Source organism: Micromys minutus, assembly GCF_963924665.1.
Source record: "Micromys minutus genome assembly, chromosome: 9".
In the NCBI taxonomy this organism is placed as follows: domain Eukaryota; kingdom Metazoa; phylum Chordata; class Mammalia; order Rodentia; family Muridae; genus Micromys; species Micromys minutus.
The window spans coordinates 54,585,705-54,647,799 of record NC_137978.1 but is presented as its reverse complement, the minus strand read 5'-3'; the positions used below and the strand labels follow the sequence as shown (position 1 = coordinate 54,647,799).

At 52.9% G+C, this 62,095-nt stretch overlaps 3 protein-coding genes across 4 annotated transcripts; 2 read left to right on the top strand and 1 right to left on the bottom strand.

The window, feature by feature from the left end:
* Positions 1-2,003: 2,003 nt before the first annotated feature.
* Positions 2,004-12,783, top strand: LOC308424343 (chloride channel protein ClC-Kb; the record flags this gene model as incomplete). The annotated part of the gene is made up of 19 exons (XM_080921264.1): positions 2,004-2,103; positions 2,727-2,855; positions 3,278-3,406; positions 4,622-4,761; positions 5,109-5,186; positions 5,260-5,338; positions 5,420-5,545; positions 5,987-6,071; positions 6,148-6,249; positions 6,735-6,819; positions 7,086-7,259; positions 7,985-8,054; positions 8,228-8,338; positions 9,105-9,318; positions 9,891-10,024; positions 12,008-12,096; positions 12,241-12,324; positions 12,541-12,627; positions 12,736-12,783. The coding sequence occupies 19 exons, from the start codon at positions 2,004-2,006 to the stop codon at positions 12,781-12,783; spliced, it is 2,064 nt and encodes a 687-aa protein (XP_080777390.1).
* Positions 12,784-15,362: 2,579 nt separating this feature from the next.
* LOC308424033 (chloride channel protein ClC-Ka) lies at positions 15,363-27,686 on the top strand (the record flags this gene model as incomplete). The annotated part of the gene is made up of 19 exons (XM_080920884.1): positions 15,363-15,462; positions 15,889-16,017; positions 16,584-16,712; positions 17,432-17,571; positions 17,915-17,992; positions 18,074-18,152; positions 18,556-18,681; positions 19,981-20,065; positions 20,157-20,258; positions 20,987-21,071; positions 21,296-21,469; positions 22,085-22,154; positions 22,299-22,409; positions 22,658-22,871; positions 24,064-24,197; positions 24,958-25,046; positions 25,178-25,261; positions 27,225-27,311; positions 27,639-27,686. 19 exons carry the CDS (start codon positions 15,363-15,365, stop codon positions 27,684-27,686), a joined length of 2,064 nt encoding a protein of 687 aa, XP_080777010.1.
* Positions 27,687-28,430: 744 nt separating this feature from the next.
* Positions 28,431-42,954, bottom strand: FAM131C (family with sequence similarity 131 member C). Of its 2 annotated transcripts, XM_080922158.1 has the most exons (7): positions 42,812-42,954; positions 32,672-32,787; positions 32,157-32,192; positions 31,843-31,936; positions 29,868-30,050; positions 29,545-29,655; positions 28,431-29,179 (listed from the first exon to the last, which is right to left on the bottom strand). In XM_080922158.1, exons 1-7 carry the CDS (start codon positions 42,831-42,833, stop codon positions 28,923-28,925), a joined length of 819 nt encoding a protein of 272 aa, XP_080778284.1. In that variant the 5' UTR covers positions 42,834-42,954; the 3' UTR covers positions 28,431-28,922. The 2 variants fall into 2 exon arrangements, with proteins under 2 accessions (XP_080778284.1, XP_080778285.1); XM_080922159.1 differs by lacking the exon at positions 32,672-32,787 and having other exon boundaries at positions 42,812-42,945.
* Positions 42,955-62,095: the final 19,141 nt, after the last annotated feature.

Here is a 62,095-nt window from a genome sequence, read left to right as displayed (position 1 = left end):
GGGGAGGGTGGCCCTGGCTGTGAAGAACAACAGGCTCCCAACCCCTTCTACATCATGGAAAATATACCTGCCCCTATTTTGAAGTGATTAGAGTCTTGAATTTTAACCAGTCACTGGAGGACCATGTTGTTCAGAGTGGACTTTGACTGGGGCAGCAGGGGAGAGCAGAAATTACCCCTTCCCTAGATTTTCCTCCTCTTCCTCCTCCTCTTCTTCATCTCCTCTTGATGCAGGGTCTCATGTAGTCCAGGTTTCACTCCAATTTGCTCTGTTATGGAAGATGAGCATCAACTTCTAATCCCCCTGCCTCTGCCTCCCAAGAACTGGGGCTTCAGGCATGCACCACCACACTGAGCTTATGCAGTGCTACGAACCAAACCCGGGGCTTCACCCATGCTAGGGAGGTGCTCTGCTAGCCGAGCTGCGTCGCTAGCCACCAAACCTTCTAAAAGTGGCACTGGTCACATTCTCTCCTGTGGCCATGGCCCTGCTAAAGCCTTGGGAGCTTGGAGATTGGACAGAAGACAGACTGGGCAGGCTCAGCCTCTGCTGTGTATCGGTACGAGACGACTTTCCTCTGACCTTCTATCAAGCATCTGCAAAGTGGTGTCATTACTTCAACTTAAGCATATGGAGGCCATACTGGATGGCAGAACAATATACACAAATGCACACACACACACACACACACACACACAAATGTACACACACATACACAAATGCACACACACAAATGCACACACACACAATATAAGCATGCATACACACACACACATAGGCACATGCATATTTACACACACACTCATACACATGTACACACATATTTACACACACACACTTTTTTTTGTCTTCTCCCTATGACATTTCCTCACAGGGTTTAGCCAGAGCCACAGCTCCTAGGAAGTGGCATTGAGGGACAGTTTTCTGAGATTTAGAAACTAGATCATTTCCTTGCCAGGCTCTGGCTGCCTCCAGGCCTTCCAATTCACCACTCCTTCCTCTGAACAAGATGAGACTGTCAATTCGAGCTCAGAGAACAGTATACACACTCCAGTGTCTGGTAAACCAAGGTGGGAGTCCTGGCTCTGGCCTTCAGCATCTGGGGTCTGAGTGGTGGTACATTCCACCACTCCAACTGGCCTCTGTGGTCTTGGACAAGAAGCCTCCCCTTTCTGAGATTCTGTTCCTTTGAATAATGGGACATCTCCCCTTAGGGGCAGTTCTAAGCATTGTGGGTGATCCAGCCATGGTAACTCCATTACTCATACCCAGGTGCCTTCTGTTGAATCCCTCCCTCTCCCCCTCTCCTCTCCTACTTTGGAACTGCTTTCCATGTCGAGCAGAGGCTCAGGCACAGTTGAGGACTGTCACTATCCTGCATGTTCAGCAGCTCCTGGTCCCAGGACCAGACCCTAGCAGTCCCCAGGGCCCTGCAGCACTGAAGCATGCTCCGTTGTCTGCCTAGCTTTTTAGTGTGGGACAACCTCCCCCTCCTGAGTCCTCAGCAGCTTCCTGGTCAGTCAGTGAGTTCTGGCCAGTTTCTCAAGGACATTCTTAATGGCTTCCTTAACCCCAGGAGGGAGGGGAGGGTGTTGATTGGTAGAGGACACACCTGTCCAGGTGTACAGGGAGCTACAAACAAAGAAGCCGTGTTGGAGGAGGGCCTGTTGGGGCTTCGGCAGGGCACAGTGTGACAGGTGAGGAACAGGTGGGTGCTAAGGGGGGCATGGATTTTGGATAGTGTCTGACAGGACTAGGGCAGACATGGAGAGGAAGGGTGTGGGACCTTGAGGCATCTGGCCTCAAGGATCTTTAGGACTTGGGGTCTTCTGGCCTCCTGAGGAGCACAGAGTTCTGAAGGATGGTTATAGGGCCCATAGGGGCCCCACAGGGCCAAAGCTATCCCTGGACTCTGAGCAGTAGAAATGTCTGAGTGTCTCAAGATGTAGTAGTGGGAGTTAAAACAGGGCATGGTTCTGCTTAGGACTGTTGACAGAGAAACCATGGAAGAATTACTGGGGCTACGAGAGGGCTCCTCCAGGAAGCCAGTGCCTCTGCGAGAACTCTGGGGGCCGTGCCCACGCATCCGCAGAAACATCCAGAGTAAGAACCACTACCCCCTCCCCCCAACACAGAATCCCACGGAGCAACACTCCCCCCCTAGGCCCAAGATCAATTTCCCTGCTTTTGTTTGCAGAGTCTCTTGGGTGGCTTGGAAGAAGAGTCTCTGTGCTCATCGATTTAAATTTGTTTTGTAACCAGAGAGTTAAGGAAGCAGGGAACCCTAGAAAGAGACAGAATACAGGGCCAGGCACTGGGGGGGGGGACATAGCCAAAGAGGTCGAGCTTTGAGGTGGGGCTGGTGACTGGTGACCGGGGATGTAGTTGGGCATCCTTCCCCACCGGTGCTCTCTAGGATGCAGACCCTACCCAAATACAGACTAGAGATGCAATGTCTAGCTTTTCCATTAAGCCATCCATAAGTTCCTTGTATGGGAGGAGATGGGAAAGGACAAAGACCTTCTGCAGGGCCATAGGCATGATACCCACAGTGCCACCTCAAGGACCTGCTGCAAACCATGCTCGACCCTTATGTCCTTGAGGTAGAGTCCCTTCATCACTTTGTTCTCTGGCCCTGCAATCTCTACCCTGTCTGGCCTGGCCCTCCCTACCCAGAGCCTGAGAAGCCCCCAGGGAAGGAGCTGTGACCTCAGTGTCCTGACCAGGGGGCCTAGAATGGCTGAAAGAGCAGCTGTTCCGCGTGGGTGAGGACTGGTACTTCCTGGTGGCTCTCGGGGTGCTCATGGCTCTGATCAGCTATGGCATGAACCTCGCTATTGGGAGTGTGGTCGGAGGTAAGGCTTCCTCAGCATGCACATTGCTCTGGGTGAGTTATTCCTATACACACTGGGATGCCAGCTAGATTACTGGGGGAAGTGGGGAAGGGACAAAGTTGTGAGTGGCCAGGCCTGGAGTTGAACCTTACTTAGCTCTTGACTTGTGTCCTTAGGCAAGCTCTGTACCCTGCAAGTCCCCTGCCACCATATCCACACAGAGAGGGTGGAGCCTCTCTCTTCTAAGCTTGGCCACCCCATTCCTTCCCTTCCACCTTGTTCTCAGCTCGTTGGGACTACGCTTGATCCCAGGCATAGTTTTCTCCTCCACTATTACCTGGGTGGCCTTGGACTATAAGGCCTAGTCTATAAGTGGGCACCATAGTGTCTGCTCCAGGGCTGTAGAGGCTCTGGGTTGCTTCCTGACTGCTGGGCATCTCCAGCACACAAGTGGCTGTACAGGGAGATCGGAGATGGCCACCTGCTCCGGTACCTCTCCTGGACCGTGTACCCTGTGGCTCTTCTGTCCTTCTCCTCTGGCTTCTCACAGAGCATCACACCCTTCTCTGGAGGTGAGTCACGGCCACCTGGTCTCTGGCCAACCTGTCTTGTCCTGTAGTCCCTATGGGTCCAATCTTTTCACATCCTGTGGGGCTTGAGAAGGGGGAACACTAACCCCATGTTAGTGCTGGGGAAACAAGCTTGGAAGAGCCAAACTATTTACCCAAAGTCACACAGGGAGATGGGGAGAAAGGCATCAGATCATCACCGGCTCTGTATTACTTCCCTGGGCTCCTCTGGGCCAGGAAGGATTGGTTCCTATTCAGAACTGTAGCCAATGGCCAAATTTTCCTGGCTACATTAGTCAGGAGAATCTTGAAGGTGCAGCTGATCCCCAACTTCCTCTGGTGGCTGTTACGAATCCATACAGAGTACAGAGTAAAAGGCTGCCTTGTGACTTTTCCTGGGGTGACAGAAACGTGCTCATCCCACATAAAGCGCCAATATCAGACCAATCATTGCCTCCACCAAAGTCCAGGTTAATGAAGCCATGAGTTTATTGACTTTATTGGGCTTACTGAGCATGGGAGAGGGGGGAGTTACAGGAGGCCTCTGCATCACCAAAAAACCCACCCCAGCATGGCTGGCAACTGAAGAAGGGTGTGCTTCTACCAACTGTGGGAATGTTGCCTCTCCCTTGTTGCTGCTGATACAAATTTGGGAAGGAACCTTATAAATCCTGTATTTTCAGGAGTTTCCTGTGCCTTATGAGTTTATTTCTCGAAAGGAAAAAAAAATTGCGAGGGGTTGTGGGGGATTGGTGTTTTGAGACAGGGTTTTTCTGTGTAGCCCTGACTGTCCTGGAACTCGTTCTATAGATCAGGCTGCCCTTAAGTCCAGAGATCTACCTGCCTCTACTTCCCAAGTGCTAGGATTAAAGACATGTGCTCTCACTGTCTGGACATGAAAAAGTCTTTTTTAAAGTCAGGTTTTTAGGGATGGAGAGATGGCTCAGTGTTTAAGAGCACTGACTGCCTTTTCAGAGGTCCTGAGTTCAAATCCTAGAAACCACATGGTGGCTCACATCCATCTGTAATGGGATCTGATGCCCTCTTCTGGTGTGTCTGAAGGCAGTGTACTTACATATAATAAATAAATAAATAAATAAATAAATAAATAAATAAATAAATAAATAAATAAATAAATCTTTTCTTAAAAAAAAAAAAAAAAAAAGAATGAATGGACGCAGACTCTATCTCCCTCTGTCTTCTGCCCACCTGGACCAGGGTCTGGGATCCCTGAGGTGAAGACCATCTTGACGGGTGTGATCCTGGAGGACTATCTAGACATCAAGAACTTCGGGGCCAAGGTGGTGGGCCTCTCCTGCACCCTGGCAACAGGCAGTACCATCTTCCTGGGAAAACTGGTACAGACATGAAGGGCCCACCTCCCATCCTGCCTTCCCGCCCTAGGGGAACACATCTAGGTGTTCGAATGTGACAAAAAAAAAAAAAAAAAAAAAAAAAAAAAAAAAAAAAAAAAAAACTCAGGATGGTGGAGGGCTAGGCTAGGGTAAGGATTTGATGCTGGGCCATTCCGGGGCAGGGCTTGTGCTGTTCTTTCTTAAGACCCTAGGAAGGAAGAAGAAGGAGGAGGAGGTGGTAGAGGAAGAGAAGGAGGGGGAAGAGTAGAAAAAAGAAGAGATGAGAAAAATGAAGGATGGGGAGGTAGGGTCCAGTTTCCCCAAAAACATCTCACTGCCGCCCCCTGCAGGGCCCCTTTGTGCACCTGAGTGTGATGATCGCGGCTTACCTTGGCCGCATGCGCACCAAGACCCTCGGGGAGTCTGAGGTGAGGAGCGCAAACTTTGGTCTCCTTGGGGAACGGGTGTAAAGATCAAAGTCCAGGATGCTGTTCCTCCCAGAACAAGACCAAAGAAATGGAACTGTTGGTCGCAGGAGCAGCGGTGGGTGTGGCCACAGTCTTCGCAGCTCCTATCAGTGGTGAGAGCTCCCTTGCCCTCCTGCTCTTGGGGGTCCTGCAGCCAGAGGGATAGAGATCCTTCTGAGTCGTGTGTCCCCTAGGTGTGCTGTTTAGCATCGAGGTCATGTCCTCTCACTTCTCCGTCTGGGATTACTGGAGGGGCTTCTTCGCTGCCACCTGCGGGGCCTTCATGTTCCGGCTCCTGGCGGTCTTCAACAGTGAACAGGGTGAGCGCCATATTGGCACTTAGTCTCCACCCACTCTCTCCTGTGACTCCTCCCCATTTCTGCTTCCTTCTCCTTCCAGACTATCTTCTCTCTCTCTCCCCTGCTCTTCCACAGTGGTTCCCCACCTTCCCAATGCTGCGACCCTTTAATACAGCTCCTCATGTGGTGACCCTCACTGATAAAATCATTTGGTTACTCCTTGATAACTGTAACCTGGTTACTGTTATGAATTGAAATCCAAATATCTGATATGCAGTATATCTGATATGTGACCTCCGAAGGGGTCGAGATCCTCAGGTTGAGAGCCACTGCGGTGTCTAGAATTCCAGGGATATTTGGGAGCTAGGTCGGAAGCCACTTCTATCCTTGCCCGAATTATTCTGAGACTGGGTCAGGGATGAGGAAGGCTGGCACAGTATCTCTGCTTCCTTCCTTCCCCAGAGACCATCACCTCCATGTACAAGACCAGCTTTCCCGTGGACATACCCTTTGACGTACCAGAGATCTTCTTTTTTGTGGCTCTGGGGTGAGTGGGGCGTCAAGCCCCAAAAGCCATACCCAGGCTTCAGGGATGTTGGCCTCACCTCCCCCTCCGCTTCCAGGGCCATCTGTGGCATCCTGAGCGGCGGGTACAACTACTGTCAGCGGACTTTCTTATTTTTCCTCAAGGCCAATGGGTTCACCTCCAAACTGCTGGCTACCAGGTGGGCTGGGTCACCGTCAGGGAGCACCCCACTTTTGACCTTCCATAAAGTCCCACCCCTTTCACAGAACTCCTCTTTCCACTAAACCCTCTGAAGTGCTATCTCATATCACTCGAAGTCCCCTGTCAGGTCCAGTATAGCCACTGTCCCACGTTTGTGAAAACGAGCCCCCTTGCCTGTGTCCCTCTGATCCACATCACCTCCCTGAACCCCGTTTCCTCTCCATCTCCTGCATACTTGCTTTAAGTCCAAGGACAGCAAGGCCAATGCCCATCTAGGCTTGGCTAGTCCTTCCTCCCGGTTCCTTTCTGCCCCTCTCTTTACTCTAGTCCTTACCTCAGGTCCTGGTCTCACCTCATCTCTTTCTTGGGGGGGGGGTCGGGGTACCCGGTAGTTTCCCTGCTGTTATCCCCTCCTTCTTCAGTGTGAACCCCAAGGCTGTGCAGAAGGAGAGGAAGCAAACTACAACTCTCCTTCCCCCACAGCAAGCCCTTGTACTCAGCTCTGGCCGCTGTGGTCCTGGCTTCTGTCACCTATCCCCCTGGTCTGGGCCGCTTCCTGGCTTCCCGGGTAAGGGGCGCGGAGCTGGGCGGGAACAGTGGAGGACCCCCATTTATAGTCCCTGTTGTGTGTATTTTCTCCCAGTCCCCCCAAAACCCACTGAAGAAAATGCCTGTGGGCCATTTTGAGGGACACAAGGTTGTAGCTGTGCCGTGGTAGGGTCTGTAGGGCTCCTAGCCGGGAAGAGTAAGATGAGAGGAGGGAGCTGAAACTCTCAGATGGGCAGTGGGACAAAGGTGGGCATGCTGACCTACTTACCCCCGCCTCCGCCCCAGCTGTCCATGTCTGAGCACTTGGAGACGCTGTTTGACAACAACTCCTGGGCACTGATGACCCGGAACTCGTCCCCAGCCTGGCCAGAGGAGCCTGATCCCCAGAACCTGTGGTTGGAATGGTGTCATCCACAGTTCACTGTCTTTGGGACATTAGTCTTCTTCCTGGTCATGAAGGTGGGTCCCTTGTATGGGCAGAGCCATGGCAAGTCCTGTGTGAGATGACGCTCTTTCTGAATTAAAGCTTGGGGTGCCGCCTCCTATGTCCAGGTCCCTGATCTGGCCCTGACCCCACTGTGTCCCTCAGAAACCCTCCCAGCCTCAATTCCTCACAGCCCATGGTACCTGGTTCCCTCCTTCTTTACAAAAACCAGTGTGTGTGTGTGTGTGTGTGTGCGTGCAATGTGGAACTCAGAGGACAACTTGCAGGAACTACGCTCCTCCTTGTGGATTCCAGGGACCAGACTGAAGTGATCAGACTCAGTGCAAAAGCAGCTACCCTGCATTCTTAGAGCTGGAATAGTTTTTTTCTTCTTCTTCTTTCTTCTTCTTCTTCTTCTTCTTCTTCTTCTTCTTCTTCTTCTTCTTCTTCTTTTCTTCTTCTTCTTCTTCTTCTCCTCCTCCTCCTCCTCCTCCTCCTCCTCCTCCTCCTCCTCCTCCTCCTCCTCCTCTTCTTCTTCTTCTTCTTCTTCTTAAGGCTGAAAGGAGAGGAGCAAACCTGATGTGTGTTTGCATGCAGTGGGTGCTTTATTAAGACTTGGTTCTTTCCTCTCTAGAGCCAAATGCTGCCGTGGGCTCCAGCCTGGGCATCCTTTTCTTCTCTAGGAACCTCCCATCCCCCCCTGCCCATGTCCTTCTGTGTTGCTTCTTACTCTTGCCATGTGGGTACAACCTCCCTACAGTTCTGGATGCTGATTTTGGCGACCACCATCCCCATCCCCGCTGGATATTTCTTGCCCATCTTTATCTATGGTAAGACTGAATCCTGAATGTCTGAGAGGGCCTAGGGGCGTAGGGCCATGACTTCTCAGCACCGTCTCTCTCCCAAAGTATTACTGGGGACGGGGATGGGGGGTGGGCAGGACTTGAGGGCCTGAGGGGGTCAGGTCAGCATGGTTGTTTCCTTCACCCTGAATCTGTGGCAGGAGCTGTCATCGGGCGCCTCTTTGGAGAGGTTCTATGTGTTGCCTTCCCAGAGGGCATTGTGGCTGGAGGCAAGATCAATCCCATCATGCCTGGGGCCTATGCCCTGGCAGGTGAGTGGATCTGGGACCAGCAGGTGGGCATACCTCACTGGTTGACTGCAATAAAGAAGTTGGTGGAGTCGTCCATGAGCCGCCCAGTGGGCCCTGTTAGGGAAAGGATGGAGAGAGTGGGAGGCAAGGGAGATGCCTGTGGGGTCCATGTTGGGAATCCCTTCCACCTGAGGGACCAGCCACACAACAGTATAGTACAGAATAGAGTTTATTCAGGTCATGGGAGAGTTAAGAAGGTGGTAGAGGCAGAGAGAGAGAGAGATAGGAATAGACAAGTAGAGGCCAGCCGCCCATGAGCACGTGGAGGGAGGGGGGGGGAAGGGAAGGGAAGAGGAGGGGTAGGGGTGGGAGAGCAAGGCTGCAAGAGCACAAGAGCAAGAGAGAGAGGAGGGGTCAAGCAGCTCCTTTTATAGTGTCAGGTCACTGGGGCACGCGGAGCATACCTGGCCACTGCTGGGTAATTGAGGGGTGGGGTATACCTGGTTGTTGCTAGGTAACTGAGGGGTGGGGTTTACAGAATCCCAACAGGCCCCCTTTCCTCAGGAGGCCTGTCCACTCCCTGAGCCCTACCACCTCCCAAGCTTTCTGTTGTTTTTCTTTTCCCATCCCACGCCTGCTGTGCACCCCTTTCCTCTTGGCAGGACAGTTAGATTATGTCCTCTTTGTACACGGCTGAACCTAACCATGGTCACATTGTACCCACCTCGCCCTCTGGGTGAGCCTGGCCCCTGGCCTTGGACCCCCCATCTTGGCTGTGACCCTGTAGGTGCTGCTGCCTTTTCGGGGGCGGTGACCCACACCATCTCCACGGCGCTGCTGGCCTTTGAGATAACCGGCCAGATCGTTCATGCACTGCCTGTGCTGATGGCTGTGCTGGCGGCCAATGCCATCTCTCAAAACTGTCAGCCCTCTTTCTACGATGGCACCATCATTGTCAAGAAACTGCCGTACCTGCCGTGGATCCGTGGCCGTAAGATTGGGTGAGCCTCAGGCTGGCTAACGGGGTGATGATTTCCAGGGTGGTTGGGAGTAGAGGGATTCCTGGAAAACCCCAGCTCAGCTAACGTTGAACTGTAGGGTTGTAGGGGCTGATACACACCTGTCCTCTGGTCCCAAACATCCCCATGTGCTAGATGAAGAAGCTGGGTCTCCGTCAGGCAATGCTGACAGGAAATGAGCACCAGACAGGAAAGGCCCCCGTCTTCCTCTCCCCTGCTCTGATGGCCTTTCTGATGGTTGGCAAATAATGGGCTCTGAGATCCTACCTTGATCAGATTGTACCCTAGCATCTTTGTTCCCAAAGTGGTGCACCTCAAAGGCTCCAAGTATCACTGAATCTAAGGTCCAACTCCAAACAAGCCTCAGTTTCCCAGTCTTTAGGATAAATGTGGTTCTCATAGCTTCTCATTCTCGAACCTACGCGTTCCTCCAAACCCACCCTTGGGAATTATAGGTCTTCTCCCAGCAAGGATCCTTGGGATGACCCTGCGTGGTCCCAGAGGTCAGTGTCTTCCCATTCCTGGGCCTGACCGCTGCCTCCCTCTGCCCACAGCTCCTACCCTGTGACTGTGGATCACTTCATGAACTGTGCCCTCACCACGTTGGCCAAGGACATGACCCTGGAGGAGGTGGTCAAAGTTGTGATCTCCACAGATGTGACCCAGTACCCCCTGGTGGAGACTACAGGTATTTAACAGCCACTGAAGAGAAGGTGGCTGCCAGGGAGGAAAGCTTGGGCTCCCCCCCCACTTCCCTCTAAGACCCTGAGTGTCAGGGCAGCAAGGGTAAACATGGTGTCAGAACTGTTTCTTAATCTAGACTCTGCAGTTGGGTAGCTGCGTGACCTAGGGCAAGTCCGCTAATTTCTCTGAGCCCCAGTTTCTTCATGGAAAAAATGGACCAAATAGCCACTTCTCCTGGTCATGCGTGTTGTTCACAGCTTAAGTGGCCTGCCCAAGGGCAAACAGGCAGCAGGTCCCAACAGTGCCACATTGACCCAGTGTGCACCCTGCCTTGCTGGTACAGAGGGGACACATAGATGGAAAGTAGAGGTGATGTGCTTAATGGATAAGAGAAAGAGAGAGAGAGAGAGAGAGAGAGAGAGAGAGAGAGAGAGAGGGAGGGAGGGAGGGAGGGAGGGAGGGAGGGAGGGAGGGAGAGAGAGAGAGAAGTGCTTGTAAGACAGCCCGGGACTGGCTCTTGGGATTCTGGGATCCAAGCCTCATGGGCCAGCACTGATAACAGGGCTACTGCTAGAATCTTCTAGAAACCACCTCTCCACATTCCCGAGTGGTCCTCCCCCCCCCCTTCCAGTTGCCAAGATGAACTCATCCTTTTAAAGGCAGATGGATGGCGTTCAGTCTTAGGGAGGGACTAACTGCTTTCTCCAGTTCCCGGAGCATAGGGAGGAAGATAACCCAGGTAGGGGAGGAGCTACCTGAACCTCCCCGGGGCACCTATCCATCCATGTGTCCCCTCCGTGCCAACGAGGCACGGTGCACACTCGGTCAGTGTGGCACTGTTGGGACATGCTGCCCGTTTGCCCTTGGGCAGGCCACTCGAGCTGAGAGCAACATGCATGACCAAGGTCACCTTTCTACCCCACGGCAAGCAAAATAAAGTCACCTACATGGGAAAGAACCTTGTGGAGACACCTCTCGGCTCTATGACCAGCAGCGAGTATCCTTGTGTGGAAAATAGGAAGGGTCACCATAGATTCCCACCCACATGTCAGGAGCTTTGCTCTCGCCAGTGAGAGAGATCACAGCAAACACACATTTTCTACTTCTTTTGCATAGGGATGGCCCTTCCAAGTGTCACCTCCTAGAACCAAGAATGGCTTTGGGTCCCACAGGACTCCTAAAGAAACGGGCCCTGGCTAGGTCCCACAGCCCATCCTAGAAATCACAGGTTTATTAAAAAAAGGAGGGGTACTTCTATTGTATTATCTGGTTACCAAGCTTGTCTAGGGTGGTTAGGACTGAATTCAAGGCCAGCACAGGCTAAGCAAGCCCTGCACCACTGAGCTACAGCCCTGTCCCCACTCAGGGTTTTTCTTTATGGGAGAAAGAGAACATCACGCTGGGTCCTCGGTGGGGAATGCCTACCGACTGTCAAGATGCCTGGAAACTCCCTCCATGTATCCAGGCTGGTTCGGCTGGCTTAGCCCCAGCGCTCAGTAGGATCTCAGAATGGAGTGTACCCCTGGGTTCATTTTTTCAATGACCTGACTCAGATTTTAAGCCACTGGAGGGAAGACAGAGAAGAAGGAAAGCCCAGCTGTGACATCCAGATGCCAAGAAGCTGATGTCCACAGCTCCCAAATCTTAAAATGGGGTGGGGGTGGGGTGGGATGTGTCAGAATATCTGCTGGCCCCATGGCAACCTTGCTGCTGTCAGCTGCCGTGCCATTATGGAAGCTGAATGGTTTAGAGTAACATTTAACCCACCAGACTCCCAGTTTCCTCTTCTGTAAACCGGGTGATAAGAATTCTAACAGATCACACACACACACACACACACACACACACGCACACACACGCTTATGTAAATTTCCTCAGACACAAGAGCACCTAGCATGTTCTTGGCACATAGTAGGTACTCAGTGACTATGACTTCCATTTATAATGTTCTGTGCTCATTATGTGTCCCTCCCTCTGTACTTGTTAGAGTCTCAGACCCTGGTGGGCACTGTGAAAAGGACCCACTTGCTGCAAGCCCTCCAGACTGAACCAGCTTCCTGGGCTCCAGGCCAGCAGGTAGGTCCTTCTGCCAGATGAGGGGACTGGATGGAGTTGCTGAGCTGGGCTGTGAAGAGAGGGGACAGCTAACCTAGAGGAGTTCAGAAGGTCTAGAAGCTGGTGGCTGGCACAGGTCCTCATCATCCTTTCCCGTGTCCCCAGCCCCGTCTTCAGGATATCTTGGCTAATGGCTGCCCCACCCAACCAGTGACACTGCAGCTGTCCCCAGAGACCTCCCTGCATGAGGTAAAGAGAGAATCAGAGCTTGGGGGACGGAGGTGGAGGTCACTAGGGAGGCTGGATCATGGTCACCAGGTCCCTGCTAGCCGAGGCCTCAACCAGCTCCTCACGTGGACTCTGGCTCCACCTAATGGTCAGATTTCACATTGCAATATGCTCACCAGGCAAGGAGGCGGTTTGCAGGCACAAGTGTATTCCCGTTTCCTCTCAACCCCCCTGCAGACACACAACCTCTTTGAGCTGCTGAACCTTCAGTCGCTGTTCGTGACGTCACGAGGCAGAGCTGTGGGCTCTGTGTCCTGGGCGGAGGTACTGGGGTCTTGAGGGCTGGGCAAAGCTGAGGAGGTGGGGGGACAAATTCCTTCCAGCCTCAACTCTAATCTTCCCTCCTCTCTACCCCCTGTTTCTCTATCACAGCTGAAGAAAGCAATATCAACCCTGACCAATCCGCCCGCCCCCGAGTGAATCAGCCTGGGGGTCGGCAGCCTGGCACCCACTGGCTCAGCTGCTACGGATCTCGGATCTCACTCTTGGCACAGCAGGGCATCTCCACCCAGCAAAGGACAGGGTCCCACATTCACCTCTCCCCACCCTGAAGGAGCTGAGAGTCAATGAAGACATCAGTGTGTTCTGTCACATGGCGACCCTGGTGCCTTCTAGGGTTGTCTGCTGCTAACCAGGAGCTTCTGAGAAAAATAAAACTGGTTTCTGGAGCTACTGGTATTCCTTCCTCTCTCCTAAGGGTGTGTAGGGTGAAGGGGAAGCTTCCTCTCTGAGTGGCCTTCTACACACACCACGGTCATCAAGGAGCCCCCCTTTTCCCGATTGCTGCAGACAATGTATACAGGGTGATCCATGTCCCCTAAGAACCAAGCTTTTCATACTTGCAAAGTTGATCCGTCCTCTCCCTTCCCACCCTTCACTCAGGCCCAGCGAAGCCAACCTCCGACAGCCCACCCTCATCAGACAGCTCCAACCTGACCACTGGGCCCTCCAGCCCTCCCACTCAATGTGATGGGCCACTCAGCCATGGGCTTTGTAATTGGGTGTAGATAGCTATCAGGTGACAGTGTAAACGTAAGTCTAGGACACCCCAATACCTCAAACCACATCATGGTCTGTAGAGCAACCCAGATATCTATTCAAAACCCCTGAGTATTGAGTGCCCGGCATTCCAAGTGCCACCTTAATCCATAGGCCTTGTACCTGCCTGTGCCCTACCGATATAATCAATGGCTACCTTGCGTTACTGTACCTATGACCTGCCCTTTGCCCTCCCCAAGTTTTGTGGCCCCGCTTCACTTAGATTCCGTACCCACTGTTATGCCTCTGTCCATGTCCTATTCCCAGAGGACATTCCTGTCCTTGAGGATTTTGTCCTCAGAAACGCCACAACCTTCATTTCCTTTCTGGCCGGTTCCTCACTCTTACCCCCATCTATGAACCAGCGGTTCTGAAAGGAGGAGAAAGAAGAGAACAGGCACGAAGGAAGGAAGGAAGGAGGGAGGGAGAGAGGGAAGAAGGAAAAAATGGAGAAAAGGAGGAAAGGATGGAGGGATAGATGGATGGAATGAGGGAGGGAGGAAGGAAGGAAGAAAGGCAGACTGGCCAAGCAGTGGTGGCTCACACCTTTAACCCCAGCACTTAGGAAACAAAGGCGGGCCTGGTCTCCAAGTCCTTCTTGGCTTTTTTTTTTTTTTTTTTTTTTTTTTTTTGGAGATAGCCTCTTGCTATATTGTTCAAATTGATCTGCAGATTCTGGCTCCAAGAACTGCTACCACCTCAGCCTCTCAAGTAAGAGACCTTACAGGTGCATTTCAGTGTACCAGGTGGCTTCTGTGACCTTGGACAGGAAGCCCCACAGTTCTAAAATGTCATTTCTTTCCAACAGGGCATCTGACCATCTTTCTGGGTTTTGGAAGCTCTGAACTGTTTTGGGAAATGCCTAGCTCCTAGTAATAGGCATCTTGAAGACTCCCCTCCCCATGCCCCCACACCCTCACAGGCAGCTTCTTCTGCAGCCTGAGTCTATTTCCAATGCCCAGCTAAGAGACCAGGGCCCAAGGCTCAGTTACAGCAGAGGAGACCCCCCCCCCGCATGTTCATCAGCCCGTACTCTCAGACCTGGACCCCAGGGACACCCCCCACAAAGTCCTGCAACACAGATGGGCACCCCTCTGCCCAGTTCTCACATGCAAGACACCCCTGCACCCCTCCTCACCTCTCAGATGCTGCGTCCTTCGTGCTCTGTTGGCTGGGGTAGTTCTGGTTGGTTTGTCTGGAACATTCTTAGTGGTCACGGTAAACTCAAGCCTGGGAAGGGGAGGGGAGGGTGTTGATTGGTGGAATGCACACCTGTCCGGGTGTGCGGGCTCTGCCTCTGTGAACAAAGAGGCTGTGTTAGAGGAGTGCCAGCCGGGCAGGACCTCTGCAGGGTGGACCAAGGACAGGTAAGGAGCCCGGGCAAGGTGCTGACTTGAACTTAGGTGGGGCCTGCCAGGATCAGGACAGGCAGGAAGGATGCTGATGGGAGCAGTGACAACAGCTTGTCACCCCTCAGGGACCTCCATCTGGGTCTGGAGGCTTCCTGCTCTCTGTGGAGCTGAGCTGAGGAACACAGGGCACTGAAGGACAGGTATGGGGCATTAGAACTGTCCATGGGGACTGATGGGGTCATCCCTGAGCAAGACGAGTGATCCAAGCAGCCTAGAGTCCCAGGAGCGCGGCAGCAGGCAGCCCCAGCATGGAAGGACTTCTGAAAGGGGTTAGGAGCCTGCTTCTGGATATGGGTGGGATTTAGAAGTTCCACTCGCACATGCAGTGCCTGGGCACCTCTTAGGTCTCAGAACCTTTGTAGAGAGAGCACACAGAGACTGGGGAATCCTCTGGATAACACCCTACACACCAGCAACCCATGTGCGCCCATAGGAGCCCGAGGCACTGCTTTCAGTTCAGGAGGCAGGGGACTGGAAGACCCCAGAAGCAGGACATAGACACAGAAGAGGCTGTCACCAAGTTGTCGTCAGCCTGTTATTACGGGACGGATGGAAGAGCTCGTGGGGCTGCGTGAGGGCTCCCCTGGGAAGCCGGTGACTCTACAAGAGCTATGGGCTCCATGTCCCCGCTTCCGTCGAGGCATCAGAAGTGAGAGCTGTTCCCCCTTCCCCTCCCTCTCCTCTCCCCCTTACCCACAAAGTCCCCTTAGGACATGAGTGAACCTAGGCCCAAGTTTCAGCCAGTGGCCAAAGGGATAGCAAGGGGCCTGGTCTACAGCCCTGGGGATGATGGGGTCCTATGCTTCCCTTCATGGTTGCTAATAGTACCAGCCCCCTCATTCTCCTCTGCCACCGTGACGTGACCAACCTTCTGCAAGGTCCCAGTGTGACCTCAAGTGGACGGGTACCTGCCTGGGACCCACTTCACTTTCTACAAATCCCACTCAGCCACTTCCATGAGCCAGAACCCCTCCTCATCATCCCAAACTCTAGCTCTGGGCCCCTAGCTTACTGTAGCTACCCAGAGCCTGAGAAGCCCTCAGGGAAGGAGCTGTGACCCCAGTGTCCTGTCCAGGGGGTCTAGAGTGGCTGAAAGAACGGCTGTTCCGAGTGGGTGAGGACTGGTACTTCCTGGTGATTCTCGGGGTGCTCATGGCTCTGATCAGCTATGCCATGAACTTCGCTATTGGGCGTGTGGTCAGAGGTAAGGCTTCCCTGGCATGCACATCACTCAGGGTGATGGGATTCCTATACACGCTTGGGATGCCAGCTGGACGATGGGTAGTGAGGTATGCGGGAGGGGCTGTGGGGAGCCAGGCCTGGAGTTGGTGCTGGCTTCTGGGCTTCAGTCATGTTATCTACACAATGGGAGAGATCCCCAATGCCTCTCAGAAGGCTTTACGTATGGTTACTGCCACATCCCCATCTTTCTCTCTTCCTCCTTTCTCTTCCTTACTCATGCTCACTTCCTCTGGACACTTGGCTGCCTCACTAGGCCTCCTTTTGGTCATTCAGGGACCCAGGGTTAGGGAGTTTGGGGGAGGTACCATCACTGGATGCTGGACAGATGGGAAACTGAGGCTCAGTCAAGTCCATGAGCTGAAGTCCCACAAGCAGGAATCTGGGAAACAGATGTGGACCTGGGAACCTGGTCACCCTCCTCTCGGTGGGTGGCCTTGGGCCCTTTCCTAGTCTATAAGTGGGCACCATAGTGTCTGCTCCAGAGCTGTAGAGGCTCTGGGTTGCTTCCTGACTGCTGGGCATCTCCAGCACACAAGTGGCTGTACAGGGAGACCGGAGATGGCCACCTGCTCCGGTACCTCTCCTGGACCGTGTACCCTGTGGCTCTTCTGTCCTTCTCCTCTGGCTTCTCACAGAGCATCACACCCTTCTCTGGAGGTGAGTCATGGCCACCTGTCTTGTCCTGCAGTCCCCATGGGTCCAAATCTTTACCCATCCTGAGGGGCTTCTCAGGAAGGAGGTGGGGAAGAGTGACGGAAGGAAGCAGGCTCGGAAGAGACTAGTCATGTTCCCAAAGTCATACAGGGAGAGGGACAGCAGAAGACTTCCCGAGGCGCCTCTGGGATAGTAAAATAGATTGGTGGCTGCTCACCTGCAGAAGCACTTAATGTCAGGGCTAGGCTGAGGTAAGCATCTGATTCCCACGCCCAAGAGGAGCCGTTAGCCTCAGCCTAGGAAGATCTCCTAGGAGTCTCTGGTGATGACCTGATAATCCCTGGGTCCTCGCCCTGCTGCTGTCCCCTTCAAGGTCCCTCAGACCCTCAGTTCTCTCTCCTGACAGCTGAAGTCACGAAATCTTCCTCTCAGGGTGTGTGAGGTCCAGGGGTTGGGGCCAGAGAGCGCTGTGTGTTTAGTCTGTGCCAGGCATGGAGGTACTTGCTTAGAACAGCAGTATTTGGGAAGTCAGATAGATCACTGGCTGCCAATTCCAGGCTAGTCTGGGTCCACACAGTGAGACCTTGAGAGAGAGAGAGGCAGCCATACTTTGGAGATGTGCCCAACTTCCTCTAATCTTGCTAAGCAGGGTTGAGATTGGATGAGAAGCTGGGGGCAGTGGGGGGTGGGGGGATGTATACCCTGTCTTTCCCTTGCCACAGGGTCTGGACTTCCAGAGCTGAAGACCATGCTGTCTGGTGTGGTACTGGAGGACTACCTAGACATCAAGAACTTCGGGGCCAAGGTGGTGGGGCTCTCCTGCACCCTGGCAACGGGCAGTACCATCTTCCTGGGCAAAGTGGTATGAACAAGGCGTGCCCACTGGCCTTTCTCCCATTTCTCCATGCCCCTGGAAGAACAGCGAAGTCTCCTAGTGGGACAACAGGCATCTCAGGGTAACCCTGGGGTTTGGATGTAAATGAGGGCCAGGCTTGTGGTTGGCTCTTTACACTGGGCCTTATGAAGGAAGAAGAAAAGGAGGAAGAGGAGAAGGATGGGGGAGAGGAGAAAGAGGGAAGAAAGGCAGGAGGAAGAAGAGGAGGAAGAGAGGAGGAAGAGAGGAGGAGGAATAGGGGGTGGCTGGGGAAGGACTCATATTCCCCAGGGTATGGGCCCTTGGCCTGCATCCTGCCTGTTCCTGTCAGGGTCCCTTTGTGCACCTGAGTGTGATGATCTCTGCTTATCTGGGCCGCGTGCGCGCCAAGACCGTCGGGGAAACTGGGGTAAGGGGGACAAGTAAAAGCCCCTTTGAGACTAGAAGGGGGAGTGAGCTAGTTCTGAACCCAGGGTTCTGTTTTCCCCAGAGCAAGGCCAAGGAAATTGAAATGCTCTCGGCTGCAGCGGCGGTGGGTGTGGCCACAGTCTTCGCAGCCCCCTTCAGCGGTGAGAGCTCTGTCCTCTGGTAGCTGCCATGGTTCTATCCTCCGCAACTTGATGGGGGCGGGGTGGGGGTCCAGTTGGCTCCTGATCCCGGCAGGAGAACCTTCAATCCTTCCAAATGCACAGCCATCCCAGAATGGTTGGGGTGGGGTATCCGATCCCAGTAGACGTCTTTTGAACGGAGGTGGGTCTGAGCCTGGTTTCTTTGGCTGGAAACATGGAAATCCTTGTGGTTCTACCCCATAGGTGGGGATGGGGATCTGCTGACCTTGGCTTGAGTCAAGGACAGAGGCAATAGTTCCAGCTCTTCAGGCAGCAAGCTAGCTGCTGGTCAAGAAGAATGCGGCCCCTCCCCCACACCCTACAGCTGAGGGAAAGGGGTCCTCCTGAGTCGTGTGTCCCCTAGGTGTGCTGTTTAGCATCGAGGTCATGTCCTCTCACTTCTCCGTCTGGAATTACTGGAGGGGCTTCTTCGCTGCCACCTGCGGGGCCTTCATGTTCCGGCTCCTGGCGGTCTTCAACAGCGAACAGGGTGAGCGCCATATTGGTACTTAGTCTCCACCCACTCTCTCCTGTGACTCCTCCCCCATTGTCTCCTCCCTCCTTCCCCTCTTCTTTCCCCTCCTTCCCTCTTTTCATTCTCCTCCTCCACTTTGGTTTCTGGAGCATCTAGCCTTAAAGTCTAGCACGCTCTCTCTCTCTCCCCCTCCCTCCCTCCCTCTCTGTCTGTCTCTCTGTCTCTGTCTCTGTCTCTGTCTCTTTCTGTGTGTGTGTGTGTAGATGTGCATACTCAGATGTGTGTGAATCAGTTGGTTTATGGCTCTGGGTGACACTGGAGTGACATTCTCAGTCTGTCTGTACCTTGGTCACCACAGTGTGCCACAGCGTCATAGACAAGGTTAAACAAAATCCAAAAAACACTTGCATGCCGACAGTCCCGTTTCTGGGGTCAGAACTCCCAAGGTACCACATCGTCAAGCCTCACATGGAATTTTTTTTTATAGGAATCTTCATTACCATGACCCTCACCACATTTCCCCATTTTTGTGTCCATTCCTCATCGTGAGGGTCTGGGGGTGCTGTACGATGTCTGAACTAGTGTGTAGATTCCACCAAGATCAGCTAACACTGCAGGCTAGGAGAGGAACCACGGGCCACGTGCCTGTGAACAGAACACACGCACCAGGTTGGAAGACGCTGAAAATCTCTGGGTAGAAGGCTGTGTAGCAGGCTCGGATACCTCTAGGATCTTTACATGGTCTTTGAGAGGGACCCAGCAAGTGACCCCTTTGCCTTTGCTGTGGCTCCTCTCCTGTCCCCGAACAAACAGTTCCTCCTAAGCTCAGTGGATAAATCATGCTAGACTCTGCTTGGTTCTTGATGGACAAGTTGTTACCAGAGCAGCACACAGTTGTCCCTTCCCTGGGCCCCAACACTCACCCTCCTCAGGAGGAAATGATACAAAAGATACAGAAATGGAAAAACAAACTTACTTATATTTTGGTCAAAACCGGAAGGGGCCACAGTTCAGGGAGAAGCTGAGAGAGGACACATGCAGAGATAGAAAATCTGTCAGAGTTCCTGTGGTACCGAAGCTTCCTGTCGGACACTGGGTTTTCTTGGGGAAACATGGTCGCTAGCATCTCTCTCTTAAGCATCTAGGTAGACATCAGGGAGCTCCTGATGCTGGTGGCTGAATGGCAGGCCCGGGTTCAGAGCCAGAGTCATTTGATCTTAGGGCATTGTGCTATCACCCTTGAGTGGGTTGTCCTGGGAGATGCTTTGGGTGGGGAGGAGTGTGACCTCTGACCCCCACTCCCACCTCCTCCAGAGACCATCACTTCCATCTACAAAACCAGATTCCGCGTGGATGTGCCCTTTGACCTGCCTGAAATCTTCTTCTTTGTGGCCCTGGGGTAAGTGGGGTCTCAGCCCCTGACAGCCCAACGGGGATCCTCCAGGCAGGAACTGGGGCAGCTCCGGATTTACCCTCACCCACACCTCCAGGTTCATCTGCGGGGTCCTGAGCTGCGCTTACCTGTTCTGCCAGAGAACTTTTCTTCGCTTTATCAAGACCAATCGCTACACCTCCAAACTGTTGGCTACAAGGTGGGTGAAGACCGGCAGGGAGCATCCATTCCAACCTTTTGTCGAAAGCCCCACTCCCAAGCTAAGATCTTACCCACGGGTCCCATGGGTACCTTCTATGCCTCACTCACGGTATACATTTTCTCACTAATACCCGCTCCCGTCAAGTCCCACATCTCTTGGCCCACTTACTGGAAACCAGTCCCACCCTTGAACCCTTCCCATTGTCTCCTCTCCTCTCTGAGCCTCCTCTGCCCCGATCTTGGAGTTCCTCCCTCCTAATTTAGCAAGGCCAATTGCCACCCTGGCCTGGCAGGTCTGTTCTCACTGTCCCCCTCTGTCCCAAACGCTCACGCTCAGCCCTCCTCTTGCTCCTCCTGGGCTCCCCCACCTTTCTCTCTGGAGGGGGTCTGTCAGGTTTTCTTTTCTTCCTTTCCTTTTTTTAAAACTTATTTATTTCATGTACACTGTAGCTGTCTTCAGACACACCAGAAGAGGGCATCAGATCCCATTACAGATGGTTGTGAGCCACCATGTGGTTCCTGGGAATTGAACTCAGGACCTCTGGAAGAGCAGTCAGTGCTCTTAACCACTGAGCCACCTCTCCAGCCCTTGCCTTGTCCTCCATAGGTCTTTTCTCGTTGTGATCCCTGGGGTTGTGGGCTTGCCTTTGCTAGAGAGCCAACATCTCTCCCTACCTTGTTGGGGAAGGAGGTGGAGCTGATAAGAGATCCTCCTTTCTCTCACAGCAAGCCATCCTACGCTGCTCTGGTTGCACTGGTCCTGGCCTCGGTCACCTATCCACCTGGTGTGGGCCGTTTCATGGCTTCCCGGGTAAGGGGCTCCGAGCTTCTGGAATGGGTGATAAACCCCACTTACTGCCTCCTCTGTGTAGGTCGAGTTTCGTTCACTACCCCGAATGAGAACTCCAGGGGAGATCCCTAGGGGTCGTTTTATTTTCAGGGTCCTCAGCTGGGAAGAGGTAGAATAGTTGAGGCTCAGGAGGGTGATGGACAGCTGGGGACCTGCTGACTGACCGCCACCTCCATCCACCACAGCTCTCCATGGCAGAGCATTTGCACTCTCTGTTTGACAACAACTCCTGGGCACTGATGACCCGGAACTCGTCCCCACCCTGGCCTGCTGAGCCGGACCCCCAGAACCTGTGGTTTGAGTGGTACCACCCACAGTTCACCATCTTCGGAACGCTGGCCTTTTTCCTGGTCATGAAGGTGTGTCTCTTCTGTATGCGGATCTGGGGGTAGGATAGGGCTGCCTCCATGGACGGACAGACAGACACTGGAACACTGTCCGCTTCCAACCTGAGCTTAGCCCACCATGCTCCTAGAGAAGTCACATTTAATTCTCCAGCCTCGGATTCCTTTTGCTTTTTAACTCAGTTTCTTCATCTTTACAATGAAGTAGCTCAGCATCCTTAAAGAGGTGGGCATGGTAGCATGCTTGGAAAAACAAAACAACAACAACAAAACCCAGAACCCCAGCACTGGAGAGGTGGGGTCAGGAGGTTCCCTTAGGACTCACTGATCTGTCTGTCTATGCACTTGTAAAAATGAAGCAATGAGGTAGTTACTCTTTCTACCCAAAGAGCTACAGGCAAGAAAACGAATGACCTAACCTGTGTCCAGCACACAGTAGGCACTTCAATAGGGTTGCCTTACTTCCCCTGTGTGATGTCATCTGTAAGCCCAGAGCATGCTGCAGACCCAGCGCGGGCATCCTCTTCTCAGAGGAACTCCCATTTCCATCCCATCCCCCATCCTTGCTCACTTCTGCCTCTGTTGTCCATAACCTCTGCCCTCCGGTCCCCTCTCCCACTCCCAACACAGTTCTGGATGCTGATTCTGGCCACCACGATCCCCATGCCTGCTGGGTACTTCATGCCCATTTTCATCATTGGTGAGTCTGGATCCCAGGAAGTTCAGGGGCGCGAGCATAACCCCTGATTCCCACATACCACCTGTCTCTCAGAATGAGGCAGGGTTGAAGGGTCTTGGGGGTCAGGTCTGCCTGACGGCCCCTTCACTCTGAGTCCTACGGTAGGAGCTGCCATTGGGCGCCTCTTGGGAGAGGCCCTGTCTGTCGCCTTCCCAGAGGGCATTGTGTCTGGTGGAGAGGTCAACCCCATCATGCCTGGGGGCTATGCTCTGGCAGGTGAGTGAACCCAAGCCCTTCAGGAGGGAAGACCCCCCACCCGAGGGCTAGAATATGCTAAAGGGACTGGTGACACAGTGTATTGTACAGTGTGCCTGCCTCCCAGCTCCTAAAAGCCCCTTTAGTAGTTTCTAGTATGTGCCCTCCGGACATTTCCGACTCTAGTCACAGTCATGCTATACCCACCCTGCCCTGTGGGTGAACCTTGCCCCTGGCCGAAGTCACCGGCTGTGGTTCTGACCCTGCAGGTGCTGCTGCCTTCTCGGGGGCGGTGACCCACACCATCTCCACGGCGCTGCTGGCCTTTGAGCTGACCGGCCAGATCGTTCATGTACTGCCTGTGCTGATGGCTGTGCTGGCGGCCAATGCCATCTCTCAAAACTGTCAGCCCTCTTTTTACGATGGCACCATCATGGCCAAGAAACTGCCGTACCTGCCGTGGATCCGTGGCCGGCAGATTGGGTGAGCCTGTAATTGTCATCAGCCCATTATCTAGCCCTCCATCTCCCCAGAACCTCAAGGGCTAGGAGGGAGCTTGGACAAGTCTTACTTCAGTCACACTGTGGGTGAGCATCAGCTAGGAGAGGTCTCTCTTTCCTCCCTCTCTTGCTCTGCTGGCTCAGCTAGGTGATCAGGAGCTGGGATGGAGATGGGTCACAGGTCCTTTTGCAACCAGAAGGCACCCAGCAGTTTCTGTTCCCCAAGCAGCCGTGAAGGCACCCAGCAGTTTCTGTTCCCCAAGCAGCCATGAAACTCAGCAAAGTCATGCAAGCAGCCGTCCTGCTCCAAACCTGTGACCTCGCTGTCATACGGGAGTGACTTTTCTCATGCTCTCAAACCTTCTGTGAAATTCTCTCAGGCATGAGAAAAAAAACAAAACTGAAAATAAAAAATTTTTTGGGGGGGGCGCAGAATTCTGTGAGGCGATCCAGCCCCCACTGAAACTGGCGTTGGAGGGCTGGGGACACAGAGTATGACCGTTAGTGAATCTGTCTCTGTGTTCCCTCCCATTGCAGAGTCCTAAGCGTCACTCAGTCTTTCAATCTTTTTGGTCTTGCACCCAGAAACCAAAAAAAGATGTGTTACTTTTCTCCTTGGTACAATAAAACACCCAACAAAAGCAACCTGAGGAAGGTTGGGTTTATTCTGGCTCACAGTCTGAGAGCACACAGTCCCTTGTGGCAGGGGAAGGCATGGCAGCAGCGGGCACATTGCATCCACCAAGCAGAGGGACACATAAATGCTGTTCACCTCACAGTCGCTGTCTTCAGACACACCAGAAGAGGGCATCAGATCCCATCACAGATGGTTGTGAGCCACCATGTGGTTGCTGGGATTTGAACTCAGGACCTCTGGAAGAGCAGTCGGTGCTCTTAACCACTGAGCCACCTCTCCAGCCCCCTTGCTTTTTCTTTAGTATTAAGTTCAGGACAATGGCTCATGGGATAGCACTGCCCACACTTAGGGACAACTGACGGAGCCTAGAAACTGTTTTTCTGAGGTCTCATTCTATGTCTTCTTAAGTTGAAGGTCAATATTAAGCTAACGGCTCTCACACGTGGGCACTTACCCAGCAAGGTTCCCTGTCTTGTCCTGGGGGATAGCACCCCCTCCCCCACTTCAGGACCTGCTATATGCCTTGCTCTGCCCACAGCTCCTACCCTGTAACTGTGGAACACTTCATGAACTGTAACCTCACCACGTTGGCCAAAGACATGCCCCTGGAGGAGGTGGTCAAAGTTGTGACATCCACAGATGTGTCTCAATATCCCTTGGTGGAGACCAGAGGTATTGGGCTGGGGTAGGAATAGGGGTGCTTCATGGGAGGCTGGACGGGGATCCCCTCCGAGTGTCAGGGCAGCAAGAACGGGCAGGATGTTGGATATGCCTCTGAATCCAGGCTCTGCTGTGTGACTTGGGGCAAGACCCTTAGCTTCTCTGTGCTTTGGTGTATTTGTGGATGGAATGGACATATTAGTCATGCTAACGTGCTGGTGTTTAGAGATGGGAAGGCACTGAGACGCAGCCTGGGAGTAGCTCTTGGGAGCCTAGGTCAAGGATGATACTATCTATTATCCACAGCTGCCAAGTAGCCATGTCTAAAACTGAGTTTCAGTAGGCAGGAGTTAGCCACTGTGCCTCTCAGCCTGTGTTTCCTCATCTGAAAACTGGGTGAGAGGTGTCCTGGGAGCCTGAAAATCCTGTAAATTTCTTCAGACGCTTACGAACACCTGCATGAGGCTGGAGAGAGAGAGCCCCTATTGTAGCTTTTTTTTTTTAAGGACCTGGCCTTAGTTCCCAGCACTCTCAGCAGCTTACAACCATCCTCAGCTCTAGCTCTGGGGACTCTGGCACCTTCTCTGGCCTCTGTGGGCATGGCACATAATATGTGTAATGCACCTATGCAGGCAAAGCCTCTACACACATAAAATAAAAATAATAATCAAATCCTTAAAAAGAAGCACCCAGCATGTTCGTGGCACGTAGTAGGTGCTCAGATAATTTGACTTCGATTTGTGTAACAAGTCCCTTCCTCTGCGCTTCCTAGAGTCTCAGACCCTGGTGGGCACTGTGGAAAGAACCCACTTGGTGCAAGCCCTCCAGACCCAGCCAGCTTCCTGGGCTCCAGGCCAAGAGGTGGGCACCCCTGCTAGGTGTGGGGACCGAAGCGGGTGTGAGCAGGGCTCTAAAGGGAGAGAGGAGTTCAGGGGTCAAGAGCCTGGGAGCTGCAGGCTGACTCAGGCCCCACTGTCTTTCTCCAATCCCAGCGGTTTCTACAGGACATCTTGGCTGGTGGCTGCCCCACACAGCCAGTGACCCTGCAGCTGTCCCCAGAGACCTCCCTGTATCAGGTAAGGGAGGACATGGGTAGAGAGGGAGGACCTGATGGGGGGGACATAGGCTCCATATCCTCCCTCTGTAAAATGTAAAATATATACACACATGCACACACATACACACACACAACACATATACACACATGCTCACAACACATATACACACATACCACACACACATACACACAACACACACACACAACACATATACACACATGCTCACAACACATATACACATACCACACACATATACACACAACACATACACACAACACATATATACACATATACACACAACACATACACACACACATAACACATATATACACATACACACACAACACATATACACACATGCTCACAACACATATACACACATACCACACACACATACACACAACACACAACACATATACACACATGCTCACAACACATATACACACATGCTCACAACACATATACACACATACCACACACACATACACACAACACACACACACACATAACACATATATACACATACACACACAACACATATACACACATGCTCACAACACATATACACACATACCACACACACATACACACAACACACACACACAACACATATACACACATACCACACACACATACACACAACACACACACACACACATAACACATATATACACATACACACACAACACATATACACACATGCTCACAACACATATACACACATACCACACACACATACACACAACACACACACACAACACATATACACACATACCACACACATATACACACAACACATACACACACACATAACACATATATACACATACACACACAACACATATACACACATGCTCACAACACATATACACACATACACACACACCACATATGCATACAGACAACACACACATGCACACGCATACACACATATACACACATACAACACACATATATACAGACAACACATACACACACAACACACACATACACATATACACACAGATCACACACAACACATATATACATACAACACACATACACACATGAACACACATACACATACCACATATACATACAGACAACACACACATAGCACACACACACCACATATACACACATATAACACACGCAAACACACACATACAACACACACACATACACTCATCTGCATTCGTGCCCAGCAGCCCCAGCCTGGGTCACTGCCAGGGTTCCTGAGCAGAGGAGATAGAGACCTGAGAGAGCTTGGGAAACACGCGCTTTAGGGTAGAAACACGAGCTTGTTAGATGCATCCCACGGAGCTGGAGAGATGCCTCAGCTTGAGGACCACTGGCTGTTCTTCCAGAGTGTCGGGGTTCAATTCCCGACAAGCACAGGGCAGCCCCAGTCCTAGAGGATTCAGCACCCTCTTCTGGCCGCTAGAGGCACTGCATGCATGCCAAAACACCCATGCACATAAAAAAAAAAAAAAAAAAGAAATTCTAGGCATGGTGGCAAACACCTTTAATCCCGACACGTGGGAGGCAGAGGCAGGAAAATTTGTATGAGTTTGAGCCAGCCTGGTCTACATAGTCCCAGGACAGCAAGAGCTGTAGAGAGAGACCGCGTCTAAAAACCTAAACAAAAACTTTTAAAGGTTTTCAGCATCACACAGGGACCCCAATTTGAGGCTCTTCCGCCGCCCTCCTGTGAGAAAGCTGCTAAATTACCTAGCCTCTCAGAGGACGCACTTGGGGTGGAGGTGGGGGTGACAAACGCAGCCTAGGAACCTGGCTATGGCCTGATGCCCTTGAGGCCGGGTAACCTGGACCAAAGGATTCCTTCTGCCTGAGGCCTTGCTTATGTGGAGTCTGGCTCCCCCTAGTGGTCACACCAGACACTGACGACTGGACTCGACTCTTCCACTCACCTGGCAAGAGAAGGGTGTGTGGGCAGAGGGATGTTCTCTGACTCCAGCATTTCCTGTCAATCCCTCTGCAGGCACACAGCCTCTTTGAGCTGCTGACCCTTCAGTCGCTGTTCGTGACGTCACGGGGCAAAGCTGTGGGCTCTGTGTCCTGGGCAGAGGTACTGGGGTCTTGAGGGTAGACAGAGCAGGCGGTGGGGAGGGGGAAGGAGGGTGAAGGGTGGGCGGGGGCGCCAGCATTCCCCTTTCAAAGCTACACAGAACTCTGGTGTACCCCATTCCATGGTATAAAGTGGCCACTGAGCCTGGGACATCAGTTACCAGCCTGCCACCTTCTGGGTTCAGCGTCCCTTGTCTACGCCACGAGATAGGCGCCAGCAGTAAATCTCCATCATTATGAGGGTGCTCTCGACAGAGGCCAGAGCTGTCTCCATTCCCACCCCCACTCCCACTCCTCCTCTCCCTCGATCCTTTTTTCTCCCTTGTAGCTGAAGAAAGCCATTTCCACCTTGATCAATCCACCAGCCCCCAAGTGAGCCAGTGCGGGGTCGGAAGAGGAACCCAGCTGAGGGCTGCTGAGGCTGCGCAGAGCAGAGCCCCGCCCCTCTTCCCTCCCTAGCCCCACCCCTCCAGCCCAGCTCAGCTCCTCTGCACCAGGGAGCTCTGCCCAGATGAACCGGGCTCCGTATTTATCACAGCCCACCCTGAGAGGACAACATCTCTCTGGTCTAGAAGGGACAGATCTCACCCTCGTGCATGTAGCTTCTGGGATTATCTATCCACAACCAGTAGCTCCTGGAAAATAAAAATAAAGCTGACTCCCAGAACCCATTTTCTCCCTCAAGAGTTTGCATTTGGTCCCTTGGGTTCTAGTGTTGGCCTAGGTTAAGCTCTTGGGGCATCTGGTGCTCACAAGAGCATCACGGGCTGGGTCTGGGGCCCCTCAGCTTCCACACCTTATCGGGGAGACGGAAGGGTGAGAGAGTCCCCACCAGGTTTTCTGATGCTTGGCCTCACTTATCAGAGGACCTTGTATGTGTGTGGGCCTGCCATCCAGACTCAGTCTCCCTGACTGTGGTCCAGCTGGTAAAGCAGGGTCCCTGGGTGGGGCTCTTTGCAACATCAAGATACACAGCGCCTCCTCCACTGAGGCCTCTCCCCTGTTTGTGTGTTGGAGGTCAGAGCCTTCCCTAATCCCTCGGAGCTCAGCAACACGCCTTCCCCAGGAAGACCAGGTCAAGTTCATCCAAGATGAACACACTACTTTAATGTCACCAGAGAACCCTGTCGGAGAGGGAGAGGGTGTGAGAGAAAAGACGCGGGTCCTTTTGGCTGGGGACATGGGACGGTCACAGAGGAACCAGGTTAGAGAGGAAGGACAGGCAGTCCAGAGACTGAAGAGAGTCCAGGAGAAATGGCCCCACCTTCCTTCCACAAGGCAGATGCCCAGACTGAATGGGGGGGTGGGGAGGCTGAGCCCAGGTCGAGACTGGCTCCCCAGAACCCCTCCAAACGAGCCTCTTAATCTTTCCACGGTGTCCTCCTGGGGGCCCGACTGTCAGCTCTCCTGGGTCTGGTTGCCTTGGTGTCTGCCTAGAGTCCCGAAGCAGGCTGTGGGCAGGTCCTTGGAGGCACTGAGCGGTCCCCAGGAGTAATAGCCAGCACCCCGTCGCACTCCACCCGGTGTACTGAGGAGTCCAGAGGATGCCCCGTGGTACACTGGTACAGCTGGGCTCCCAGCAGGGTGTGAAAAATGAACTGGTCAGCTCGCCTCAGTTGTAGAACACTTCGTCTTCCTCTTCTGAAAGAGAACCACTGTCCACAGACCGCAGCGAACCGCGCATGCGGGCCCCGCCCTCAGGCCCCTGGGCCCCGGGCAGCCGCTGCCGGTGCTGTTGGGTGGGGCTAGGGGGCTCCTCTGGTGAGGGCCAGCCATCATCCAGGGTGAGGCCAGGGGAGCAGGCTAGGAGACTGTCGTCCTGTGAAGGGCCACTCAGGAGGCTGTCCTGAAGGTAGATGCTCTCGAGGTCTAGAACACCAAAAGGGAGTACAGGGGACGAGATGGAATTCGGCGTCCTGTGAACTACCTCCCTAGGTGCGGGAGGCCAGGCCAGGGTGAGAAGGCCCTGTTAAGTCACTGTTAAGCTATCGGGACCCAGGTTTGGGAAAGCAGTACCCACAATCCACCAGGGGTCAGCTGAAACTGCACCCCACCCAGTCTCTCCTTTCTGATCAGGGCAGCCCCTGGGAATGTGTAAGCCGGAAGTGCTAGCCCCGGGTTCCTGGGGAAGAATGTAAGCCGCCTTGGGGGTCGGGGGAGGGAACTCCGCTGAGAGTTTTTGGTGTTGCCCTGAGGGCTGCCCCACCCACCCTGCCTTGATGTCCCCGTTGTACCTTGGAGCTGGAAGGCACCCTGGGTACTGTCCTCGGGCTGCAGTTCTTCGTCCTCCAGAGAGGACCAGGCACTCAGAGTGGCCTCCGTGATGGCAAACTGCTCGGCGACACCTGGAAGGTGGGGGAGGGGGGACAGCAAGATTAGACTCAGTGAGCACAGGGGTGGGAAGGAGGCGCTCTATGCCTATATGGACCTCTCTGAGCTGTCTCTCTGTGCCCTGGTGATAGAGGTGCCCCGCCCGCCACCGGTACTTTTACTGTGCTCAGACCCACCTTCAGGCCGCAGAGCCAGCCTGTGGCCTCTCACCGCGTCCCCCACTCACCTGCAGCAAAGCGAGCCTCACGCAGCTCATCCGGGAGGCAGCAGTAATGATCATCCTCTGTGGGGGACTGTTCCCAGCCCGAATGCTGGGCGCTCCAGCCTTTCCACTCGATGAGGTGGGCCACTCGGCCACGGGCCATGGCCGTGGGCTTTGTGATGTGGTCTTTGATGCTCTGCACCACCCCTGCGAAGCCACAAATAGCCATCGGGTGACCGTCCCAACACAAGCCCCAGCTCACGACGCCCAAGTACTTACAGGCCATCCTGTAACCATGACCAGTTACTCGCACTACCCACATCCTGCCCTGTGCCCACCTCGGCCCGATGGCCCCTCATTCTCTACATGCCCCGCCCATTTGCATGCCCCGCCCATTTGCATGCCCCGCCCATTTGTATGCCCCCTCACTCCTGACGTCTTATTGAACCTGCATCAAGTCCTCAACCCACTCCTTTCCCCGACTGGCCATGGAACCCAGCACCTTCCATTCATGATTAGCGGTGCTGGGGGAGCGGAGCTGCCTTGTGCTGCCAGATCTGTGAATTGAGATTCTGGTGAGTGGAGGAGCATCAGGGAGTACTGCCTGGAGGAGGTGGCCTGGAATTGGGCTCTCCAATGGCCTATTGGGATGGGACAGATGGTGGCCAGGTTGGCAACTGTTTCATAGATTAGGTGACATTGAAGATACAGAAGTGCTGCCTCGGCACCATAAAGCCAAGGATGAAACACAGAGGTAACACGAGGCTGGGAGCCTCTCAGCGGCCAGAGCGGGAATAGAGGGCCAAGGTGAAGACCTGGCACTATCTCTACAGCAATGGAGAGCCATGGGCATGGCACAGCCAGGCACCAACCAGGGAAGAGGTGGGTCGGATGGGTCACTTGTATCCCAAAGACTGAAGTTCAAGGGTGGAGACGGGGCAATCAGGGACTGTAGGGACCCGGCAAGAGGTAGGGCCGGGGGAGCTCACTGACAGGAGGGCGACAGAGACAAGGAAGCAGCGACAACAGCTCAGCATCTTCACTAACTGAGGTAGGGAACAGAACTGGGCATTCCCCAGAGTCCCTGAAGCCAGGCAGGCAAAGGGCCCAGGGGAACCCGAGTTCCAAGGTCAGAAATGAGGGACCAGGAATATGAGGAAGAAGGGGAGACCTGCTCCCCCAAGTGGAGTGCAGTGGGAGAGGAGGTGTTTCTCAGGGCAGGAGTGTGGGGAGGAGGGAGCTGCAGAGACAGCAATGAAGGGAGGCAGCCAGGCCCTCAAGGAACATGGAAGGATCTGGGGTGGGGGAAACGGGCAGTGTGGGGCACAGCGGTGAAGAGAAGGGACTAACGGGCCAAGCAGCCTGGTGGGTGGCGCAGAGGGTTGCCTGGAGCCTAGGTGTACAGCGGCTCACACGCCCCCCTTTCCACCTCGGGTTTGCTGCTCCTGGCTTCCGGCACATCATCCCCAGAGAGTTACCACAGCTTTGGGGGACAGCCTCATGCCCTCAAGGTGACACAGTCTTCATGGGCAACCGAGGACTGGACAGGGAGCAAAATCAAGGCCACACACTTGGTTTTAAGTGCCATGAAGTCTTCGGGCTGCCATGGGGCAGAGCTTCCAGTGGGCAGGGGCAGAGAGAGTCCCACTGAGCAAAATCCTCAGCTTCCTTCACTCCCCAGAGACCCGCCCAAGAGCAGTCCCCTGGGGGAGCACAGTCCCCACCTCAGGTTCTGCTTCTAGGGAACAAAACCCAGGGTGACGTGGGAGAGCACGCGTTCAGACACCCAGAGCCTGCGTCCTCCCCTCTGAGCCATCTCGGGGGGGGGGGGGGGCTGAAAACTCAGCAATTCAACTCCGGAGAGAAGGAACCCAGCTTGAAGTCTGGCAATTTTGAAAACTGTTAAACCTGGCCTGCCTCTGTCCCTTTGCGATCTGTTGGCACATCGGTGGAAGAGTGTACAATCTCTAAGGGCCCGAAGCGGGCTATCCTGACCTACCCACAAGGGATGAAGTAGCCAGGGCAGCCACACTGTAGTTGCTGGGGCAGGCTCTAGAATCAGATGTGTAGCCGTTGGTGGTCTGGAAGCACCTCTGTAGAGAAAGGAAAAGGGGGTAGGTAGGAAGGTAGGACAGACACCTCACTCCCCCCTCAGACCATGATTATGATCAGAAAATGGCCAGGGATCAGACACAGAAAGCTCGGGAGATCCTATCTATTCCCACAAGATTCCCTTCCCTGGGCTGGCAGGACTGTGGGTCTGGGCTGGGCACAGCAGAGGAAGGGAAGGTGATGTCAGCTGGGCACACTGACCTGCCAAGGATCCCAACAGAAATCCATTTGCTTGTCCTGAAGCAAGAGGAGAAAGGGGATCAGTCAGGGCGGGGTGGGGGTGGGGCGGTGCGCACATGGCTATGTCCTGAAGTCCTTGTGGTGCTCCGATATAGTCACCTTACAGGACCCCTTGCTATACCAGGACCTCTCTCTACACCTTCCTGATCTACATGGAAGCGAACTTATACTCTTGAGAGGTTCTCAACAGGTGCTAAGTTATTCTAGGTTGGTAGCAGAACCTACGTTCGGCAAGGGAAGACCTTTGGGGTGGGGTTGTGTTTTCTAAATAAGTCTGGCCCAGTCAGTCCCTGATGCCCAGTCCAATGCAGAGCCTTATCCAGATAAACACCAAGCCTCTGGTGCCCCTACTGCCCAGGGAGAAGCTGGGATTGGCAAGAAATAAAGGAACTGAGAACGGTTTCTGCTTGCTTCAGGGAAATAAAAGAGCAACTGGGGTCAGGGCAGGCAGGAGGAGAGTGACAATGGCCAGTTACCTTGCCAGCTACATGGTCAGGAGCAACAGCGGGTGGGTGGCTGGAGGGCAGGTCCCGACTCAGGAGTTCTGTGCCTTGGGGCCTGGGGCAGTTTTTGTGGGCACTTGTGAACAGATCTGAAAATAGTGGTGACAAGAGAAATTTAGAAAAACCCCAGGTCAAGTGATGTGGAAGGAAAGGAAATAAGGGGTTTTTGAGCAGGGGGCTCTCAGCTTTGTGAAGGAAGGGATAAGCTAATCAGTAAAGGATACAGAATGAAAAACAACACAACAGTGGTATTATAAACAAGCACGGGCACACTTGTGCCGGCTATGCAGACAAAGCAGGAGAAACATTGAATCCCAGGAGTTGGACCAGCCTCAGCTACAAAGAATCCTATTAATTGCCGCTTGGTTTTCTCTTGTTTTGGTTTTGGTTTTTTTGTTTTGGGGGTTTTTGTTGTTGTTGTTGTTTGGTTATTTGTTTTGTTTTGTTTTGTTTTGTTTTGAGACAGGCTTTCTCTGTGTAGCCCTGGCTGTCCTGGAACTCACTCTGTAGACCAGGCTGGCCTCAGACTCAAACATTTAACTGCTTCTGCCTTGGTAGTGCTGAGATGAAAGGTACCTGCCATGGCCACCTGGCTGAAATTGTATACTCTGTAAAAAGGAAGGAAGAGGCTGGTGTTGGAGATGTAACTCAGGGGTAGAGTATGTGCCTAACATGTATAACAGCATCCCCCACACACGTCTGTGATTCCAGAACTCCAAGGTAAAGTCAGGCAGATCAGAAGTTCAAGGTCATCCATGGATATGCAGCAAGTTTGAGGCTAGCCTGAGCTACAAGAGACTTCATCTCTGAATACATTAAATAAATACATTAAATAAATAAACGCAAGGCTTCTGATTCCTTCTCCACTTCTGCCTCCATCTTGGGACAGAGATTTTTCTATGTAGCCCAGGCTATCTTTGAGCTTCTTGGCTCAACCTGCTAGGCAACTGGAACTATAGGTCTGTGCCAATGGCCCCCATCCCATTGTAATTTTTTTTTTTTTTACTTTATATTTTTGAGACAGGATCTTACCATGTAGCTCTAACCTGCCCAGAACTTTCTATGTAGACCAGCCATCCTTGAACTCACAGAGATCCTCCTGCCTCTGTCCCTCAAGTGCTACAGTTAAGGGTGTGTGATGCCACACCAGTGTAAACTCTCTTCTTTAAAAATGCTGTCCAGCAGTGGTGGTGCACGCCATTGATCCCAGCATGAAGAAGGCAGAGGCAGGTGGATCTCTGTGTGTTTGAGCCCAGCCTGGTGAGTCCGAGGATCTGGAGAGATGGCTCGGCAGTTCAGAGCACTTCCAGAGGACCTGGGTTCAGTTCCCTGCACCCACAATGCAGTTCACTGCTGTCTGTGACACCATTTCTTGAGGCTCCAATGTCCTTCTCTGGTGTCTGGGTTTCCAGGCACAGTGCGCAGACATCACACAGGCAAAACACACTATCATCGTACAAGAAGATTTTTTGTTTGTCTTGGCTCTTTTTCTTTTTGTTTCTCAAGGCAGGGTTTCTCTGTGTAGCTCTGGCTGTCCTGGAACTCGCTCTGTAGACCAAGCTGGTCTTGAGCTCAGAGATCTACGTGTCTCTGCCTCCTGGGTGCTGGGAAGAAAGGCGTGTGCACCGGCCCAGCTAATGTTCTTTACTCTTTTGTAATAACTGAGATTAGTATACAAACACATTCTATATTTTCTTTTTACTTTGAGACAGTGTTTCCATGTTTGTGTGTGTGTGTGTGAGAGAGAGAATGTGCACTAGGCTAGAGGACACTTGAGTGTCGTTCTTCAGGTGCTGTCTACTATGTGCACATATATGTATATGTGCATGTATATGTATATGTGTTTATATGTATATATATATGTGTGTGTGTGTGTGTGTGTGTGTGTGTGTGTGTGTGCATGTTGTCTCAGTGCTGGCACCACAAGTGCCCTGGCCTCCTAACAAGGGTTTGGAGGATGGAATGCAGGGAAATTGCAGGGATGTCCCCAGCCCCCACGTGGTCTATTTTATTGGTCACAGCAGCCCCAGCACCTGCCACAGGGCCCAGCACACAGCAGGCTCTCATTAGGGGCTTCTCAAAGGAAGGAAGCAGGGGGGTTCAGCCATCAGTGGCAGCAAGCCAGCTTTAGTCAGAACTCCAGACGATCCTAAACAGCTGGGCTCTGTCTCCAGCCACGCCCCCAGCCACACCTCCAGCCACAGACAGGTCAGGGAAGAAAGGGGTCCCAACAGAGGGAAGGCCCCAGAGCTAACACCTCAGGAGCATCCGGCCTCGCTGCAGGGAGGAAGGTGAGAGTAGGCCTGCGGTCAAGGTGAGAGTTTTCAGCCAAATTACATTCTGAAAGAGCCCAGAGGATCTGGGACCTGCCCAAGGCTAGGATGCAGAGCCAAGGCCGGGAGGCTGGAGCCAGGCTGTCTGGAACACTGTAGGAGATGGCAAGGTCTTGGCCAGTGTCCTCTCCTGCCCCAAAGTGACCCAGACAGACATAAGGAGGGCAGGGCAGAGAGGACCACATGGGTTCTGAGAGTGAGGGCTGAGCCACGTGCTAATGCTCGGCAGTGCTGCGTGCCAGTCCTGGCTGTGTGACCCCGAGTTATCGACGCTCTTCTCTGGGCTCCAGCACCTCCCATGTCTACAAAGGAAGGACTCCATGATGGGGCTGGGGGGCCCCCCTCCCCCGTTCTTCAGAAGTCATGTAAGCTATTCTAATGGGTTGTTTCTCATTTACTTGCTGCCCATTTAATTATTTGTTTGTTTGTTTGAATGACCTCTATCTGGAAATCACAACCGGAGCCTTTTACGCACGTGGTGGGCAAGCGCTCTGTCTCTGAACTACATCCTCAGCCTGCTTTTCACCAGGTCTGTTTAGACAATAAAAATGAATTGGGAAAAAAAAAATGGAAATTTTCTGAGCCAGAGGCAGCCTGAGACTCAGCCTCGTGTCATGAAGCGTCTGTGTGTCTCGTGCACACAGGCGTGTACCCGTGTGTGTGTGTGTGTGTGTGTGTGTGTGTGTGTGTGTTCCCCCAGGTGAGAATTTGCTAGCTGTGCACACTGGGTCAAGATTAAAAATATATATTTGTTCCCACAGGTCTGTCTTAGTTATTTTTCCGTTGTGCTAAAGAGACCATGACTAAGGTAACTTATAGAAGAAACAGTTATTGGGGGTTATGTTTTCAGAGGGGAAGTCCACAATCATCATGGAGGGGAACATGGCAGCAGGCAGGCAGGTCTGGTACACAGCCTGATGCACAAGCAGAAAGCAAAAGGAGAGCTAACTGGAAATGACATGGGCTTTTGAAAATTCCAACCCCATCTCCAGTGACGCACTTCCTCCAGCAAGGCCACACCCCCAATCCTTCCTAAACAGTTCCACTAGAGACCAAACATCCAAATACCTGAGCCTATGGGGGCCATACCTAATACCTTAAGGTATAAAGTAACAGTAGAAAAGCTGCTCAGCCAGAAAGAATGTGCCTGCTGCTGACCTGGGTCCCATCCCTGGGGGCCATAATGTGACAGGAGAGAACTGACTCCCAAAAGTTGGTCTATGAACATCACACATATGTCATATGAACACACCCACACACAAGCACATAATAAAAAAGTACGTGTAAAAAAAAGAGAAAAAAAAGTCCGGGGCTGGAAAGACAGCTCAGTAGTTAGAGCACTGGCTACTCTCCCAGGACCTGGATTCAATTTTCAGCACCCACACGGCAGCTCACAACTGTCTGAGATTCCAATCCCAAGGTTGTTAATGGCCTTCTCTGGCCTCCCTGCATACTAGAAACACACATGGTACAGACAGACATCCAAGCAAAACACATATAAAGTAATGTTTTTCAAAATCATTAAAATGTTTTCGTCTGGAGAGATGGCTCAGTGGTTAAGAGCACCGACTGCTCTTCTAGAGGTCCTGAGTTCAAATCCCTGCAACCATATGGTGGCTCACAACCATCTGTAATGGGATCGACACCCTCTTCTGGTGTGTCTAAAGATAGCTACAGTGCACTTATATAAAATATAATAAAGAAATATTCTTTTTTTTTTTTTAAATTTGAAAGCTGTGACTAGGCATGGTGGTTTATACTTGTGATCCCAATGCTGGAGACTGAGGCAGGAGGGGTGAGGACTTGGAAGCCGGTCCAAGAGTACATGGTGTGTTCCAGGTCAACCTGAATGACACAGCCGCACACACACACACACACACACACACACACAAACATACACACAGATGCACAGACACACCACATACTACATGCCACAGAGACACACATACACACCATATACCACAAAGACAAACACATGCACACCACAACATACACACAGACATACCACATACCACAAAGACAGATAGACAGACAGACACACACGCACACACACACAAACATACACACAGATGCACAGACACACCACATACTACATGCCACAGAGACACACATACACACCATATACCACAAAGACAAACACATGCACACCACAACATACACACAGACATACCACATACCACAAAGACAGATAGACAGACAGACACACACGCGCACACACACACACACACACACACACCACCACCACCACCACCATCACCACCACCACCACACAAAAGGTTCTAGAATTCTGCTTGTTGTGCAAAGCCTTAGTGTGTCTAGCTGCAGGGGTGTGCTGGGTACTTGGACAGATGTCGGGGTGCTTCTAGGTTCCCTGAAGCTGTGAGCATTTCAGCTACAGAGCGTGAGGTGAATGGACGGGTGAGAAGGAGCCAGCACAGCAGGTGACACCAGAGGTTGGTTGGGGATCTGGTGGGCTCAAGGCCTCCTGGCTTCAGCCCCTCCCCTGCCTGCCTGACCTCCATCCCATCTGGGAATCTGGGAGCCCTAACAAAGTCTCCCTCTGCCCCTGAAGACTTTAGCCACATGATGTCATGGGCTGGTTGCCATAGAGACGTCAGGTAATGAAGCAGCCTAGGGTGAAATCACAGGCTGCTCTTAGCCCTGCTGAGACCTGGCCTTGGTGACTGGAAAAACACATTGTCACATAGGGTGGGGCTGGGGGACAGCCCAGGGAATCTCTAATGCCTGCTATATTGAAAGCTTTCCCCAAGGGAGTTTTGTGGTGACATTCTTCTTTTATACCTACTCCTTTGACCTCAGGGAGGCCCTGTCTTGAACCTGCTCTCTCCCCCACCTCTTACAGGAGTGACTGCCCTCCGGTTGCCATGGCAACCTGAAGACCATTTTGATCCTTCCAGGACAAGGGTGTCACCCAGAGGTCCCCTCCGTCCTTCTGCTTATCAAGAATGCTTCCCAATCAGACGGTCAGTTTAACCATCTAGACAGTTCTCCATAACATCTAACCTGGGCTCTTCACGCTGTGGCGCTTCCCTCCCGACTTGACCTTATTCTTTCTGCTCGGCTCCTGGCTGACTCTGAGGCAGTGCCCCTCAGCTCCCTCTCACTTGCTTCATAGCTGTCCAGAGCTCAGACAGCTATTCACTGGGGCTCTGTGAACCAGGCCGTTAGTCAGCATGCTTGCCACCTGCACCCAGAGTGTGTCTCAGGAGCAAGAGAATTAGCCTGCGGCCACTTGGGAGACGGTGGTGCAGATGGAGTGAAGAGGGTTCTTTCCCCGCAGCACACAGGAGTTGAAAAACTAGAGGACAGCAAACTGGGTCCAAAGCCCGGGGTGCTGCCTCCCCAAAATGGCCCCCGCCACCTGTGGCAAAAGGACACACCAGGTTGTCCCTCCAGCTGCGACATGTGAGCTGCCCCTGTCTCTGGAGAGGAGCAGCCTTGGCCTCAGTCCTCTGGACTGGGTCACATCTTCACGTGTGCCTCGCTTTCCATCCCTGTGTGCTGAGGGCGAAAGAGACCAACATGGCGGTGGCCAGGGCTCCCTCAGAGGGACAACCCTGTCTCTGTCCCTCAGTTTGTCTTTCTGGACAGTGGGGTTCCTGAGTCTTGTTCCTGGACTGGAGTTGGCCTTGGGAACCCTCTGGTCACTACAGACAGAGACCAGAGGTGTGAGTCATTGGCCTGGTGAGTCCCTGCCAGGAGAGCAGGCCCTAGAAGTTGGCAGAGGACCATTCTCCAGTGTCCTTCCCAACCACCTTGGGCCATGCTGGTCATGTAATGGTCTAGTTGGCTGAGCTCAGAGGTGCCCCAGGAAGGAATTCCTTTCTATCCCTAACCAAGGACTTCCACTTACCCCAGCTCCTTCCAGACCCATCTCCCCTCCTGGGGCCCAGTCCACTCCAGTCGCGCCATCTCTAGGCTACCTGCCAGGGTGGCCTAAGCCAACTAGGTGACTCTCTCGAGGGAGAAGCCTGGCCTGCGAGGACCTACTGCCTGTTTATTAAGCATCTGCTCTGGGTTAGTCACCAAGTTGATTCCTCACCTGTGGTTTCGCTTTGAATCCTGCAAAGTAGGTAGCAGCATACCCACTTGACAGATGGGAAAATGAAGTCTGGACTTATCCAAGGCACTGGGTAGTAAATGACATGGTCAGAGCCCAGATTCTGGGGGCGGTATGAAAGTCCAACCACCGAATAGTGCTGATCTCCAGAAAGGGACCTCTAGTCATTTTTTCCCATGGTGTGTATGTGTGTATGTGTGTGTGTGTGTGTGTGTGTGTGTGTGTGTGTGTGTGTATGTGTGTATGTGTATGTGTGTACACACCTGTCCCACTAGACTTCTTTAAACCTAAAACTGTCCCTCCCTGCAGAATGAACTCTTAGAGGGCAAGTCCCATCTACTCTTTCCTAAGTCTCCCACAGAGACTCCCACTGCCCAGTAGAAGCTCTGGCAGGCCGTCAGGACACACCAGATCTTTGACTCTTCAGAAGAAAGTCACACCGGTGGCCAGTGTCTGCTCTCCTAACAACCAGTGCATTGGACACTAGAGACCTCACCCCCACCCCAGGATAGGTCCCTAAGAGAGGGCTGTGGTGGAAGAGGGTCGACAGAGAAGCTGTAGAACCAGGAGGCAGAGGTGGGCACAGAGGGACCCAGAGACAGAGGGGTAGATACTGGCTTTCTATCTGCTCCGCGCAGCCAGGAGCTAACAGCGCCAGCAAACCTAGCCAGACATGAGGTCTTTGAGTGATCCCAGAAGTCTGTTGCTCTCTGAACCCACTTCGCTTTCAGATTCAAGGAGGACCAACTGGGTCAGGAGAGCAAAGGCTAGCTCAGCCTGGCTCAGGATAAGCATCCAAAGAATGGTACCTTAAAAAGAGATGAACCAGAGGCCCTGGGTGTGTCTCAGTTGACAGAGTGCTTGCCTAACATGCATGAAGCCCTAGGTTCAGTCCCTTCGCACCACATACTTGAGGCATGGTGGTACTCGCCTGTAATACTAGCACCTGGAAAACGGAGGCAAAGGGGTCAGAAGTTCAAGGTCATCCTCAGTGATAGAGCAAGTTCAAGGCTAGCCTGGGCTCCTGGAGACCCTATTTAAACAAGCGGAAAAAAATAGGGAAGACATGGTTGCCCAAACATAAAATTCTAGCATTTGGGAGACAGAAGCAGGAGGATGACCTTGAGTTCAGTGCCAGCCAGGCATTACCCTGACTCAAAAATAATAAAGTTAAAACTTAAAAAAAAAAAGAAAAAAGAACTAGATAAGGAATACAGGCTAGCTCCTAGATGCAGTGTGTGTGGTCAGTATAGTAACCCACTGTCTTCAGCACAAATGCTTGGCACCCACTGCTTCCTCGGAGGCAGGAGGGGTCTCCTTTTCTACCAAGAAGGCCTGGAGTCTGAGGGAAGGCTGATACCCCAGAGAAGGTGCTATTGAGCATTGACAGCGGCGGCCAGTATTGGGTGTTTTCCCACTGAGACCCTCCCCCACCCAATGCTAACACTCCGTTCCCATCCCCCATCAACGCTATGACTACATACTGGGGAACACGGAGCAGAGAGTGGGGACCCTTGATCGCCTAGCCCTGCAGCAGAGGCTAACAGTTGGGATCTCTCAGGTACGGCCTGGACCTGGAGTAGGGGGACCGGGTAGACTGAGCTGGGTGCAGGCTCTCGGCTCCATCAGTGCAAAGTTCACGATCCTTGACCACTACTTCAGGCTCTGAGCATGGCCCATGAAAACCTTTGGCAGGTAGGGGACTGTGGTCAACAACAGGTACAGGCTCGGAGAACTGAGAACTGAGGGTCCCAGGGTCACCTCAGGGTCACCTAAGCTCCACAAGGCCAAGGGCTGGCTGTCTGGTGCTGAGGCTGAGGCCTAGGCGTGGAGAACTCAGACCTGGGTCTTTACTGTTTCCCAGTGAGCCACAATACTGTCCAAAAGGACAGATGAGCAGGTGACCACTGTCCAGTGGGTCATCAGCTGGGTCTCTAGAAGAACGGTTGCCCTCCATCCACATACCCCAAGATCTCTCACTTCTAAGTTGCTGGGGTGCACGTTGAGACAATCAGACTCTGTCCTCTCAGGACAGAGGGAAGGTTAGACAAAACGGCCTGATCTAGGGGTGTCCCTCTGGAAGCCCAGGGTGCAGGAGAAGAATGGAGGCTGTCTCAGTCAGTGCGGCCTTGGCAGGCATCCCTGCTGTCTAGCCTCTGGTGCTCACAGGTCAGTGCACTCGGGCACGCGTTGGCCAAGGGATGGAGAAGGCATCTGGTCACTAAGGAAACGTCCAGATACCTCACACCCGCAACTGCCTCCATGGGAAACTACCCATGAGTCTTTGGGGTTTATGGGGACAGCTGGAACTCTGAGAGTGGCCAGATGCTATGCTGGGTTCCTCGGGTCTCACCAGACCAGCTGCTGTACGGGATTGTCCTATCTGCTTGACACCCACGAGGTGCCACGTCACCACCAATCAGCTTGAACCAACTTCACACAGCCTGGCCCTGCTCCTCTCCTCTCCTCCCATGATCCTCCTGCACTGACACTTTCCAGGGCCCAACTGAGTCACTTCCCTGAATACCTGCCACCCTGTTGGAACTGGAGAACAGAAACCCCTCAGAGTCCAGAGAATGGAAGAGGGTCGCTTTTCAACATCCCCCAGACCAAGGTCCCCACGGGATCTGCCCAGCCCACTCTAGGGCCACTTTCCCCTTCCCTGCCTGGGTAAATTAGTGACCAGTCCAACACTTTCTTCCAAGACCTTGGGGCTGGGGTGGGTAGACTTGACCTCTGGACACTCCCACTCCCAGCCCCGCCCCCTGCTCCCACAGTGGGTAAGAGTCCCAAGTGGGACAACGGCCCAACCTCTTTTGGGGGTTTGTTTTGTTTTGACACATGCTTTCATGTAGCCCAGGTTGGCCTTGAATTCTCTATGCTGTAGTTGCTGGTCTTGAACTCTTGATCTGCCTTCTGAGTGCTGGGATTACAGGCATGTCCCCACACCTCCCAACCTCTCCTAAAATATTATTCCAAAGACGACGAATATGCCTCCCCCCAGCACCTATAAAAATCCTATCTATGGCCCTCCATCTACAGAGAGTGGTCTCCCTAAACCCCACAGATGAGAGATAGTCTCTCCAGTTCCCTAGAATCACCTTGGAATAACCAAGGTGCCAGGTGAGAGACAAAGGCTCAGGGGTTACTGGGAACATTATCTGTCCTCTGTCCTCTCCTGTCCCCTGAGCACGGGTGGGGGTGGGGATAAAGTTAGGGGTGAGGGTGGGGAAGAGGGAGCCTAGATAACCTGTCCATCCCTACTGACCCCTTTCTACCAGGGGGATCTGGGGCTAAAGACACAGGCACCCCAGGCGGGAAGGGACCCTGGGCTAGAATGGCCGCATCTTGAGGGTCTGTCTTCCTGGAGCTCAGCAGCCCAAACGAGGACCAGAAAGAACCGGAAGCCTCCCTCCCCTTTTAGGCACACCGCAGGAGGCGTGTAGCTGCGGAGAAGAAAGCATGGCACCGGGACCTTGCTTCATGCCACCTGCCGGGTACCGCGTGGGGCTTGGGGTGTGGAGACCTCCGCCAGCTCTGCGCGCTGCTCGCCCTCCTCCCGAGCTCTGTTCCCGTGGGGTACCGTGTCCTCTGGGGCGCGGCTGGTCCGTGAAGGGCGGACACCCACCCTGGCTTCTTCCCCGAGCCAAGAGCTGGTGCTCCCGCCCCTCGCCGCGTCCCGGGCTGCCCTGTCCTCACCTCGCGACACGCAGGATCCCATCACGGGGTGGCGGGGCCGAGCCACTGCGCCTGGGGTGCGGTGGGCGGCCGCGGGCTCATGTCTCCGCGAGCCGGGGCTGCGCGGCTTGGCCTCCGCTTGCTCCTGTGTCGTCGTCCCCGCCGCCGCGTCCGGATCGCCTCGCGCCGCGCCCGCAGCTGCCAAGGCCAGGCGACACCGCGGCGGGCGGGGACCCGGGGAGCGCGGAGGGGGCGGGGCTGGGGTGCGCCCCGCCCCCTCCATGCAAGTGCACCTGTTGTCGCTTACCAAAGTACCTGCAAACCAAAGTAACGCGGACTCGGCCCTGTAAGGAAGACTTCTAGCTTCAGATCTGAGTAGCGCCTGCTTTTTGGAGCTCAAGGTCAGGGGGAGAGGGCTAGGAAGCGGGAATTCTGCAAGGATGGGCCTCATCCCATTGTGCACAATGAGGAAGACCTAGATTTATTTTATTTGTGTGTGTGTGTGTGTGTGTGTGTGTGTGTGTTCCTCTTTTCACACACATGCACAGTGTGCATTCACACACACTCATTCAGGATCCTGGAGAGAGTGGCCAGATGCTCCGTGGCAAAGTTTGCCAGGCCGGAAGCACCCTGTGTCTGAGGTAAATGTCACCTCACTCCACCCTTGGACATTCCTGTTCCCAGACAGAGTCACTGGGTCTGTTTACCAGACTTGTATCACTAGAGACAGTCCTGGGAAATGAATATGGCTTAGAGCAAGGATCTGCAGACCCTGTGCAGATCCGAAGCCGAGCTTGGTGGGGCTGCCCAGGGCTGGGGAGTTGAGCTATTGAGTAAAGTCAGAGTAGAGATGGCTCTATGCCATCCGTGGGGTTGTGAGACTTGGGTGTGAATGGAGACTGGGCTCATGTGGACAGTGTTACTTAAGCACACAATTGAATCTGAAAGGGACACATGTGGACACCACTGCTCCCTACACAGCACAGGACAGCAGCAAACACCAGACAGTCGGTATCGCAAGCGATCCTGAGACGGGTGACTTACAGTGCCCAGGAGCAGGGGTGATGTCACTTCTATAATGCCAGCACTTTGGGAGGTAGAATCAGAAGTTCAAGGTCACCCTTGATTACCTAAATGAGTTCAAGGTCAGCCTGGGCTACCTGGGACCCTGCCTCAAAAAAGAAAAGGGAGAAGAAAATAAAGTATTTGTAAGGTTGGGCCTGGATTATGAGGAAATGCTGTACTGTTCTAACAAAGGACTAAAACCCCTGGTGGCCGATCCCTCAAAGACCCCAAGGGTTGGCTGTTTTGACATCAGCAACGCAAATGATTACAGCCCCCTACATTCACAGAGGGAACAGAAGACCAGCAGTTGTGTGTGAGCACCGAATACACACACGTGTGAACCACCCTTGAATGTCCTTTTGCCAGTGTTCTGTCCCGGCTGCTCAGGGCCCGGGTACTCCGCTCTCCAAGCCTGGCATCGCTGAGGTGGCTGTGACGGGACACCCCGGTGGCTCACTTGGTGTCAAGGGTGCTCCCGCCCCTGTGTGGAGAAGGAACGACAGATCCGCGTATGGCCAAGCTCTGGTCCTGTCCCATGCATGCGACCTGGTACGGAGCAGGCAGATGTGTCTAAGTGGATGTGGCTTGGAGGCAGAGCTCTGACTCACCATGACGTAAGAGCAGGAGCTGGTCATAGGTGCTGATGTTTCTGCTGGCAGCCTAACATCCTAGGGGTCGGGGTGGGCGTGAAGGAAGAGGAGCCGTGAGGAGAGGAGAGACAGGGCAGTTCCCAGGGTGGGGGGGGGCTGCATTGGGGAAAGGTGGACGGGATGAACAGAAGTGTCATCTGTGCTCCCAATCTGTCCAACTCAGGGACACGTGTGTGTGTGTGTGTGTGTGCAGTTGCTCTGCCTACCCCATGCTTAGCTTCCTGCTGATTCAGTCTTGTCACTGTACAGCGACAATACCATCTTGAGACCAGGCCATACTGGGGGATGGCAGGCGGTTCTTCCTTATGCGTCCACATTACATTCACCTTCCCAGTCCTTGGAATTCTGCTGAAGTACACAATGTCCAGACAGGTCCGAGATGTGTGGCTGCCCTCCCCAGGATGGTCTGTCCTTTCCCAGTTCACCCCCCACAGCCCATCTGTCCCCTGACCTTCCCCTGACCGCCTCGGGTGCCCTCCTGACACGCCTACTCGTGGGAGAGGTGGGAAGAAACCTGGGAGGGCCATGTCAGGAGGCACCCGTCATCCCTCATGTTCTGAGGACTCAGACAGAGCCCCCTCCCAAGGCTGTCCACCAATGGGCAGACACCTGCAGACCTGAGAGCCCGCCATGCTGTGGGTATCGAGGCATGGAGAGGAGACACTGCGGGGCCGGGTGGGAGGAAGGTTAATCTGCAGGAGTCAGTCCAGCGGTGAATCAGACCTGTGCCTGCCTGGTCGTCCCAGGGTCAGTGGGGACACAGTAGAAAGAGCCATGCATGAGCAGAGCTTAGGGTCAGAATGGGGAATGCTGCCTCCACAGTCAATAAAGCTTGGGAGATGACAGTTCCTACCAAGGGCCAAGGGGACATGGGGACCCCAAAGCCAGACATTGAAGGTTGGGTAGAGTGCTGGCAGCTAGAACTAGTGGATGGCGCTCTCTGTACACAGAGGTTTGAAAACAGGGATGCACTCGGGGGCACTCTGGGCATGTGACATCCAGGGAGCAGGAGGAGAGGGTGAGGCTGTACCCCGCGCCCTCACCACCGGACATTGTAGAGGATTCTCTACTGAGTATGACGGCCGCTATCTTCCCCGGTTTGTATGTGCCTGCTTGCAAGAGCCCATTGGGCTGCTGACCCCTGATACTCTCTCAGAGAAGAGGATGGGAGGGAAGACCATGGAACCCTTGCCTGGGATTCCAGGTGCTTCCCCCAGGTCTCTGATTGTAACTCTGCCCTCAGGAGCGGCTACAATTTATACACTAAGGAAAGTCAATTGAAGGCAATTCATCCATATGGCTTTGTGGAAGCCATCATCCATGCTGGGCCAAGTAGCTGCTGCATGCTTTGGGGACCTCCCAGGGTCTCCTGCAAGTAACTGCTCACCCACACTCTGTAAGTGAGCTCAATACATTCTCTGGCTCCCCGGCGTGAACTGTGATGGAGTCACACTTGAGTTTGTCATGAGACCTGGCGAGGAGTCTCTCCAAGAGAGGCAAAACCTGATAGCAGAGGGAGCGGGTGCTCAGTTAACGGGTGCTCACTGTCCCAGGTCTCAGGTCTAGAAGATGGACTGAGGCAGAGATACTGTCAGCCTGCCTTCACCAGCGGGTACTTGCTGAGCCCTGATGTGTCAGGCAAGGGCTGCATACTGTAGAGGCTCCACCCGGCACACCAGAGCCTGCCCTGTCAACGGAGGGACTCAATGCCAGTGTCTCCAGCAGTGACCAGGGTCACTTGGAACCACAGTCCTGGCAGCGTAAGGCAGGTAGAGCCCTTGAAGAAGTAAAAAGGACCTGGCCTAGTCTGAGGCTTGGGAGACATACCCTGGGAGTAATAAGGATGGAGCCAGATGCTCAAGAGGATGTGAGACTTAGAAGTGGGGGATAGGGAAGGGGAGGGGAAGAGGGGGAGGGGGGGAGGGAAGAAAGGAGGAGAGGGGGAGAGGAGAGGGGGAGAGGAGAGGGAGAGGGGAGGGGGAGGGAGAGAGAAGAAAGGAAGAGATGGGGAGGGGGAAGGGGGAGGGGAGGAAGGGAGGAGAGGAAGAGAGAAGAAAGGGAGAGGAAAGAGGAAGAAAGAGAGAGAGGGAGAGAGGGGGAGGGGAGAGGAGAGAGAGAGGGAGTGAGGGGGAGGGGGAGAGAGGGAGAGAGGGAGAGGAGTCTGTCAGTGGTCTGGGGTGGGAGGAGGGACGACCCAGGAGACTGAAGAGAAGGCAAAACTCTTGGGTAGGTTTCAGCAATCAAAGCTTGAAGCCTTTCTAGAAAAATCTAGAAATAAGGCAACGGTCCGACCTTGAAATGTGTCCATTCTCACCTGGGTGGGGACTTCCAACCGGCCGACTGGACTCGTGGGTCAGAAGTCTCCCTGACCCCCAGACAACAGGTGAACTAGGGCGGGGGGGGGGGGCAAGCACACTCTCAGTCTGATGAGGAAGACAGAGACCTGAGGGAGCACAGTTTGATCAAGGCAGTGACAGCCGCTGTTCGTGCTGGGCCCTGGGATGCCAGCGAGAGACCTTTATGGAGTAAAGAGTACTGTGAGGTGAAGTTCACTTCTCAAACTCTGGTTCTGAAGATCTGTCTGCAGGCAGAGGAGCCCCTGCTAGAACCAAGGACTAGATGTTGAACATGTCATGCAGCAAATGACCGCCAGGGGGCAGCCTGAGACGGCATCATTGACACAGATTAAGTACCACGCTGACAACACTGACCCAGCCAGGGCTCAAGGTTGTGCACACTGTGATCTGAACTTGGTACCTGGTTGGGGGGGGGGGGGACGAAAAAATACTGTCCCAGCTCTGGTCACCGGGCCCTGAGGTTTACCATGGAGGTTACGACCTCTCCGAAGCCAGGACTACAAAGCTGCATCCTTCCCCCAGAAGGGGGCGATGTTCTAGTAGAACACCTCTATATAGAATACAGTCCCTTCAGTCTGTCTGCATAGTCCTGAGCCCACTGTGCAGATGTGGAGGCTGAGAGCCAAGAGAGCCCAGGATCCAGTGCACACACGGGGTTGGGGTGGCTGCATGTGGCTAGGTGCTACTTTTGGAGACCTATCTAGTTGAGAATTCTAGAGGCCAGAGGAGGAGCCCGAGGAGCCTGGGAACCTGACCTAAGAAGCCACACTCAGCTACTCAGGGGCGGGGGGCGGGGTTACCAGTGAGAGTCGGATATCGGAATCCACACACAGTAAAGTGGGCTAAATGGAGCAAGAGGGTTCCAATATGGCAGTGGGCCGGTAGAACCATCAGGGAGTCCCAAATCTGACAGGAGAGACACAGTTGACCGCTGTGTCCTATCCGGAGCTAACACTGACATCAGGTTAGCCAGCCTAGAAATTCACAGGTGCCATAACACCTGGTCGTGAGGATAGCCCCTACCATTATGGAGCCCCGCGGAGCCAGATGGGACCTTGGTGGGACTTAGTGGGAGAGGGCAATTCAGGCGTTTAGGCTAATAAGAGCATGGCGTACTAGATGGCATGAGCCCGTTAAACCCTGCAGTAGGCCAAGAGGTGAGTCCACACCATGGTCACATGTGGCAGCTCTTAGAGACACACACCGCTCAGCCACGCTCCAGTCCAGATCCCCTTTGTCATAACCTATGAGACGATTCCAAACCAGGGACACCCCTGCGGCCTCTGGGACCAGCAGTGTCCTCTCTATTTCCATCTCTGGATGTCTGTGCAGGCCATATATCTCCCCCATGATTCCTTGCTCCCCCATCAGGCCTCACCATACGCATCTGTGCCTCAAATAATCCTGTCCCTTCACCTTCAGTCTCTAAACTTCCTGCAAGACGCTCAACACCCACACAATGGGATGCAGAGGAGAGGAGGGTACAGGCGGGGTGTGTGTGTGTGTGTGTGGAAGACACAGCTTTGGAGATGCAAAGCTAGTGTTAGCAAACTCCCCGGCCCACAGCCTGTTTCTATAAATAAAGTTTTATTTAAACACATGCACCCTTTTCCATTCACCTACTCTCTATGGCTGTTGCACTTTATAATAACAGAGGCGCAGCAGACACGATGTGGCCGTCAAAACTGAGAACGGCCACGTTTGCCAGTATCTGGCTGAGGAGCTACCTGGCTCAGAAGCACCAGGAGAGGCAGAACAGAGGGGTGGGAATAGAGATTGTGGCTCAGACCGGCCGAGCTTTTGTGTTTAGTTTTTGTCTTTTCTCATCCCTCCCCTGCCCCCAGGTGCCTGGGGAGATGGTGGTCAAAACACATGGCTTGGCCTCTCTGAAAGTCAGGCTGGGTCTGGATTCTCCTTCTCAGCTGCTGTTCATACCAGACTGGTGGAGAAGCCCTGTTGGCATCTGCCCGTTGGGAGCAGAATGAGAACTAGGTAGATAGACAATGCGACTCTCTTTTTGGGGAGCTCACAGGAAATTTCGGAGAGATGTCCAAGCTGAGGCCCAGAACAAAAGTCAGAGCCAGTGGGATCTGTTCTTCCTCTTCTCCTCATGTGGCTTCCAACCGCTCATGAGACATCCCCCAGTCGTCCGGGAGCAGGACATACACCTTGTCTATACAGGTTGACAGAGACCCTGTGATGTTTGATGAATTAGCCAAGCCCTTGGTCCATGTCTGCAGGCAAAGCTGCAAAGCTTCAATTGTCGTGGGAAAGCCCCTGATGGTATTTAGGACAATGGGTTCTAACCCAAGACTTATTCGGGCAAGTCTATCCCTGCTGGGCCTCGGTGTGGTCGGCAGGAACCAGGAGGTCTGGTAAACGCACCTGGAAGATCCTCCGGCTGCACACGCTACGGCTCGCCTTTTCTCTTTTCAGGCCTCAGTTTGTCTCTGTAAAATGGGGACATGAATGACGGCCCTCCCACACTCCTGCAGCTGGTCCCAGTCCAGGGAGATCACAGATGGGAAAGCGCTTTGAGCTCAGTGGAAGAAAGGAATTCTATAAACCTAGGGGGTTATTATTGCTGCAGATCTGGGAGCAAGCATGGGCTCGTACCCAGAGGCCTACAAGAAGTTTAGTTTGGCCAGTAGAGGACACTGTGGAGAAGCCGGGTGGGTCTTGAACTGGAATCCATTTGGTCCCATGGGAGATCAGCCGAGACATCAGTGGGAGGTATGGGGACTTGGCTGTGAATGTAGGAGACCCAAGATGCTTTGGCACAGTGGTGGGGTTTGGGCAGGGTAAGAACATGAAGCAAACTTGCCTTAACCCAGTGAGCTGGGGGCTAGGATAAAGCGTTAGACAGACAGACATAAGGGCTCTCTTGCCTGGGAACCAGGAGGAGAGGTGTCGAGGCTGAAGCCTAGGTCAGAGAGAGGTTCAGGCTCTAGAGTGTCCATCCAAGAGAGTGTGGAGAAGTCCAGGATCAGACTGTGTCACCTGGGGGCGCGTCCCTTGTTTCTCAAGGTGTCTAGTACCTCGCCCATAAATGGAGAGGCATCATGGCCTCTGCTTCCAGAGTTGCTATAGATGGACTGACCAATCCCTGAGTGACAGCTCTTAAGACAGGGCAGGACTGTGCAAACCCCATGCTGCCATCTTGGTCTAGATGCTGGTTGGTAGTAGGCCCTTGCCCATTCTTGCTTTCCTAGCCCTGGAGAGAGCCAGAGCCCCTGGGAAGTGTTATCTCAACACAGGTGTGGGAAGGGGCAGCAAAGAGATTGGGGTGGGCTTTATAGAGTCCCCAGGACCTGGGTGAGAGCTCATGGCTGTTCCCAAGGGGTGAGAGAGCAGTTATCAGGATCGTGTACTAGGAAGACCTTTCCTACCGAACTTGTTCCCTACCTGGGTTGGTCTGGAGTGGCAGGGACCATGACAAAGACGGAATAAAGAGAGGCAGGGGTTGAGGTTTGGAGAGGAGGCTGCACAAGCTGGTAGGGAGTGGGGAAGAAAGGGATTTGAAGGAAGACAGGAGCCATCCAGTCCTACCCAGCCAACCTTCTGAATCCTCCCATCTGAGACCCTTTCTGAGCTGCAGTCTGCTTCTCTGTGAAATGGAGAAGTAGCCTCTTGGGTTACAGGGTGTACTGGCTGGTTTAGTGTCAACTTGACACAGGCTGGAGTTATCACAGAGAAAGGAGCCTCCGTTGAGGAAATGCCTCCATGAGATCCAGCTGTAAGGCATTTTCTCAACTAGTGATCAAGGGGGGAGAGCCCAGCCCACTGTGGGTGGTGCCATCCCTAGGCTGGTAAACCTGGGTTCTATAAGAAAGCAGGCTGAGCAAGCCAGGGGAAGCAAGCCAGTAAGTGACATCCCTCCATGGCCTCTGCATCAGCTCCTGCTTCCTGACCTGCTTGGGTTCCAGTCCTGACTTCCTTTGGTGATGAACAGCAATGTGGAAAGTATAAGCTGAATAAACCCTTTTCTCCTCTACTTGCTTCTTGGTCATGATGTGTGTGCAGGAATAGAAACCCTGACTAAGACACAGGGCTTCCAAGATTCCATAAGATGATCCTGGATCTCCAAAGAGTTCAAATGACCCCTAGCATCTAGGGTGAGGCCCCTCAGCTCACAAAGGCCTGGAGCTGGCTCTGTGCCTGCAGCCACCAGACCTTTTGTGTAGAAGACCAGTTTATGAAGAAAACTCCCAAAACAAACAGAGCCCAGCTGGCCTCCCCTGCCCAACCTTGCCTTGCCTGGCCCTGCCCACTCCTGCCTTCCCAGCCCTGTACAGGAACTGGTAGGGAGAGGAGCCAGAGCCCTGGGAAACTTTTCCCAGCACAGGTGTGGGAGGCAGGTAGTAAGGAGGTCAGGGTGGGCCTTAGGGGTCCCCAAACATGGAAGAGAATGATAGTTTGTCCAAGAAGCTGGGACAGAGGGCATTGGGTATCTCTCGCTGGGAGACAGGTTAAATAAGCCAGTTCTAGAAATGTCCCTACTTCTAAAGAAAAGCATGAGACCCTCTGAGAGAGTGACCTAGGACGTGACCCACAAGGGCGTAGAGCCCTCTGGAAAGGACAGAAGCCAGTTTGGGGAGGAGCTGAGGTGTGCGAGATACTCTGTCCAGGGTTGGAGATACTAACGGGGTCTAAGGAGGCCAGAAGTGCAGGAGAATAGGGCACATGGAGGGCTGGTAAAGGAACACCGTTACAAATCAGGGACCTGGGCTGGAGAGATGGCTCAGTGGTTAAAGCACTGACTGCTCTTCCAGAGGTCCTGAGTTCAAATCCCAGCAACCTTGTAGTGGCTCACAACCATCTGTAAAGGAACCTAATGCCCTCTTCTGTCATGCAAGGTATGCATGCAAATACAACACTCATATACATAAATAAACATCTTTTTAAAATTTGTATCATGGGGTCCAGAGAGACTGCTCTGCAGTTTGGAGCACTGACTTGCTCTAGCAGAGGACCCGAGTTTGCTTCTAGCACTCACTTGGCAGCTCCCAGCCATCTGTAACTCCCGATCCAGAGGGTCTGACGCCCTCTTCTGGCCTCCGTGGACACCAGGTACACACATGGTTCACATGCAAGCAAGACGCTCATGCACATAAACCAAGCTAATTAATAAAAAAAAAAATCTTAATTTCAATTCTTGCAGGATGGGGTGGCATATATCAGCAATCCCAACACTTCAGAGGCAGCAGGATTACTGTGAAGCCAAGGCCAGTCGGCTGCACACAGAGGGTTCCAGGCCAGTCAGGGCTTCATAGTGAGTCACTGGCTCAATAAATAAATGAAGAAATAGACAAATGCTCTGGTGGCAGTTGGGTGTGGCTAGGAGCCCACATGCTGCCAAGGGACTGCCAGGACCTGGTTTTCATCTTCACCCTTTTTTTTTTTTTTAAAGATTTATTTATTTATTACATATAAGTACACTGTAGCTGTCCTCAGACCCACCAGTAGAGGGCATCAGATCTCATCACAGATGGTTGCGAGCCACCATGTGGTTGCTGGGAATTGAACTCAGGACCTCTGGAAGAGCAGTCAGTGCTCTTAACCGCTGAGCCATCTCTCCAGACCCTCATCTTCATCCTTGAAGAAAAAGCCACAGGACTCTGTACCCACAAGGGAAGAACAACCTGAGAGCTCAGACTCTGGCTGGGAAGGACAATTCTCTTAAGGAGCACTGTGCAAATGGATAGTTTGGAGAGGTGGGGGCTGGAATTCTAAGAGGAGTTCTATGTCAGAAGAAATGTAGGGAGAAGAAGAAAAGAGGGTCTGCTGGGGCCCCTCCCTGGGTCAGGTTCCTCTTGAGACCCAAAGTTTCATAGATATTGCAAGGCTTTAGTGGGTTGGGGCAGATCAGGAACTGAGCTGGGGCAAGGGAGGGTCCTGGAAGGGCAAGGGAGGGTCCTGGAAGGGCAAGGGAGATCCTGGAAGGGCAAGGGAGGGTCCTGGAAGGGCAAGGGAGGGTCCTGGAAGGGCAAGGGAGGGTCCTGGAAGGGCAAGGGAGGGTCCTGGAAGGGCAAGGGAGGGTCCTGGAAGGGCAAGGGAGGGTCCTGGAAGGGCAAGGGAGGGTCCTGGAAGGGCAAGGGAGGGTCCTGGAAGGGCAAGGGAGGGTCCTGGAAGGGCAAGGGAGGGTCCTGGAAGGGCAAGGGAGATCCTGGAAGGCTTGGGTGACAAGTCAGGCTCATAACAACATGGCTGAAAAGGAAGGAGCTGCAACTCTGGGAATAATCATGCTCTCTTTGCCCCGGGGAGCCTCAGGAAGCCTCTCAGTATCTCCCTAGATGTAGCTGGAAGACCTGCAGGGCTCCAGAGAAAGGCTTGTCTTGGGGTTCCTGTTCTGGTGTTGTGTGTCAAAACTTTTCACAACACACATCTGCTCACTCCACACAGGGAACCCATGACGGATCAAAGTACAGATACCACCAAAGGCCAGCTTGGTGAGCCAGTGAGTTTTATTGGGATTTCCTACAGGAATATAGGTGAGGGGTTACATAGGGGAGCAGAAATGACTCAAAGACAGCTTAGTCACCAAAGCCCACCCCAGTTGGAATGACAGCTCACAAACCGGAACACATGCATAGCCTGCGGGCAGCTCAACAGGTTGGAGTGTCCTTTCCAGCTGTCTCAGTTGGTCTAAATTACTCTTCTGGGTAGCTGGTCTGGTCTTGGGGTCTTTTCTGCTCAGCTTTTATTGGAGACTCTAAGCTTGTATTGCTTCCACTGGCAGGGCAGGGCCTAGAGAATTTGGTCAGTTTCGGGGACTTCCTGAAGCTATTTTGAGTTGTTTACCTTGCCGTTTAAAAAGTTTCTTGCAAGATGAAATGTTTCAATCTCTAAGGGAACCGTTAAGCAACACTGGTACCCCAAGTCTTGAATTAGACACCAGGCCGCAGTCATGTGCTTTCAGAAAACACTTCCCAGAAAATTTCACCTCAGTGATCTCCATTAATTTCTTAGCTACAGGTAACCAGTATCAGTTGTTCCTTTTATTCTTGCCTCTAAAGCCAGAGACACATGGCCTAATCTGCCCAATTCTGCTGCTTGCTGGGGCTGGAACTTGGCCTCCTTGTTCTATGACATTATCACTAGCTTTCTGTTTTTCAACTCCTTCACTGCCTACGCTTGACTGTCTGTAGATTGACCTTGAACTCAGAGATCTGCATGGCTGTTTCTTGAATGTTGGGATTAAAAGAATGCACCACCATGCCTGGACTTTTCTTCACTAAAATACTACAAAACCAGTCTGTACGCCACATACTGAAATTCTTCTTCACTGAAACCTCTTGGATCAGGTCTGCATATTTCAAATCACCCTCAGAGTCTTCCATATTCCTACTAAGATGGCTCATTGAGCCCCACTTAAAGCATTCCACTGCTTTCCAAAGTCCCCAAATCCACATTCCTCCAGACAAAAGCATGGTCTGGCCTATCACAGCAATACCCCAGTCCCTCGAACCAACTTCTGTCTCAGCTAGGGTTCTACTTCTGTGAACAGACACCATGACCAAGGCAAGTCTTATAGAGGACATTTCATTGAGGCTTACTGGTTCTGTGGTTCAGTCTGTTATCATCAAGGTAGGAAGCATGGCATGGGACTGGAGGGGCTAAGAGTTCTATATCTTGTTCCAAGGCAACAGGAGAAGACTGGCTTCCAAGCGGCCAGGAGGAGGGTCTCAAAGCCCACCCCCACAGTGACATACTTCCTCCAATAGGGTTGCACCTCCTCTAACAAGGCCACACCTCCTAATAGTGCCAAGCACACCTCCCTGGGCCAAGCATATTCAAACTACCACATTCACCCTCTGGGACAATAAATGTCCTTTGCACCGAGAACTTGGTCCTGGGATCCTGAGCGTTGATACGGACACCCTCATTGTCAGTGCTCTTAATCACTAAGCCATTTCTCCAGCTCTGACTGAAATCCATCTTTGACTCTTGGACCCTCTCCTTCCTCCATCACCTGTCATTGTCAGACCCTGTCCCCACTGTTCTGTGCCACCAGTGGGAGCAGGTGCCCTCTGATCCAACAGCACCTCCCACTGCTTCCTCCTGCATGGCCCCAGCCCAAGTAGAAGGGGGAGCTGCAGGGTAGAGGAAACACCTTACCGTGTAAGAGACACAAGAAGCTCAGAGATGTTGAACTAAAAGGGAGAGTCAGGTTAGAGACATAGCTCAGTTGCTAGAGTGATTGCATAGCATGTTGAAGGCTCTGGGTTCAATCCTCAGCACATACAAGCCAGACCTGGTGGTGCATACCTATGATCCCAGTGCTTGGGAGGTAGAAGCGAAAAGATCAGAATTTAGGGCCGGAGAGATGGCTTAGAGGTTAAAAGCACTGACTGCTTTTCCAGAGGTCCTGAGTTCAAATCCTAGCACCCATAAGGCAGCTCGAAACTGTCTAATAACTGTTGTCCCATGAAACCTGATGCCTTCTTCTGGTGTGAAAATGTACATGCAGACACCACACCAATATAAATAAATAAATATATTTTTAAAAGATTTATTTGAAATCTTTAAAAAGATTATTTCAGATCTTTTTTTAAAAGAATATATTTTAAAAGATTATTTTTTTATTTATGTACATTTATTTATGTACATAAGTACACTATTGCTGTCATCAGACACACCAGAACTCATTACAGTTGGTTGTGAGCCACCATATGGTTGCTGGGAATTGAACCCAGGACCTCTGGAAGAGCAGTCGGTGCTCGTAACTGCTGAGCCATCTCTCCAGCCCCTAAATAAATCTTAAAAAAAAAAAAAAAAAAAACCCCAAAGATCAGAAGTTCAAGGTTATCCTTGATAGCATAGCCAGTTTGGGCATTGCCTGGGTTATTTGGTACCTTATCTCAAAGATAGATATCTAGATATGTATATGTGTGTATCTATCTATGTAAATACTTAGGTAGGTAGGTAGGTAGATAGACAGACAGACAGACAGATAGATAGACAGAATGTTAGACAGACAGAGTGATAGATAGATAGATAGATAGATAGATAGATAGATAGATAGATAGATAGATAGATAGATAATAGGTAGATGATAGATAGACAGAGCAATAGATGGATGGATGATAGATAAATGGATGGATGGATGGATGGATAGTCTGCTGAAATGACTTAGTGGGTAAAGACACTGCAATGAGGAAGGAGAGAACAGACTCCACAAAGTGGTCCTCTGCAAGCCCCCCACATCAATACCATAGCTCATACCATGCCCCCAACATATACATGATGATAATGGAGGGAAAGAGAGGTTGGTGGCAGCCAGGTGCCTCGACGTTCTCCCGTCTCGGCTCATGAAGGATCTGCCATGTCCTTAGCAGTCAGGGAAAGAAAGTTCGCAGCTGCTGTTGTTGACTGGACCAATGCTCACCCCCTCACTTCTCATGAGGGACAACCAAACCCAGAGAAGGTGTGGCCCTGTCCGAGGTCACACAGCAGTCGCCTCCTGCCAGAGACTTCTGGGCTGGCGCCACCCCAGGGTGGGTCCCTTGGGGCAGCCTCCATTGTGCACTCTGAAGCAGGAAACCGCTGTGCTCAGCAACTGGGGCAGCAGAGAAGAGGAACAAGTTTGGCTACGTGACTGGCAGGCCCTAGAGGCTGAACCATGCCTGAGCCTGGAAAACAACCTGTAGTGAGCCTTGGGTGGAGGCCTCCCTGCCTGGAGAAAGGAGTGGCTGAGGGCCACTTTTCCCCTGACAAGGCTGGGAGGCTCAGGGCTTGCTCCCTGCCTTTGAGGGGGTGGCTGGAAGGCTCACTGTATGCCCCAGCTGCAGGGCTTTGGGGAGCCCTGGGGAACGTGGGTGGGCAATGAAGGTAGTGGGCACACAACCCTGGGATGACCCATGTAAGAACTTGACTTTCTTAGGCCATAGTTTGTGGTGGGGGGGGAAAGGCTCAGCTCTGCCCGAGGGCTGCTGGGTACATCGGCTAAGTTATGGAGGCTCAAGGCACAGGGGCCGAGGTTTCCTTGCCCTGGAGCTCAGAGCCGTGTGGAAGCCCCCTGGGGCCTCACTGCCACTGCTATTCTTGCCTTTGCTCGCTGGCCTGACTCAGAGCCAGGAAACCAACCATGAAAAGGGCCCGCAGGCCCAAGGAAGCCAGGAACCACAGAGAGGAGAGAAATTAATTGCCAGAACTACCAGGGGGCAAAGGGAAGCCATTGATGGTACAGCACAGGGGAAGGCGACAGGTGAGGCCTTGGGAAAGGGCACAAGCCTAGAGGTCAGAAGCCAGATGCAGTGGGGGAAAGACCCAGGTAAGAAAAGAGAGCCTATTTGGGCATCTGTGTGGAACTGGAGCCAGGTTTGTGGGGACAGGGGTCCTTGTTTGGGCTCCCTAGGGATTCCTCCTCCGAGCTGGTGATGTGCTGATCATTTTACACAGGGAGGGTGGAACAGGACAAACTGGCTCAAAACATAAGGGAGCTTCCACCTCCTTCCCTGAACACTCCAATGGTAACTCTCCTAGGCAAAGGGCACCCTGAACCTGACACAGGGCACAGTCACATAGGCTAATAATGTCAAAGTACCTGCCTGCTTAGACATCGGAGGGCCAGCAAGGAAGCTGGACTCTGGGAAAGGTCCAGGGGCCTGAGGCAGCCCTGGTAGCTGGTTCCCATGTCCTTGGCAGTGGGGGCTGACTCTGCGATGGAGACTTTTGGTTTGAGGAAATGAAACCCAGAATGGACAATCAGGAGAGGTTCTCTGCTAGGTACTAGTATTGTCCAAGATGGGGGTGCCACAACTTGCATACCTGCAGCCATACTGTGTGACCGTGCCCAAGGGAAGACACCGGCACCAACATATCCTGCTCTACCTGGGTCTCTCTGGCTCACCAGTTACTTGACTATAAATAGGGCTTTGTTGGTTGGTGCCGCCTCAAGGGATTGAATGGTAGGAATAATTAGTGAATCTGAGGCAGGGGCATGGCATTTTGTACGTTTGACAGCAATCGAACACTCCTTGCCTTGAGCAGCCCCAAAAGGCAGATGCAGAAGGAGGTAATTAAGACCCTAAAGGGTTAAGACAGTGGTTCTCAATCTGTGGGTCGTGACCTCTTGGGGTCAAAGGGAGTCACATATCATGTCCTGCCTAACAGATATTTGCATTATGTAACAGTAGCAAAATTACAGTTATGAAGTAGCAACTAAAATAATTTTATGGCTGGGGGTCACCTCAACATGAGGAACTGTATGGTAGGGTCACAGCGGCAGGAAGGTTGAGAACCACTGAGCTAGAGGGATGTAGGATTATCCTATGATTTTTAAGTCCCAAGCCTGGTGTCTTAGTCAGGCGTGTACTACTGCTATGGCCAAACACCGTAACCAAAAGCAGCTCGGGGAGGAAAGGGTTAATTTCACTCATAGCTCCATATAATAATTCATCATCAAAAAGCAGCCGGGACAGAAACTCAAGCAGGGCAGGAGGCTGGTGGCAGAGGCTGATGGAGAGGCCATGGAGGGACTCAACTTACTGGCTTGCTCAGTCTGCTTTCCTATAGACAACCAGTCCAGGGAGGGCACCTCCCCCAATGGGCTGGGCTCTCCCCCAATCACTGATAAGAAAATGCCCTACAGTCAGATCTTATAGAGGCATTTTGAGGTTCACTCCCTCCTTCAGACACCTCTAGCTTACTTCAACTTGACATCAAACTAGCTAACACACCTGGATTGTCGGCCCTTCGAGAGAAAATGGCCAGTGGGTGGGAACAGGATATGGCCACCTCGTGGCTTGATCCCTCTCCTCTCTTCTGGCCTCTCTGCGCATCTCACCATCACCAGAGGCAAACACCAAGAGGTGTCTGGCCCCTCTCTTGACCCTAGCAACCATCCTTGGTGCAGTGACCCTCTAGGGTCTAACCTGTTTCTTCCTGTCCAATGATCACCTATTCGCCCCATTGATGTGAGTGAAAACCTACCAACCTCATTTCTACATGCCTCATGCCACAGGGCCCAGGGGTACACGGCTCTGCCTGCCTGCCCTGCAGGGCAACTGTAGCTTGCTCCCTGCTATACCCAGTGGGTCTTCAATGGACCCACTCCATTCCCCTCTGGTGTCTACACCCAGCAGAACAGGGCCCTGAGTTCTAACTGGAACCGGGCAGAAGCCAGCCGGCCTTCCCTGGCACACCTGGCCAGGTAAGAAGACACCGGAGCCAGGAGCCAGCTCATCACTTGGTGAAAACAGCAGGGAAGTGGGAAGCTGGCAGCTAACTCCTCTACCCTTTCCCCAGCCCCCTCCCTGGGGCCCCACCCTTGGGATAGAGGGTGCCCCAACTTGTTAGAGGAGTTTCCATCCCACACCTGTATCCAGGCTGAATGTGTAGGGGCATAATGGGTGGCATGGGGGTGGGGTAGAACATTTTAGTCTTCTAGACCCCCAGTTGACCTGAGCTGGGGTGGCCCCCACCCTCCCACAAACCTGGAAGCCTTGGGCTACTTGATTCAGATTCCTTCTCCAGATAGAACAAGGGCATTATGGGAGCTGGGGGGCGGGGGGCTTCTGGAGTGTCACATAGAGTTGGGGACATTAATGACTTGTCTGCTATTGCCTGTCTTGGGGTATACTTGGTTTTTAGTTTTAGGTTTTTGTTTGTTTGTTTATCTGTTTTTTAAGATAGCATTTCACTGTTTAGCCCTAGCTGTCCTGGAACTCTCTGTAGACAGAACTAAACTTGAACTCACAGAGGTCAGCCTGCCTCTGCCTGCTGAGTGCTGGGAGTAAAAGAAAGTACCGCCACACAGAAGCAAATAAAATATTTGTTTTTTCAAATTTGTGTGTACGAGCATGCATGAGTGTCTGTGTGTGCATGTGTGTGTGTATGTTGCCACATTTGTACACAGAGGCCAGTGGCAATTGGATCCTTGAAACTGGAGTTGTAGACAGTTGTGAGCCTCCTGATGTGGGTTCTGGGAACCAAACTTGGGTCCTCTGAAAGAGCAGCAAGCACTGAGCCACCTGTCTAGCCCCAGTCAAGGTACAATTGTGAGGCAGATGAATAAGGCTCAGAGAGGGCAAATGACCTGACCGAGGTCACACAGCCAGGAAAGAGCTCGAATAGAAACCCACCCAGGCCAATCTGAATTCCCAACCCAGGCCTAGCTACCAAGGCTGGAGCTCCGAATGTGCACTAAGTACAGGCTCCCACCCTCCTGCCAGCGTCCCGCCCACACACACTTCCACACCTAGCCATTCAGGGGCACAATGAGTACCCTCCCTGCCCACATCATGCAGGCCCCTGTCATGGGTACTGCCTCTGCCAGTCAACAGATACACAAACTTCCTTCTACGCCGGTCTCACGTAGTCTTGTAACCACCACCCCCTCCTCCATGCATGCAGAAGGCAGGATAGCACATGCCCTCCTCCACCCCCATGGCCTGTGCCCTCTCTGCCACTAGGCCCCAGCAGCTCCCCGGGCTGTGTTTGGAGAGACTGGAGACCCACAAGATGTCAGTTCTTTAGGGCCCCACGATGTGCAGAGGTGAGGTGTGGGTTAGAAACAGCAGCCTCCCTTCTGAGCTAGTCAATCCTGGGCCTGAATGGTATCAGGGGCTGGCTGCTTACAGGGCACTTTCAAGATATGTCTCCCCCCAGCTCTGTTCCTGGTACAGTCTTTGGGGAATGAAGGGGAAATATAGACCTGAGGACCCCCCCCCAGCCTGGTCTTTGTATCCCAGACCTCTGTGGGGTAACCACTGGGGTTTCTAGACCAGGACAAAGAGGAACAAGACTTGTTCTCTTGAGTCACTCTCTCTTTACCTCCCCATAATAAGGTCTATGATGGTACAGACCAACATGGTTCTACACTTGATACCTAGTGTTTAATCACAGCAATGCTGGGCAATTCAAGAGGTCCTCATCTATCTCAAGTACCAACATTGTTCCCATTTCTCAGAGAGATAAACCGAGAATTAAGGCAGTGCCCTGAGGTCCTTGGGTCTTGGTATAAAATGAGTGTCCCTTCAATGTCTATGAAAGAATAAAGATGGAAGGCCTGTCAGGCTGCGAGCCTCATCCGAGGGAAAACCTCAGGATTCAAACTCAGGTCTGTCTTCTTTGCAGCCACAGAGCAAGCCTGTCTACCTGGCTGGGACCTGTTCAAGCAGCCAGTATAAGGAAGGCTGCCGGCTCCCCTTTCAAATGGAAAATGCCAGAAGGGTCCCCCTGAGAGCCCTTCCTGGATGCCATCCCTGACTACGGAAGCAATCCTGCAGATTGGCACATCAAACAAAGCCACAGTAGGACCTTAATGCTTCAAGACTCTGCCATGTCACATCAGGATGCAAGTTAATAAAAGAGCTCATTCTAAAGCCCAAGAGGATCCAGAATCCCCTATCCTGGCTGGATGGGTGACAGCCGGTCTTCCTTTTAGATAAAAATCTCTAAGGTCACCAGTCAGTCGCCTCTGTTCTGTGATGACTCCGGACCAAAGCAAAGCTCCAGTTCCTCACACCTCAAAGCGCACCGCCCAAACCTAGGCTGTCTCAGTCCTTTCAAAGGGGGCTCAGATACCCAGAGTTTTCCAGGTGTGCGTTCCCGGAGTTCCAAGCAACCGTCGAACCTGCTGTGTCCTGTGGTTACAAGGTATGGACACGGTCCTGTGACCAAACAGGACCTGTTTCGTTGGGTCCCATTTTGTTGATGTTTTTGGAGCTGGGAGCCAGTGAAGTGTCAGCCCTCCAGTGAAGCATGACTGAGCCTGGGAGGAAACTTAATCTCTATGCTGCCAGGAGGCCCATTTCCAGGATCCTCGAGAGACAAGAGGGCCGTTCCTACAGCGCCTGCCACCAAAGACTAAACATGAGGTGTGACACTCCTGCGGGGGAGGGGGGGCTGGTTCCTAGGGCAGGCCCTGTCCCCTGCAGACACCAGACATCTGCGTGCATGAGAGGCCAGAGGAAAGAACAGAGCAGAAATCAGGAGGTCTGGCTCCGTTTTTTTTTTTTTTGCCTCTGCCCCTCTTGTCTCACAATCTGCACCTTAGTTTTTCCATCCATACAATGGGCAGAGTGGGGTCAAGTAGGATAAATGGTTGCTAGCCGGCTCCCTACCTGGCTCTGCCTCTTGGGTCCTTGATTTATACCCTGGAGTAAGCAGGTGAAAGTCTGGCCTCCCCTTCTTGACAGTGCCCCCCGAGAAGGTTAGCCCAAGTTGACCCTGGGCTGAACTGAAGAGCAGAGGAAGACTCAGGTGTACAAGCATCCTCAGTCACCAGC

Excerpts from the sequence above, each read along its gene's own strand:
- FAM131C (XM_080922158.1), bottom strand. The coding sequence starts at position 42,833 with ATGGGATCCTGCGTGTCGCGAG. Across the intron at positions 32,788-42,811 it reads GGGATCCTGCGTGTCGCGAG|ATCTGTTCACAAGTGCCCAC; the intron begins GTGAGGACAGGG and ends CACTATTTTCAG. Across the intron at positions 31,937-32,156 it reads TCTGTTGGGATCCTTGGCAG|AGGTGCTTCCAGACCACCAA; the intron begins GTCAGTGTGCCC and ends CTTTCTCTACAG.